The sequence below is a fragment of the Sebastes fasciatus genome, chromosome 14 (assembly GCF_043250625.1).
Source record: "Sebastes fasciatus isolate fSebFas1 chromosome 14, fSebFas1.pri, whole genome shotgun sequence".
NCBI lineage: Eukaryota > Metazoa > Chordata > Actinopteri > Perciformes > Sebastidae > Sebastes > Sebastes fasciatus.
The window spans coordinates 21,746,898-21,818,986 of NC_133808.1; the positions used below are offsets into that span (position 1 = coordinate 21,746,898).

The 72,089-nt window shown below is 39.9% G+C and overlaps 3 protein-coding genes across 4 annotated transcripts; 1 reads left to right on the forward strand and 2 right to left on the reverse strand.

Annotated features, from left to right (window-relative positions):
• Positions 1–19,205: 19,205 nt before the first annotated feature.
• Positions 19,206–22,444, reverse strand: vgll3 (vestigial-like family member 3). The gene is made up of 4 exons (XM_074659668.1): positions 22,033–22,444; positions 20,588–20,948; positions 19,938–20,477; positions 19,206–19,807 (listed from the first exon to the last, which is right to left on the reverse strand). The coding sequence occupies exons 1-4, from the start codon at positions 22,138–22,140 to the stop codon at positions 19,767–19,769; spliced, it is 1,050 nt and encodes a 349-aa protein (XP_074515769.1). The 5' UTR covers positions 22,141–22,444; the 3' UTR covers positions 19,206–19,766.
• Positions 22,445–35,040: 12,596 nt separating this feature from the next.
• On the forward strand, positions 35,041–47,181 carry chmp2ba (charged multivesicular body protein 2Ba). The gene is made up of 6 exons (XM_074659671.1): positions 35,041–35,244; positions 39,145–39,236; positions 41,888–42,082; positions 43,137–43,239; positions 43,618–43,724; positions 45,258–47,181. Exons 1-6 carry the CDS (start codon positions 35,211–35,213, stop codon positions 45,369–45,371), a joined length of 645 nt encoding a protein of 214 aa, XP_074515772.1. The 5' UTR covers positions 35,041–35,210; the 3' UTR covers positions 45,372–47,181.
• Positions 47,182–47,831: 650 nt separating this feature from the next.
• Positions 47,832–59,725, reverse strand: pou1f1 (POU class 1 homeobox 1). 2 transcript variants are annotated; one of them, XM_074659670.1, is made up of 7 exons: positions 58,956–59,725; positions 56,988–57,143; positions 56,693–56,791; positions 50,309–50,572; positions 49,982–50,146; positions 49,584–49,644; positions 47,832–49,482 (listed from the first exon to the last, which is right to left on the reverse strand). In XM_074659670.1, the coding sequence occupies exons 1-7, from the start codon at positions 59,086–59,088 to the stop codon at positions 49,242–49,244; spliced, it is 1,119 nt and encodes a 372-aa protein (XP_074515771.1). In that variant the 5' UTR covers positions 59,089–59,725; the 3' UTR covers positions 47,832–49,241. The 2 variants fall into 2 exon arrangements, with proteins under 2 accessions (XP_074515771.1, XP_074515770.1); XM_074659669.1 differs by having other exon boundaries at positions 58,926–59,725.
• Positions 59,726–72,089: the final 12,364 nt, after the last annotated feature.

Genomic DNA, 72,089 nt, shown 5'->3' on the forward strand with positions numbered 1-72,089 from the left:
GGATCATCAGCGGTGCATTTACTATGTAGGTTTTGGTATGTTACAATCATGATCAGGTCAGAGGTTAGGGTAAGGGTTAAATTTACAGTCAAGGTTAAGGTTAAAGGTCATGTAGTCTGTATTAACCCCTGTTTTTGTGTATGTGTAAACGTGTAATACGTGTAGCTCTGCACACTACTGTATGTGATGTCTATCCTGTTGTTCTGCAGCCACATACTGTACCTGAAACAGCACTCGGGGACGGAGACAGCATGCAGAGATATAAAGAGCAGACATGGCATTTTTAAAATCTAAAATGCACCCGTGTCTCCGTTTTACCACTTTGTAATTTGACAAAAGCAATCCACAGCTAATGATGAGATAATTGGGGGTTGTCACTGAACAGTGGGACATTCATATCAAGTGCAATTCCCCTCTTTATTGTAGCAGAGTTTAAAGACCCTGTTTTTAGCATGCAGCTCAAATTAATTATTGTGATCGTCTGTGTACTGTATGTGTGTGTGTTTGTGTGTGTGTGTGTATGGGTACACATTCAGCCCAGTCTAAAGGGATGTGGCCAGCACTTATCGTCTGCACCTTCTGTTTTCTTACAAACATCCCAAACATATGAGCCGGCCCAGGGGAAGACACAACTAGACAAAAGCAATCAAGCCGTATCATTGAATTAACAACATATTGCTATGTTGTATTGCAAAAGCAATTATCCCCTGTCTCGTGATACAAAGCCATGCACATACACATGCAAGCGCTCTCACACTCAATTAAAGTGGTGATGGCAGCTCTCTGCTGTGAAAATGATTGCATTTCAATTGGCATGACTCCTTGAGTCCACAGAGCAGTATTATGTATGCTAATGCAAGCTGTAAAGACGGATTTGGGGTTCAGGGGGGGCCCTCCAGAGCAATTACTCCGCCTCAGAGTCCGGGCAAGACGCTGTCTCTCTGGGCATGCGAGGCACTTTTACGGGCTTTTCCATATTACATTTTTTTGGGGAATATCATAGGGATAAGCCCGTAAAATGTGAAGCCTAATAGATAGCTTAGGGTTGGATCGATCCAAGGGAGCAATATTTAATGAGAAATGTTATTAATTAGTAATAAGGCTCTTGTTTCATCTATGAGACACTTATTTCCAAATGTCAAGGGTCAGTCTGGAGTAGTAACCCTGGAGGCTGGAAGCAGGACTGCAGTGCTTTGCTCAGAGGCACTTTGGCAGAAATAAAGATATATCTTGGACTGACATATGAGTTGAGCAGATAGTGTCACATTATTATAATGGAATAATCAATACTACAGTACTAAAAGCTTTTAAAGACACAATTCATGATACAAATGTAAAAAAAATATGTATCGCGCACCAACAATTAAAGGGTCAGTTCACCTCACTGTCAACAGCATAATAGTTCTTAATGAAAATCATGATTTGGGTGCACTGACCCTTTAAAAAGACAGGATTGAACTTATAATTGTTCTAAATTTGTGTTAATACGAGGAATATGATTTATATTGGAAGCGTTTATACTACAAGGGTTAGAAAGATCTGACATTTTGATGTAATTTTATGGTGGCTTCATTACCTTTTTAGAGGCTTTTCAAGCGATGCTCCTTATGAATTAAGATATCATTAGGTTCATTAAAAAAGCACTTAGAGATAATTATTGTAATCAAAACATGAAACGCTGAACACAATTAGTGCATGTAAGAAGCTAGCAAATGACACACTCAAACTAAAGCAACATGTTTGTTTGTAGTTTAATTATTTATGCTGTTTCTAATTTAGTTTATAACCTTCTTGTACTAAAATTCCTCACAAAGCACTTCATTTAAGGAGTTACTGGTTCTAGTTTTCCAGCACGATAGATTTGTATCAGTCAGAACTACTCATGCAATCAGCATTACCACCAAAGCCCTGCAGGATTTATCCTCATAATAACTTCTGGTGTTTAAGAGCCTGTAATAGCTTCGTCCGGTTATATTTATTAGATTAATTTCTACAGATTTAATTGATACATGAATATTTTAATGTTTACCCCTTACATACTGTACAAGGCCTTTGGGGCCAGGAAACCGGGAGGAGGAGGAAAGTAAATCCTGATCCTGGGGAGCCCCTTGAAATCCACTTTTTTTGTAATTGAAACCTATGAAAATGTTTTAATTATTCAATGGATTCATAGTTTAATCAGACTTTTAGATTAGTCTGATATTCTGGTGCTGAAATATAAATGGGAATTACTGATTATAGTAAAGTAGGTGAGAATAATACTAGATGAAGTGTTGGCAGAGCCTTAGAAAGTGTTGCATTGCAGAGCGATTGCCTTGAGTTGCTCTCCTAGATGGTAATACGCTACTAGCATGCTGTTGTATGAACGCGTACCAGATTTGTCCTTAATTGGCATTAAAAGACAGGTGCTTTAGTTTCTATCTCCCTCTCTCAGTCTAATCTTTTTGGTCTTTTTCTTGCTGTCACTCTATTCCTGGTCTCTCGTTGGACACATATATGGTGCAAAGAAAAGAAAAGAGCACTTTTCTCCCACATGGTAAAATATGCAGTAGATCTGGAATACATTTCATATCTAATTTAGAATATGTTTTGAATCTTAAAATATACTAAGATTAGCCAAAATGATATGTACATTATGACATTTATGCAAGATGTACGGTTCTTGTACAAAATATTATGAGCAGTTCTTCTCTTTCTCATTTAGTCCACTGATGGGGTCCATCCAGAAAAAGGCCATTATGCCTTATTAATTTTGTCTTATTAAGTCCAGATCACACACAAAGAGGGAGAGAGGGAAGCAGGTTAGTCAGACGCTAAGACACCCGAGTACTATTCAGCCTGTGAAAAACCTTCCAAAGATCTGTAGGGAGCTTTCTAATATCTGAGTATAACCCTTATGATGTCTCTAAGGGTTATTTGATGATGTCATCAGTTTATCTTGGTTTGGGGCTAAGAGACGTAACATTTTTGAGAGAAAGATAATCTGTCTTTGAGGTAACATGGTATCCTTTATTTTGTCATAAGTGACTTTGTATGTGCCAAGAATATTTACCACCTGTGATACTGTATAACCACAATGGGATTGTATTGATAAAGCCAGTCTCAGTTTCTTATTATCATGGTACTTTCAATGAACCCAACCTCGACGTGATGTATGTGCAACCTCTCGAGGGAACACCGGACATGACTGGAAGTTGATCAACCTCTTTAACACTTTGAAACGGTCACTTCTGTTGCGTCAAATCCCTCATTTTTTTTTTTTTTTATGACAGCAGGATGAATTGACTCACTGTTAAACAGATAGATCCCCCCAGTCAGCCTCTATAGGAGCTGAATACATTAACACAGTCCCTGATAGTGATGTTTGACCTCAACTCCCACTCACAGTACACACAGCATTCCTTCCAGTGTGTGTATGTGAGTGTGCACCAGGATTTTTGAAGGCTGATACGGACACCGATATTTTTCATATGCTGATATTAAATATCTTTTAATTGGACCATTTTCATGCCAGGAATATAGTCTGAAATTATTTTTTATTCTATACAATTTTAGGGAGCGGTCACCATGAGACATATAAAATGTAAAAAAATTCAACTTGAATTGTTTTTCATATCTATGTGGAATCTGATGAAGATGTCTCACTACAGTCTGGTCAGAATTAGGTCCTGCATGCTTCATGACAGATATATACTGCATCCTATGCGATATACACTATAATGCCAGCTTCACTTCATTAAAACACGTGTTAGTCTTTGTATGTGTTTACTGGATACACAGTTTACTTCCATGGTGCAGCAGTGGCCTAAAGGTTATGCCACTAGAATAAATCTGGGTTGGGAGGAGAATGGGCAACATTTGCTCCTCCTTCATTACCACTGTTGAGGTGCAGCAAGGCCCTTAAACCCTTACTACATAAGATAAAAACATTTCAAGTATGGATGATCTAATATGTGAGAGAGCATGATGACAGAGAGGCAGAAATAGTAAGAGGAGAGGAGTGTAATAGAGAGACTATATCTACGAGAGGACCTTCATCAGCGACCCTGGCGGTGCTGTCATTCCTGCAGCGTTGAGTCATGTGGGATGTTTCTGGGTAGTCTCGAGGCCCAGCAGCCCTTTTTTGGGAATGTCATGTTTTAACAACTCCGATGCCTTTTAATTCCCGCTTCTGAAAGTCTGTCTGGAAGTACTGGAATGTGTGTGAGGCAGCAGGCCAGACGCTTGTGTTTGGAAATAAACTGTCTGCCCAATCTGATTGGCCTCATTCTCAGGGACGTGGGAGCAGCAAGTCTGCGAATACACAACACACTCACACATGCATGCACAAACATGGACGGGCGCGCTTCCAAACACACCTTACGAGAATTGCTTTCTATTTCTACTGCATTCCCAAATCGCTCCAAAACATGTACATGCAGCATACTTGCACGCACTTGAATTTAGATGAAACATTTGGAAGTAAAATGAATACAAAGACATAGCCACACATGGCCACAAGCACAGACACAACACATGTGTTTTATAGTATAAGTGCGAGCAAATGCTCTATGTCACACACTGAGCAGAGATCCTGGGTGTATGTGTGTGTTGAGAGAGAGAAAGAGGCCAATGGAAAGGCTAATTCTTTTTTTTTTTATATTATTCCCACAGCAGTGCTGATGAGTCTGATGGAATGGCTGCCATTCAACTGCAGGAGGCTCCTGGGAGACTGGTAGAGTTAATGGACCATATGTGTTCATATTATCATCTGTTTGTGTGTGTGTGTGTGTGTGTGTGTGTGTGTGTGTGAGTGTGTATTTCAGCCTAAAAAGGAGGACCAGTGGAGGAGTGTGATGAAATAAGCTACAACAACATAAAAGGAACCTAATTGTTCCCTAAAGGCACAGTGTTAGGAAAGTGACAAGAATAACTCAAGCCTCCCACGTCCCAGCAGACTGGCAACAACTTAGAATGGCTCTAGATTTTTTTTTTTTGTATGTTTGATAGAACATAAGAAAAGCAGAAAAATGGATTGAGATAAAGGATGTTTGTGAGAGAGAGCTTGAAAACCATGGTTTGTGAATTTTGATATTTGAAATTAGCATTGTATAACCGTAAACCTTGACTGGCTCCTGGTGATTTCAGAATCAGATAAGAAATGGGAGAAATAGTTTTATGTAAAAAACATGATAACATATAAACGCAGGTCTTGCAAATGCACAATTTCAATTAATGACTGTATTTCAAATTGTACACTGTGAGATCTCCAAGTCCTCCAAAATCCTTTTCGTTTTAACAGCTACAATAAGCATCTATCTGCCAGAAACTACTTGTTTTTATTCACAGTTTTGTTGGCTTTGATATTCTGGTTTAAATCAGCAGTGATACCGACTCCAAATGACTGGCTGTCAACTTGTTCATAAAAGCTATTACTGAAAAGATGCATCCTCATTTAGACATTAGATGCATTATAATGTTTGTTATGAAATCAGTTATTTGTGACAAGGAAGGCAAAGATGTTTAATGTATACGTCAGTGATCTCTAAAACCAATGATGAGATCGGAAATACTACATTGCATCAAAATATACAGTGGGGTCCTCCGTGTGAAAGGTTTCAGGTAAAAAAGTTGAACATTGTTGCTCACGTTTTTTTGCAATAGAACGTCATCCAGTAATGCGCTGGCCAATCAAATACATGCAACTGCTCATTCCTGGTATTATTACTTTGTAACGTCAATGGAAAATTTATGCTGTTTACCTTACCATTGTTGAGACAGAGAAGACAATGATTATAGCCATGGTTGTCATGTAACTAGCTGTTTTCCTGCATTTTTCTGTCCATTCCCCATGACTCCTAGTCTCTAACATTTCCTGTCATCTCAGACACTGTCATTCCTTCCCCGTCCAGGTCCTCAGTCCATTCCTGCCATTCCCCTACTTCACTGGTTCTTGAGTCTAAACAACATCTAACAAACTTTTTCAGCAATGAGTTTTCAGAGTTGTAAAATCCTGTGTCAAAAAAACTGCTGTGTAGTATTTTGGAGTCTGATAAGACTTCAAACCCATAGAGTCTATATTCTGGACTTCTTGGATTGTATTGCATCTGCACTTGCAAGCGACACACCCAGACCAACGCAGCATTCTTTAATGCTGTACTATTTTTGGTCTGAACACCTGCTAACTTTGAGATGGACTCTGACTCCCAACAATCTTCCATCCTCCTCTTTGCCTCAGGTCTATGAAGCGTGACATTTGACTTCATACTCCTCAAAGTGCTCCTTCCACCTTCTGACGAAATCCCTACACAATGCCAGTGTTTCCCTTCCAGAACAGCTTGGGTGACGTACTATTCCCTTATGACCCACCCAGAACCATAACCTTTCCAAATTCCTGCTTTCATTTCTGTACTTCTGAGATTAGCACAAACTGTAACCTCTCTGGCCTGTTGGTGCCTCTGCTGAAGTTGCCTCAAAGTGCTAATTTCTTCAGCTTGGCACTCTCCACCAGTCATCACCTTCTGACTCGCCAACCTCTTTCCAAATTATATGAAAAGTTGTTCAAAGTCAAGGGGTGAAGTATTTCCAGAGTCCCCTGCAGCTGTTTCCAGCTAAGCCCCAACACATGTGTTGGGTGTACCAAGCCTGTCTGACAGCCTCCCCTTTCAATCTGATCCATCTCACCACCAGATGGAGATAAGCTGACATCCAAGCCCCTACTCTTCAGTTGTGTGTCCACCAGAAATGCCCCCAGGTCTGATGAAACAACTACAAAGTGGCCCAGGGTGCTCTTGTACCTTTTACCTTTAGGTGCCTCCTTGTGTTTGAACATGGTGTTTTTATGGATAGTCTATGGCTGGAACAGATGTTTCTATTGCCAATATCAGCAGGATGTCTTCTAATGAAAAACCATCATTCACACTAAGACTATATGTTTATTATTCATCTAAAGGTTAAAGTTTAAAATATATAGTATGTGTCTGAAATTCATGGGGTCAAAAGAATACTGATTATGCCTTTAAATGACAATATTGAACGAACCAATATACAGTATATCGGTCTGATCCTACTTTAAAGTGCCGGTGGGTTGTTGCTGCCAAGCCTCTGCAAGGCCCATCGAAGCTCATATAAACTCATCAAACAAGTAACAACACCCTGGCATTGAAAACACAGAGAAACAGCTGTGTGTAAGTGTGTGTCCATGAGTTAACGTGTATTGAATTCCTAATTTACTCACATGTGGGCACCAGTCGAGTATCAGGCCTCTTGGCAAATTCTGTGTTAGCTGGAAGGACCTGTATGATTACTGAGACCAGAGAGAAGAATGAGCTTTTCTCCAACATACTAGTTCACAGTTTAACTATGAGATAAACACAATGATGAGAGAGGAGGATCAGAGGATGTAAAAAAAAGAGGAAAAACGTATGAACTCTGGAACAACCTTGCGGAGGAGTTTGGGCTTGTACAGTCCGTACTGTTTCTCCAATCACTGCTCAAAATGAAGTTTGCTTTCATGTGTTTTACTCAATTATTGGTTTGGCCAAAAAAGCAGCAGCAGCCACAGCTGCCCACAAGCCCCAATGGTTGGTGTGTCCCTGACGTTCAAAAAGTCTATTAGGCATGCTGAATGGAAGGTTACTTGTGTAGCCATCGCTCATGGCTCAAGGCTTCTCATTCCAAGCAAGTTTAACCAGTTACGTTCATATGCTATGATTTCGCACATCACAATTTAAGTCCATCGCCAAGTGTCAACGCAGGAAGAAGTGTGTCTCTTGTGTAGCAATGCATAAAGTAGAAGTGTGGAGGTCAGGGTGGTGGATGGACATGTAGCATCCCAGAGTTTGCATCCCATCACAATCCTGCAATTAACTTTCACCTTCCTATAACCATGTATTTTAGTTGCCTAACCCTAAGCCTTACTATTGTTATTTGCAATAACCACAATATTTCCCTATCCTTAATCCGTGGTTGCCATTCACAGATATTGTAGAAAGTGAAAATCTTGAAAAAATTGACGTTGACCATAATCCAGGGATTCGCAATGTTAACATTTTTTGTTTGGCTATAGGGTTGGTTGTACTACAGAGTATCCATGTTAAGTGCTCCCATGGGGGTGGTCTGTACATTTGAAATATGTAGAATGGAGAACTGGGCAGCTTGGCTGAGTGCTGCTTGCATTTTCTTTCTCTGCAAGGAAGAGAGGGTGTACTCTATATTCAAATGACTATACATGTAAAAGGAGAACATAATACATGAGAATAAGTCTTGGTCTTGGATCGATTTGCTATTCAGGTCTGCTTTTATGTGTAACTAATTTAAAATGAGGGCTTTTCTTGGGCAGTTATCTTTACAAATGATGACGATTGTTGTTGTGTTGCATTTTGTGTGGTAAATGACAAGTTAAAAAGTAGGAGAGGGGTTTAAGTTGATGAAGCTGATAAAGTGGTTAATGGATGATTTGTTTGACAGTAGTTGAATAAAGGAGGATAAGATGTGCTGAGGCATTATGTAAAGTGGAACATTTATTTATTCTGGAAATGGTAGCAGTGGCATAACAAATATATAGATGCTGGCTTGGACTCTTTCTTTGTGTGCATTGAGATTCGCACTTGCTATGTACTTGTGTGGCCTGGTTCGGTAAAATGGGACCATATCGTTGCTGTAATCATTATTGTCATTATTTTCATCATCATCACGACCATTGTGTTAACATAATGTTTGTTGTGTCATTTTTTTATATTGTTATATGTTAAGTTATTTCATTTAAGGGTCAAAACAAACTAATCAAATCAAACCAGCTAGTCAGCCACTTGAAATTGTTTAAAAATGTGGCAGCCAAAGTGGTCCACTCGGGGAGAAATATGTAACCAAACAGAGGGTCTATTCTCCTCCAGAGCTCATTTGCATTTTCCTTGGTGTTAGCAACTCTGCTTCACAAACTCTTTCCCTCACTTACACATACAGACGCACACACATAGTGAGGGGTGTGCGTGGGCAGATAGAAAGGAGAGGAATCCCTGATAAGCCAGTAGCCTGGCGGAGGGCATAGAGAGAGGAATGGCAGCTATGTCGGGCATTCACAACACTGTGTGGTGTCACCAAACAAAGCCTTCCCTTCTCCCGCCTGTCAAAGACACCATTGTGGCGAGAGGAGAGAGCCTTTATATCACACACACATTCCACGCATGCTCCCCCCCACCACACACACTCATAAACACACACACTCATAAAAAACCTACCATGCAAACCTACATGTATACAGATAAAGATGCAAAGTATTTCTATGCTCTGTATTTTCACTTATAATATTAACAATTCATACACGGTACATGTATGCACAAATACAACATTCATATGAACAGTTACTAACCCAAAAGCTATAAATGTGAATACGCACAAACGGGTACAAACACACACACAAAAAGTCCTGTGTTGACAGGATGGAGACCTCCTGCAGAGAGGCTGGCATTCCCAGCATGGAGCCCCCAGTGAGAGTCACCTGTGAGGGGGTGGGAGCGAGGGGAAGCACCCCTGCTCACTGGAAGTCTGGGAAGTTAATGACAGCTGACACACTCACTGGGGGGTTGACAGCGAGAGTGTATGAGGGTTGTTCCCGTAAGATAGAGGGAAGCTGTCTGTGTGTGTGTGAGAGAGAGAGACAGAGAGAGAGAGTGGTAGCCTCTTCCTGTTGCTCCGACAAGCTCCTGACTGCTCCTGCCACCTCCACCTCAGCCACAAAGGACTCATGGGAAGGCGGACATGACAGGAGGGCGGGACTCACATATGTCCCATGTCTGAATTTGCAGGGTGACTCTGCAAACACCTGTCAATCACTATCGAGAGTTACAGTACAGCTGGAATGAGCGTGCTTGTATTTTTATGATTTAACAGTAGCCCAAAGGAACGGGATCAAACTTTGAATATTGACAATTTGGGGTGTGAGTGCATTAAACTGTGTAATGTGGCAGTGAGATTTAAAGAGCATTCAGTTCCTTGTGCTTAACGGATGCTGCTCATTTTATTTTCAGATTTTTCTGAAGTTTGTGGCAACATTTATTAGCGCATACTAACATTATTTTAGTTAGGTAGATTGCTGTTTAAATCAGGGAGAGGCATGTACTGTAGACAGGATCATAGGTGGACAACGCCAACTTTATCTAATTTAAAGATATTGGGAAACCAATCTGCTTTAACATAATTGTGATACCCACATTAGTTTATTTAGTTTGGCGGTATGTGGGAAGGGGTGGGTGGGCAATAGATGACAGGTTGAGATTATTTGGGGCCGGCTCTCCTGTCAGACTCGTAGAGAGCTTCCCAGCATGGGGGTCACGATCACAGAGGAAGCTCTCAACTTCACTTCCCCATGTTACAGTGACAGGGCCTACCAGGACTCTGGGCCTTGACAAGAAGTCCTGCTGAGGGGTTTACTGACTGCAGGGTGCCTGGTTAGATTGGTGGATAAAGACCTAGACAGTAGGGGCTGAGTACAAGGACAATAGAGGGACAGTAGAGGGACAGTAGGGGAGAGGGGAATTACCTGCCAATTAGGCAAAGTTAATGTGAAGGATGATGGATGTCAACCTGTCAGAACCCAGGAGGTGGAGGGATCAGCTGGATAAGCACCATGTTATCCCTCAGATTACACTCTCTTCTGACATGATCAAACACACCACACACACACCAGCACACTTTCAGTTTGCACACCAAGAAGCTGCAGTCCTATTGCTAATCGAATTTACATTCCATCTAATTAAAATTATCCAATTTTGATTTTAGAGTTCAACCAAAAGCAAGTTTCTTATTTGGATTAAATTAAGGTACATCGGGTGAACAAATTTGAAAATTCTTATTAGAGTCGGTGCCTTTGGTCAGCAATCATCCGGTATGGACGTATTATTTACTAGGGATACAGGGCTGGACAATAAATGTTCATTGTTTTGTACTTTTATCTCTTCAGGGTAATCACAGCAGTTAATGTTTTATATTTTTCATCATAAAATGGTTGTGGAAAGTCATAGAATGCATATGGAAAATGAAGAACATCATCAAAATCAAAATCAATCACATGCTCCCTGCCTCATAAGCTCAACATAAATGTATTTAGCCAGTTAGTGCCTGTTTGCTAGAGCAAACAACAAGGCCAAAGTAAACATTTTTTTTAATTTTCTTTAATTTCTAGATTCATCTAAATTTATCTGATGAATAAATTTCATCAAATATGGTGGTATTTGGAATCCTTAGTCACAAGCACTTTTATTTTATTTTTGTATGTTTAGAAACACAAGTTAAAAAAGGATACATGAAATAGGCATATACTGTATTGATGAAATGGCTCAATTTTACATATTTTTTCTCTGTTACTGACACCCTATTCTGGTTGTTTCTTTGCCTGTCACCCAATGCATACTGGGGTAGCTTCCACTTTCTCGCGACCTTATATAGGAATAAAAGGCATGGATGGATTTCGATTAGCTTCCAAGTAGGCATGAATTTGATGATGATGACAGTGATGTTCATTGCTATTTTTATTAATTGTCGATTTCAGTTAGGTGTTGATGGGTTACTGACAAACAAATTGAATCTGTGAGGAAAACATTGAATCTTGATAAGCTTGTGAAGATTTTCATGTATTATGTTTTTGACATAATAGTCCGATTAGAAACATTTGAATAGTGGCAAAAAAAATGCAGATACCAGAATCAAAATGTTTGCATTCAAACACCATATCAGTCCAGCTCTTGTTTACACACAAACACCCTACTTTCTAGTGTCTTGTAATGCTGCACAGCTTGTGACTTCACATCTCCCTCAGGAAACCATCCTTAATTGTTTTAGTCCTCAGTGGAAACCTGGTCTCAGTGACAGCTTTAAAGTAAAAGAAACAAAAAACAATTTGGGTCAATGGTCCAGGAATGCCCTTCTGTAGCTCTGGTATGTGTGGTATGGTCATTATGGGCAGCATGGGACAGTAGCAGCAGGTAGGGTCACGTAACACAGGCAGCGATGATTGACAGGCAGGTGGCAGAGCAAGGGATTCCCCACTGCTGAGTAACTGTGTGTTTTCAGCTCCCTTTCAACTGATTTGGCACTGAATAAGGTTTTATGAGGAAATTCTTGCCATTTTACACAGTCTAATAGGCATTGTATTGTATTAATTGTTATTGAGTAGCCTACTGTCATCTACATTGAAAATGAAATATCTATTTTCCTTCTGATTTGTTTCCCTTGCATTCTTAGATAGACATCTGTCATCAATATCTCTGATTGATGATTGTTTTTGTTCAACAGTTATCATGTTTTTTATTCATCTTGCTGTAATAGCATCACAATAGTACAGTATAAGTAGTCTAGCGTCATCCCCTTTTGATAGAATCCATAAAAACAAGCTTCAAGACAAGACAGGACAGTGATAGACCATTTTCTCTGTGGACATTATGGCCAAATCACTAAGAATATTGAAATCACTACAAAGCATGAGTGGGTGAAGTGTGTGTGTGTGTGTGTGTGTTTGTGTGTGTGTGTGTGTGAGAGAGAGAGAGAGAGAGAGAGAGAGAGAGAGAGAGAGAGAGAGAGAGAGTGAGAGAGAGAGTGAGAGAGAGAGAGAGAGTGGGTTTAGGAAGATTTAAGATTTAAATCTATGTGCTTGTCAGTGGTTAGGGAAAGCAACAATAGAGACAGACATAGAGTGACCCAAGCATTAGTGATGAGCAATGAGTTTTGATAATGAAAATAAGTGACAGGATGACTTGGTGAAGTTCCACTAGAACATATTTGTAGAGAAGATGCCCTTCAACCGCAGAGATTCAAGCCCCTTTTGTTGGTTGTTGCCCTGCTGCAGTGTCTTTGAGAAATCCCATCATCTCAAGGTGCACTGCTCCACCCTGACCTCTGACCTCCGTGTGAGTGGAAGAGAGATCGGGTTCAAAAAGCACCACACAACTAATGTAAGTTTGCCATTTGTTCAGCACATTATCAATGGCTTGACTTGGTTTTGAAGGTCAGCAAAACACTATTATTATGCACTGAAAACAAGACCAGGCCAAAATAATGAAAGACACTGGAAATGAAAAACGTCTGTAGAACATATTATCCACATAATTAGTTTAATCGGCTGATATAATCCTTGTTAAAAAGTGGATGCCAAACAGTCGGTCTACCTCTTAAATAGTGCACATTCCTCTCTGACCAGCATAAGTGAATATGTTTCAGTTGAAAACGCCCTCCTGCTTTGAAAGGATTGTTGTTTTTTGGAAAATTGGTTTGTTTTTCCATGATCCTGAACAACTATTTCTGCTGCGAAACAAAGGAAATCATATTTCTTCATTCATACTGAAATTTGAAACTTTATAAATATGTAAATTGCAATGTGTCATGTGGTTAGACCAGTCAACCTATGAGGAGTTTTACGGAGCTTTTCCCTACTTTTAATTGGAGTTGCTATTGATCCACAACTATAACTTAGCTAAGATTTACTATTTCACGCTTCATTATACCTCTAAACCAGAGAAATTAAAAGCTATTATACACTGAACTGTCCCTTTAAGGAGCCATTAATCCACCTCTAAGAATGTCACAGTTTACAGGGGAAAGTTTTAACATCCTTTAAAGGTTGAAATGTTGTTGAATTTTTAGTTGTCATGGGTTGGAGTGGGCTATGTACAGCTGTAAGTATTGGCAATAAAAATTGTCTATTAGCTACATTCCAGAAATAGCGGTACTGGCGTATAAAAGTCATGAGAGCTGAATCCCTGCTCCTCTAGATGCAGGAAGAGCTGTGGCAGAGCAGCCTGCAGCGGAGACTGAGCAGGGGAAACAGGTGTTGGTTGCTAAATGTGCTTTCAGTGAGCAGAGGAATGACAGCAATGTACTGGCCTCTGTGGTTACTGGCACATTACCCAGAGCGGAGCTGACAGAGAAACCTACTGCTGCTGCTGCTGCTGCAGCTACTCCGGCCTTTATGAATGGAGTGCCTTTCCCTCTGATGGAAGAAGGATTTTACTTTAGTAAATGGACTTGGCAACAAACAAGAGCAGGGAAAAAGTATGAAGTTATTGTACGCTGTGTGTATTAATCTGTATTTCCCCAATCCAACTGAGCTCCATGCTCTTTTCTAGCAGCTTAAGGGCCCAGTACAATCTCACTCTGTGGTGATATTTGGAGTCAGACCTTGATTGAAGTGAAAATTCAAAAATCCATCTTCTGAAATCTGGCGAGGGGAGGGGCCGCAATGTGTGTGGGCAGGCTGAGGAATGTGGCTGGCCTGTGTTATGGGTGGATGTTCTTGCTGTACATTGTAAACAGGCGTAAATGTTGATCTTTCCTGTAGTGTGAGTGTGTATTGAATTTTGATTTAACAGCCTGCCCTCGGCTGTTGGGAGCTCCACCAGACCTCATCCTTGCCACGCTCAGGATCATGGACCTGTGCAAACATTCCCTCCCTCGTGCCACGTGGGACTATAAGCATATAAACACCAGCCACGTTAAAACTGTTACAAATGCTTATTCTTTTGCGTCCAGTTCTAATTATACATCCTGAAGTGATAAATGTGAAGCAATACTCAAGAAATTGTTCAGTGCATTCCCATGTCTGTGAGAGAACAACACAGTAAGCAGTACTGATGTCTGAAGTAGTGACTGTTGGTTAGCTGTCTCATCCAAACCAACACTGTCTAACACTTAATACTCAAATTCAGTTACCTTTACTGAAGCAGCTGTACAGATATCTAAAGGCAAGTAAGAAATAAAGGCAAGAAAGATGAAAGTGAACCAAACAAAACAGTAGTGATTTAATGCCGGTCCATTACATGACTTGTTCATAGGTCCTGCAGTGCTAAGTGCGTAATTCATAGTTAAGATAGAAGAGAAAATGTGATGTAATAATGCAACTATTACTGTTCTAATTCTAATAATAGTGATGTTTCGCCGGCTTCTCTTCTTCTTGGGTGTCCCTAGTCATTTTGTAACAAGCAACCAGGTATCGTTTAACAAAAAAGACTTTGCGAATCAAGCGTAATCAGCAGGACAAGTGTTCTCTGATACTCCCAGCATGCTTCATTAGGCGGCCCTGTTGACACAAACAGAGTGGTGAAAGCGGAGCCTTCCACTAATACCCCTAATACTCGCGCGAGGAGGGCAAATTAGCTGTAATTACCCCAGTGATTTGTAGGCGTGGAGCTGGCTCGTGGAAGTGAGAAGATGTTTGAAGGGAAAAGGGAAGAAAGGGGAGTGAGAGGAGAGATTATGATTGCCATATGCCTCTTTTACTCGCCTTTAGTGTCTCCTCTCTGCTCTCTTCTCCTCTCTTCTCTCCGCCCTGATCTCTGTATTTATATAGTTTTGTGTTCAGACAGCTGGTGTTGTGTTGCTGATTGTGAGACTAATCATCCGCTCAATTACTCTGGAATGTGTAGCTGGGCCGTGTTATGACTGATCAGCTTTCCCTCCCTCTCCCACTCTTTCTTTTCATCTCTTTTTGTGGACTCCGACTCTCTCCAATTTGCTACTCTCTTCCAGCATCTGTTTTCTGTCTCCCGTTCTCTTGCTGTTTCTTCAGCTCTCAGTTCAGTTCAATTCAATTCAATTCAATTCAATTCAGTTCAGTTCAGTTCAGTTCAGTTCAGTTCAATTCAATTCAATTCAATTCAATTCAATTCAATTCATTTCATTTCAATTCAGTTCAGTTCAGTTCAGTTCAGTTCAGTTCAGTTCAGTTCAGTTCAATTCAAGATATTCAATTCAAGATATTCAGATACATTGGATCTCCGCATGGGACCTTATCAAAGCAAAATGTGAAAAATGAATCACATTCATGACAGAATCAGCTATCGGCTGTGTTATTTCATTGTGTGACAGCAAGATTACTTTGCTTCTATTTGTAGGTAACATTATGGCTGAGATTGTTTGATTGTTTCCCTGAAGGGTCATTTGAAAACCACCTGCAGTATTCTAGATTTGCACTTTTTGGCACAAAAAAACAGAAAGATTAAAAAACAAAAATAATCTGTAACTTGTGATGATTTGTATGCATTTAAATAGAACGAAGTTTCATTTTAACAATAAAAAGAGATTGGTGATTTACGTGCATGTAAGCAGTGATACTGTACACAATATGGTGATGAGGATTAGGCGGAAGAATGACAGCCACAGAAAAAAAGAAAATTAGTATTTTATATGATAATTGGAGCCAATAATACGGAGGGTGCAGACTGAATTCATGGCCTTACTCTGATATTTAACTTTTGCTTAGTGTTCAGTAAATGAAGGCCTGGAAAACACATGTCTTTCCTCCAATCCAGCTTTCCTCTGCACTACTTCTGAATAAAAAAATAATAAATTAAAAGGATAAGAACCAGGCTGGGGTTTAGAGGGCAGCGATGAGAGGAGGTTCACTATGAGCCGGGATCATGAAAAGTTCAAGCAGGGTTGAGGTCAGGCGAAAATGCGAATTCCAAGAAAATAAAAGAGAAAATACTATTTCCTGTCATTTCTTAAAATTAATGCAATTCTCTGATACAGAAAGGAAATGGATATTGGTTACAAAAGAGGCAATCATGGCGATGAGGAGATGAGGAGATGAAGATCCAAAGCCCCAGATTGGCTCTGGGTTCATCCGTTTCTCATTTGGGGTCTTTTGTGCATGGAAGCATGGTGTGGGTGTGTGTCTGTGTGTGTGTGTGTGTGTGTGTGTGTGTGCGTGTGTGTGGGCGGGCTCATAAATGGGTTTGTCTGACGTTTGCAAGTGTAAGTTTGAGATTAAAAAGGATACAATGTATCCATTCAGAAAGATATACCATACTGTGATTATAACAACACATATTAATGCTGTTATTAGATGAACATTGCTTTAATCACTGCCGTATATTATCAATTACTGATATAGAGTCTCTAAATACACATGTATTCTGAATCACAATGTCAGCAATTATCGCTTTGAAGATCTTAAATATCAGCACAAAGCATTTGCTATTTAATCTTTAATTAAAAGCTAATGCTACACATGCAACATTTCCTAAATCTCTGACTGCCCCATTTTTAATGGACATATTAATTACTTTTATATAGCTTCCAGCTCTGTATTGCTGTATCTGTTCTTCCTGCAGTGGAAGTGCCTGTGGTGATTCTCCAAGGCTGCCAGTGGGAGGCCTGTTAGCATATAAGTACACTACATGCTGATGCAGAAGCTATATGCTAATGCTTATTAGGAGGTCTGGAGTAGAGGAGAGGAGCGGAGAGGAGAGGAGAGGACGTACTTTAGCCAGAAAGTCTTAAATCTTCCCATCATTTTCCAATTTTTTCCTCTCATCTGGTCTTTTTTATTCTCCTGCGCTTCCTTTGTGAGCTTTGAGAATCTCGGAAACCCGGTGTATTGAATACCCTGACTTAACAGAGAATGTACAGCGAATTAATCATTATACACAATTATTGTATATAATTCTGTGTCAGATAATGTTGTTCAAACTGAGTGCTGTCCATTGATTCATACTAACACTTATAAAGTAATAAACAGCAACTTACATGTTGGCAATTACACATTTGACAGTCCGCTGAATGCCTTGTAGAATATCCAAATTCACATCTCACGTGTCGAAACTTTTGCAAAATAAGAGTCAAGCCTATGTTGTTTGCAATATGAAAAATACATTTCTATTTACATTTATTGATGATAACCATTATTATCAAACAAAACACTCCCCTGCCTGTCTGAGTGGATTCGATTGCACATTATTGGTAGACTTCCGTAAAATCGTATTATCAAATGCAATACAGATCCTGATCCACTAAGTGGATGAGGAATGAGCAAATATCATGATTTTTTTCCACTTAGGTTTTTCACTTCAATGCAATATGATTTGTTGATACTTTGGATGGAAATGCAGCTGCTGAGGTCCAGATTAGTGAAGAATAAGCGACGTGGGAGAGGAGGCTGGAATGTTAGTGGGCTGCTATCGCTGATCCACCTGGTCAGACCGCTCACACACACACACACACACAAGCACACACACACACAGCCATGATGGCAAAAGCTCAACCAGCTGTTGATTATTTCAGGATGGGTACAAATAATGCTGGAGAACGTTTTGTCCTGGCACTGGACTGAGCCTGAAATATGTAATTAAATCAGCAACTTCTTTTCAGCGTTCATACCAACGACCATTATGATCACTTCTTGAATTCTCTAGAATGCAGATTCAAGCACTGATCTCCAGGCTGTCTCAGCGCATGGGATTTTTCAAAATGTTATTCTATGCATGATATATTGTATAACAGAATAACAACAAACCAACATTAACTGTGGTACCTGAAATCGTTTTTTTTAGCATGTCTTTGAATGTCTGGATAGTCTGCCACTCTCTGACAAACTTCCTGTCCAGACAGGAAATGCATTCCTTGGTGTGTTTTTCTCAGTCTAGGAGTGTGTGTGTTTTCATGCGTGTGTTTGTGTGGAGACAGACAACAGACACATGTCATGGTATCTTACAATAATGGTCTGTGGAATGCAACCCACTTCCCTTGGTACTGTAATACAGCTCAGCTCCTGTCTGGTTTAGCTGTGATTGTACCTGAAACATTCAAGTTATCAATAATGTCCGTATTCTTATTTTGAGCTATAGAAGTTGGGTTGTTGAAACTAAAAAGTCACGAGTTATTGGAGGATGTCTTTGCTGTAAAGAATTGAGACAAAGCTCAACCTTCTCTGGTGATAACAATAACCTCCTAACAGTTTAACAAACTGCTGTTTCTTCAGTTATTAATATTCTGGTTTGGTCATCAAACCCTTTCAATAGCGGGGGGTTTGATGCCACATCACATGAATTGTTTTGGTGTTTCTGTTGGTCTGCTTTCAGAATGTTCAACCTTAGATAAGAGACCGTAAAACGTCTGACTCTGTCTGGCTGGAAATATTCAACCATTTGATTTTCAAATGTTCCTTCTTTGTTACAGTGAGTAGCAAAAGCATCAACGTTGCTTGGTGTCTTAAAGGAAACTGACTTTTTCTGATTTGATGTATTGAGAAAGTTATGCATGATGAGTTGCACAACACATGTATGCCTCTTGAGAGCAGGAGTTCAATGAATTGAACACTTACTTACTTACATTTTGAGCAATATGCTCAATACGCTCTACAAAATAGATTTACTTTTAAGTGAATGTATTGTTTAAATACTACATATATTGGGGGAAATTATTAAATTTATGTCTGAAAAAAAACTTCCATTTGCAAATTCAGTTCAACAATTTATTACTTAAACATACAGTACCAATATTTACACTACACAATCCCTTGAGGCAAAAATAGCAAAATAGCATTCAGGCAAGAATTTTAGCAAAAGTCATCCAGCAAACAACTTAGCATGGCAAATCTGTACACACAAAAACATTTACAGTCATCGACAAACATTTACTGTACAAAACAAAATGTGGATCAAAATCAAGCTCTTGAAACAGAACCATTTGGTCTCACATTGCATGAAAGAGAAATGGTGATTTGTGCCGTCAGAGAAGAAGAGGCCTCCCATTCTTAAAGCTAGTAGTCTGTTTTCATCGTTCTTCGAGGGCCTTGACCTGCAGCCAACGCAGTAGATCTCTGTCATTCAAGTCCAAAGCCTGAGTTCATCTCCATAATAAGTTCTGTGGACAGTGCAGGACTCATAGTCTAAGCTACAGAAAGTCTTCTAACTACATTTTACATTACAGTGCTGGTGTCGCAGCCATACATTGATAGAGCCACATTGTAGGTCCTTTTTGGTGTGGATTGATATTCCTTCTCATTGTCAGGACATCAGTTAGAACCAAACTGACGTCTTTGCTTTGGTCTGATCAAGAGCTGCAGGAGAGAAAGAAAAAAGGTGAAATTACTAATGTGCTTAGTATCACTTACTGCACAGGTTAGAATAAAGTTTGACAAATGTTTGCAGGTCAATATATACACTATGTAGAGTTTGTTTCATATCTACCTGTGTCATAAACCTCCAAGGATCCATGGAGGGCCGAGGGACTCCAGGTGACAGAGGTAGCCGTGACGGGGATGTTGCTGCTGGTGTCCATCTCCGTCTTCACCCCCTCGCTGTGTGGAGAACTCCCTGTGCTGGCGCTCGGCTGGTTCTGGTTCCTAACACCAGGCAGTAGCAGAGGATTAAACCTGGGCTCCAATGCTGGGCTGTGGGTTGGGTATGAATGGAGCATGGGGTGGTGGTGCCGGGTGTGGATGTGGGGGTGAGGATGGTAGACGTTGTGGACATTGGGGTAGCCACTTGTGCTCTGGGGGTTCAGGCTGTAAGTCCAGCTATCGGGGAGGGCGGTCGGTGGCGGGAGGCTGGCCTGAGAGAGCACGTGGTCGGCCCACAGAGCTCCATCGGGGTGGTTGAAGGAAACGGGGCTGGAGGAGAAGTCTGGGTGGACTGAGACAGAGACAGATGGAAGGCAAGGACTGGCCTGGGATGGATAGGTGCTGTTCCACACTGAGCTGCTCTGACCCTCAGAGAGAGAGCCACCATCTGAAACAAACACAAAGACGTTAGACTTCAACACTCTGTTACAAAAAAAATTCCAGTGTTTTAAGGACTTTAATAAAGGATAAACTATTTAAATTTGTTGCTCCCCTCACCTTTCCATAAGCCAGCAGTGGCGGAGGCCGACGGCTGATTCACTCTGATTGGTTTGGACTCGCTGTTGAAGGTGCTGGACTGACTGAGAGCCCGGGAGAAGTGCTCATCTACCACGTCACCGATGTCGCCTTGGAAGTAGGTGAACAAAACACACCGGGAGCTCAAGTACTCTGCCTCTGCTGGTTGAGTACCATCCTTCAGATCTGAATCGGATGTGGATCTACGGCCTGATTCGGTTCCTGATGCTGCGGGACCCTGCCGGAGGCCCTGATCCCTGGAAAGCATCCCTCTTCCTCCTTCTTGCTGTTGCTGCTGCTGCTCCATACACTCCTGCATCTTACTGTAAACACTCAGCCTCCTCTGGAAGAAGAGAAAGAGAGAGATTCATTTACAGATCCAACCAGGAGTAAACTACATTTTAACAGAATAAGCAAAGAATTTACATTTTAGTAGAACCTAAAAATTGTTTTTTAGAGCAATCACTGTATATGTTTATTACATATAATAAAGAACCAAATAGTGTTACATGTTGGTGTTGCTACTGTTTTTGACACAATGAAATCATAAATCAACCATATATTAGTATCATACTAGTAGTTATTTGATCTGGGAGCAGCTTGGGAGCTGTGTGAAAATGACTTTCTTTTTTCCCATACTGCATTCCAACTATTTGTAAAGCTCAGTGTGCCTCATCCACATTCCTGAGTGACTGACTGGCTGTCATTACATCACCATTTGACCGCAGGATTAATAGTTCCGTGTCATTACGCATGACCTGATGTGAATACCGAGCATCAGGCTGGAATTTAATCATTCAGAACTGAAATTGAAGTTAAGAGGTGTGTGTGTGTGAGGCGTAAAGGAAGTTTGAAGTGGTGTCTTGAAGAGAAGTAAGGGAATATAGAAAAGCCTTAAATCAAAATGAAAAGGAAATTGATTATTTTTAATGTGAAAAGTCTACAAAATATTCCTTTGACTTTAGGGCAGGTGCCATTCTCCAACTTTATAGGCCTTATCCCCAAAGGTAGCTCACACCTAATTGTTCTGTTTTTTTCTAGAAGCCTATATCATAAATAACTATTGCTATCTCTAAGTAAGGTTGTGTCAATCAGAGGTAAAAAAAAGACAGTAATGTCAGTGCAACATCAGACCTGCTGAAATGGCAAAAAGTAGATAGGTTAGGCTGTTAAACAAACGAGAACATCCTCACCAAATTATCACACACAATTTCAAAAGCTCCTCAAACAACTGAAACACTGTAACTGAATAACCAAGGCATTTAATGTGGTAACTATTTTAAAATAAGCCACTGACACATTAACAATCCTTTACTTGGGAAAAATCACCAAATGAACTTAATACATAAAAAAAAAATGTAAACAATATTGTTAGTAGATGACTTATGAAGTTATTCAAGTTATTTAAAGTATGAAGAGTATCTCACCTGTTGTTGCTGGTGGTGATGGTGGTTATAATAGGTCGCCTTGTACGCAGCTGCTGGGAGGTAGTGCGCTCCATAGCTTTGGTGGTACATCACATCCAGGCAACTCATAGCGACGGAGCAGAGCTGTTAATGTGGAGAAGAGAAGGTCGGAGGAGAGAAACAGCGCACAACACAACCGAGGGCGACTCTTCACTCCTGTGAGTTCAGACCTGCTGTATCCTCTGAATCCATCGGTGCCTCCATATATGCCCAAACGCATACAATAGCCATGTCGTCCAGTTTGCATACAGACAATGCGCCCTCCTGCTGTGCGCTCCACCAGCACCACCCGGGGCCACAAAATGGATCAAAAACGGTATGAGACAAACACACTGTATCCTAAAAAAGAAAAAGAAAAAAAACTCTTCTCTGACAAGTTTTCAGACCTCTTCTGATTGGTTGAGTTATCCTTTCCCTCCTTCTCTCTCTTTCTGTTTTGGAGGGGAGTTATATTTAGAGAGGGCTGGGGCCATTTACTCACGCCCACCAGGGAAGGGCCTGCATGGAGCAGTGGAGATGAGCAAGGCACTATAACACAAACATGAGGGTAATGGTTCTATTCCCTCATTCATAAAAGTTTGAAGGACTCATAGTCTAAGCTACAGAAAGTCTTCTAACTACATTTTACATTACAGTGCTTGTGTTGCAGCCATACATTGATAGAGCCACATTGTAGGTCCTTTTTGTTGTGAATTGATATTCCTTCTCATTGTCAGGACATCAGTTAGAACCAAACTAACGTCTTTGCTTTGGTCTGATCAAGAGCTGCAGGAGAGAAAAAAAGAAGGTGAAATTACTAATGTGCTTAGTATCACTTACTGCACAGGTTGGAATAAAGTTTGACAAATGTTTGCAAGTCAATATATACACTGTGTAGAGTTTGTTTCATATATACCTGTGTCATAAACCTCCAAGGAACCATGGAGGGCCAAGAGAGTCCAGGTGACAGAGATAGCCGTGACGGGGATGTTGCTGCTGGTGTCCATCTCCGTCTTCACTTACTGTGGGTCATATAACGATCTCATAGTTCAGAGATCTCTGACCTCAGGACCTCCTGTCGGAGTTTAGGGTGGTGGCCGGGACTTTGCATAAGGAGTCTCTCTGCAAAGAACATTTTGACCAGACACAAAAACATTGTATTCATTCAGTTAATTGCTCAATTATATTGTCTGTTTTATATCCCATTTTATATCACATCATGAAGTTCATGAGTCAAATGAAAATGCAGGAATCAGCCTTTAAAGGGACTATTTGTAACTTTCAGAAATGCTTGTTAACATCGACACCTGTGGCCGTTAAGTCAACGAAAGCCAGCGTCGGGCTCGCGCTTGTGCTCGCTCTAAATATACCTGAACGAGCATCGCTCAAAGCAGTGAGGCGACACACGTCAGCTAAAACCACAATATCACTCTATATTTCACCTGCTTGGCAGTAATGTTAGCTGACCAGACGAAGGTCTCCCTCCATGAATCACTGCTCATCCTAGTTTTAGCTTTTCCTGCCTCTGTCTCCGGGGCTGAAGCAGGGAGAGAAACGTTATCGCCTCCCTACTGCCCCCGGAGGGAGACACCGGCACCAGGTCGGAGACTATAACGTTTCTCGCTGCGGAGCCCCGTCACTTCACAAGACACGGAAAACCTCTGTTGGTCTGGAGGAGTTGCAGCATTTATTTCTGCACAAACGTTCACTAGATATTCTCAGAGCTATGAACTCTTCTGCAGTGTGGAGTGAGCGCGCATGCACGTCTAGAGGTGGAATGAGACAGCGAGAACGTGTGCGGTGTGTGTTTGTAAAAAGTTACAAACAGTCCCTTTAAGGAGTCTCTCTGCACAAAACATTTTGACCAGACACAAAAACATTGTATTCATTCAGTTGCTCGATTATATTGTCTGTACATTTTATATACCATCATGAAGGTCTATGAATCCTTTGTTGATTTATTTATTGTTGAAATACAGAGTAAAATGAAAATGCAGGAATCAGCCTTTAAAATATCCACCAATTTTTAATTGTAGAATGTAAACTCCTGGTTGCTACGTCACACGTTACAGTAATACAATTGGCTACATTGACATTTTCCATAAAGGAGCAGATTGTGTCAAACCCTGTGTGAACATCTGTCATCTGCAGGTCATCTTTGAGCAACAGCTGCTATTCAAAGGTGCGTTTTAATCTGTCACCTTTAAAGGAAGAATTGCATTTTTTACCCTTGACATAGTGATTAAAGGTTATAGTAAAAAATAACAGATATAAAACTCAGTTGGATTGAAAAGTATTGTTTCTTTCTCTCTCTCTCTCTCTCTCTCTCTCTTTCTCTCTCTCTCTCTCTCTCTCTCTCTCTCTGTGTTTGTACCATTGTTGACCTATGGTTTCCTACCTCTATGTATTTGGTTTCTAACATGTTTAAATTAAAATGAAAGTTGCTAAAATCGCTTTGATTACTGCTATAGGCCTGTGTTTTGAACTATATGTGTTGGATAGCAGATGGACGTTGCACAGTGGTATGTCCATTGACAATTCAGCTACCAGGACACCCTGATTATTACTGCCATGTACTGACTGTTCCTTAGCTTTCCCTCTTTGCATGAAGCTTCCTGACTGACTGAGTTGAGCAGTTTGCTGCCACCTGTTGGTGAGGACAGTGACATGACATGGCTGTCAGATAGACGCTGGAGAGACCTGCTGTAGCTAAGCCATACATCCATACCATCTGTAATAGAAGCAAATGACCCCAATGGAGACGTTGATCTTTAGTGGATACTTCACTTTGAAGTGTACAAAAAATAATGAGGGATCATTTTCTGAAGATAATGTCTCAATTGCACAGAATGCATAAGAATTATGGACAGGCCAACTTATTCAACAAAATTATTTCAATGTTCACCTTGCTTCCCTGTTCAATGAGCATATACCAGAGTATTGCAGATTAACCAATGACACTGTTAATTAAATAATAAGGACTTGAAATAAAATACTGTGTTTTGTAATTTGTCAGAGCTCCCCATTCACAATTAGAACTCTTCAGACTGAATGTCTTTATCCCAACTATCACCCTTGGGCACTTTGGTCTTCCTGGGGATAAAGCTGGCCTGGATGTTAGTATCACTCCACCCTCCATGATCGTCACCCCTACCAGCAGTTTATGAAGCTCTACATCATTTTTGCCTGCCAACAAGATGTGGTGAGGAGCAATGCACAGCTTCTTCTTATCATGGCTGGTGTTTTCTGCAAGCTCCAGGACTGCAATGCAGAGTTTTTTCCTAACAGCCTCAAGGTGCCATTAAGCACCAGCTCCACTTGCTCAAGTTGCCCTTCCTGAGCAGCCTATGGTTGCGGTTCTCTGAGAAAGCGATTGCACTGCCGATTCTGGCTGTGGCACATCTGTTTTTTCCCCTGGCCAGAGATCTTCAATTGGATTGAGTCAAGAGGGAAACGTCAATCCAGATTGCTCAGTATCAGAAAAGTGATCCAAAAATATGCAGGGTAATTCCAGTTAGCTGCAGTAACCAATTCCACTGATTCACATCTCAAGCCAAAGAAGAGCAGGTCATTAAAAAATAGGAACAACATGCATAATTTGGGGACATGATTACAAAGGGATTTTAAATATTTAAACATGAGAGCCAGCTCCATTTTATAGCACACAATTTCACAAATTACAAATTATTCTCTCCCCTGTCGAAATTTTATTTTCACTCAGCCTTACTTTTCACTTCAAATTGAGACAGCAGGGTATACTGCAGAGGCAGGCAGTGATTAAATTGAGCTTCTTTTCAATTTGCTGTTATCTTGTTCACCAAGATTTGGGTATTTAAACAAAATATAGGCGTTAAATACATGCTTTGTCCAGAGATCCTTATGAAAACAAAATTAATCTTTGCATTTACACATGAAAGGTAAAGAAGCAAAACAAAGATTTATAGAATTGTTTCAATGTCTGCATCAGAGATATATATTTTCTCTCACTTTGCGATTCATTTTCTCATTCTTACCTTTCATCAGTGTGCATTGCCCCACTGTGGGATCTGGTGAAATGTAAATGTTTAGGAAAGACAACAGGAAGATTTATTATTTATTTCCTGGACCAGCCCTGCTTGCTGGTTGCCAGGTGCCTCATCTGATGAGACTTCAGAGACGTCTATGGCAAGTGGGTAACAGTCTCACCATTTTCACTCATGTTTTATTCACTTTGATTTCACAACGGGAGCTTGAATTATTCAGTCGCAAGCTGATGATGCGATTAGACATCATGGAAGTGGGGCAGCATTTTGAAAGCAAAGCACTTATACAGGAATTACCAGAAACATTTGGAGTTTTGTTTGTTTCAGACGAGCCCAGTTTTGCCCATCAAGGTAGGGCCTGATCTAGACTAGGTGAAATTCTGATTTGGAGCCCCCACCTGCCGCTGCTGGCGGCACCTCTATAGGGTTACCTTTAGCCCAACCTCCCCTAGCCCCATAAACTGCAACACACATCAGACATGACAATGGTTTTAAGACAACAATTAAGATTATAATTTTGGTTACAATTGGTCCCCGATATTGTGTAGCACTACACGCTTAGCACACGGGAGATGTTGTAATCTGCAACCTCACCGCTAGATACCGCCAGATCCTACACACTGCTCCTTTAACGAACCGTCAGTATCAGCCCCATAAATCATTCAAATCCTATATTGTGCCACCTGCACGTCTTGATTGACAGATCGCTCATTTTGACAACACCAGCAGCCAAAGAGACTGATTATTAAATTGTGCAGAGATGGCAGAGTTAGTCCATCTATTGTTTTGATCGAGGGAGTCTTGTGCCTTGCTGCCTGCGCCTACTATGGAAGTGGGGCAGTGGAACACTCAGATTGATGCCTAGAGACAGTGCAGGAAGTATCAAACGCACAGATTTATAGCGGTGTCGCATACACATATGCACACACTCAGTGCATATTACAGCAGACAGATACACACAAGCTCTCTGACACAGACGCTGGACCTCAGGGGTTTTCCACCAAACATCTGGAGCAGGCTGTGCCGCTACTGCTCTGCTTCTTAATGAGGCACAGAGATGATTATTAGTGGGTGTTTTAGAGGGGAAAACGGAGGGAGGAGACGGGAAGGGACAGAAATTAAAGTGGAGTTGGAGAATTGTTTGCTTTTTCTGCCGTTATAAAGAACGAGGGGCACCTCCAGTGATTTAGATCTAAAGAAATTTCTCATGCCTAATAAACTTCCAGTACTTCAGATCACAGACACATTTCAGAGGAACATTCTGCTCCGGGAGGGAGGAGGTTTTGGGGATACATCCCAAGAAAAAAACAGGTCACAAGTGCTGTGTCCCAGATCTGAGTCTCAGAGGTAAAAGAAAGTCCAACCCTCCAAGTTTGGAGAAATTGACACTGACAACTAAACACAATTTTACCAAACATAAAGTATAATGCTTTTGTCAAAATCCTTTTCGGCAAAAAATGCAGCATCCTGCCAAATTAAATGATCTACCTTTTTCAACCTTACACTGCCCCCCTGATGAGGCAGGTGTGAGATAACGCTGAGTGCTGTTGATGATGATATTATCTCACATTAAGCAGACTGCAGCATCATGAGTTTTGCAGTGCGGATGCTATCGTTCTTTTGCCCCGGGGAGAGTCTATAGAAACGTACACCTGCCTGAGCTGACTCTATGGACGACCTCAAGATGATGATGATGATGATGACAATGATGATGTTGATGATGAGGATAATAAGGCTCATGTGCAGGCAAATAAATGAACACTGCACACGCAGGCTCTCTCACGTACATTCAGATACTCGTACCAACGTAAATGTTGCAAGTTGCAAGAACATGGACACATTTTATTCTTGGAAAATACTACAAACATTTAGAGTATTTTAGGTTTTTGATGACAATGTTGATAAAACTGTTGATGAAAAATGTTTACAGTGGGTACCACCGCTTATTTCATATTTCATTGTCATAAATACAAAGACAATGCATCTAAAAAGCCAATATCTGCCCAACTAAACAGCTGCAATACTCCTCAAACTCTTCCATTATTTCAAACATACACACTTGCTTTTTGTGTGCCTGTACATTCAGTGGATAATTTCATGCAGTTTTTCTTTAGTGTGTGTGAGAGGTGGGGGAGGAGTACACACATTAGAGTCTAATTAAAGAACCATTAGTGCATCTTCAAGTACATAGAGTGATGCAATATCAGAGGATTTTTATTCACTGTCATATTCAGAAAAAACCTCTACTTACGATATATACAACAAGATTTGCCCCAATTCAAAACTAGAACATGAGTATTGATGTATAATTCAGTTTAAGTGAGACACAAAACAACATGGTGGGATCATTAGCACTGTAGCACCAGTGTGTTTTCTAATGAGCAAAAGACAGTCATTTGTAAGTTAATGGAAATGGAATTTCCATGTTAAGCCAAAGGAAAAAACAGTTACAAGGTTTTTTTTTTGTCAAACAAAAGCGCCATGCTTTCGCCTTTTCATTATCTCAGTGATCTCACATATTCGGTTTTAATTGCCGCAGCCATTATTGCACATTTTATAAATGGAAATGGGAGTTTTAATTGCAAAGACTAGACAAAGAAAAGTACTTCCTTCACAGCATGCGTGCTTGTATGTCTAGTGGCCTGCGCTGCGCCCAGACTGTCTGTCTGTTAACAAAGTGACCAGTGGATATTGGGTTCCCTCAAGAGTCACCATGCTGACCTTGCTTAAGAAGCAGATAATTACTTAGTCCATCCTCCAGTTTTAACTCATATTCTGCATGTATAAAGATAAAGGAAGCTGCCCAGGCTGCCCTGCAGAAGTTAATGACATGATGGAGACTCAAAGACAGGGTCATGTTGATTGAGGGGCAATCCACTTGACAGATGTGTGCCCCCCTCAGAGGGTCAAATTGGGAGGAATTTTCCTTTTAAACAAAAGCTGGACATGGATTTAAATGTTAAATCAGAAAATCCACAGTTAATTGGAAAAAAATATATACTTCATATGCAGGACATTTGGCTTCATATATGTGTGAAATTAAGCATACAGATTCCTTTCCATACCATTTTGCTAGATTACTTTTTGGAGCTCCATTTTGATGTCTGGTTTAAACAACGATATGGGGAAGAGCGTAGATTTTATTCATATTATCTGTGACAGTAATAAAATGCTCTCCAGCAGAGGTAAGACACAGCATGAATGGAAAACACAGAACAATAAGTGGAGACACAGGAAGCTTCTTTTGCTGGCACTTTGAGAAAAAAATGTGGGACATGGCAAGTCTTTATTTTGCTTTGGGGGTCCCCCATCTAGGGAGTCCAAGCTTGTTTCCACCTAACAAAACTACTGATATCACTCCAATACAATGATTATTACTTAAAAACAGAATCTGTTTTTACCATTTATAAGAGATAAATACTACATTGTGAACATTTTATTTAAAAATAGCTCAGATCTTCTCCATATCCCATCTGTTTCAGTCCTTCATGCTCTCTCTCTTGCAAAAAAATGTTGTGTCTGCTCTGTTTGTGCTCATATTTTCACACGCTAAGCCATTTATTAAGGGCAATAAATGAAATGAAATGACAGGTATAGATTTTTATGTCACCAAAGACTCTATATGAATTAATCGTAATGGTTAAAAACAATAATTTACTTTGAATGATTTGTGCCCCAAGGAACATGTCCAGTGTGTTTTCGACAAGATAAAGAAGACCCTTACATTGAAACATTTCATTATTTATTACACAACACAAAACCAAAATAGAAACTGGTGTAAAACTGCTAGTTGAAGGCGATTCTCTGCGGTTGTAGTTGGTTGATTCTCAATCGACAATCTCACTTTACCTAGCAGTCCAGCTGTCATTACAAATTACACTGCCCTAAATGGATTACACAGACTTCCATCTCAAATGCAATACAACATACTCATTTAAGAGGAATTAACTAACATGACATTCTGATCAGTTTCCAAACAAAGTGTGTAAGTAGTGGAGAGGATTTAGGACATGTGGAAGACAGCAGGTGGCTGGGGGAGCGGGGAATAGACGGAGGGATGATAGGAAGCAGGAAGACACGGTGATAGCAGCGGGGGAGGCAGGGAGTTTGGGATGGTCTAATAAATCGAGTGAGTGACTCCACTCATTTCTGCCCGTGGGACGAATCTTGCCGCGCTCACCGACGCAGTGCAGCATCAGGGAATAATGGGTAATGAGGGATTATTCTCCCCTGTAGTGTTTGCTCATCATCATTGCCACTCACAACCTCCCCAGAGCCTCCCACAAAGCGCACACACCCCCTTAACACAAGGCAGATTTAGCATGTAGATGCAGGTATGGACTATAAATATGAACAGTGCAGACACACATACACACAAAGTGGCACACTCATCTTGCAGACATGCTGTTGGTTTTGGTGAGTAAGGTCAAACAGCGAGGTATTATTGTTTAAATCTGCTGCTGGCGCCAATTTTGGATGTCACACTCAGTGAGGCACACACACACACACACACGGTTCAATGACACCCTCTTTTACCCACAGGTCTTTTTAGCCTGAGGAGGCCAATCTGTCTAAGGGTAGATCCTACATGCATCAAACCGGAACCCTCCTCCGCCCTTTTCTCTCTCTCTCTCTCTCTTCTGTCTCTCCAGTCTGTGGTCCTCCTCGCCCCAGGGCCAGGCTGTGACCACTAGAAGTAGGCTGGTAGTCCCAGCAGGGGCTGAGGCTCAGACACGCCATTAGCATGAGGGAATTAGAGTTATTACAACTGGAAGGGCAACAGAGGACGAGTGCAAAGGAGGTTTGTGGAGTTGTGTGAGGAAGGAAACAGACAAAGTAGGAAGCTTTATTAATCAGATAGTACATGTATGTATTTGTAATGATAACACAGTTGTTGTGGATTGTCCTGATTCTGAATGTCATATTCTGAAAAGCCAAAATAATGTTTTGAAAGTTTCCCATACATACAGTGTGGTACTGATAAATTCTACTGTACTGTAACAAACTAACCTGATTAGCATGTATCTTTTCTTTAAAGGAAGTGTTTGACATTTTGGGGATTAAGTTTATTCTCTTTCTTGTAGAGAGTTAGATGAGAAGATCAATAACACTCTCATATCTGTCTGTTAAATTTGAGGCTATAGTCAGAAGCATCAAAACTGGAAACGGGGAAACAGCTAGCCTGGCTCTGTCCGAAGTTTGCAAAATCAGCTTACCAAACTCAATAATCAATGTTCTCTTTATTTAATCCGTACAAAAAACGAATTGTAAACATGACAAGTGACCTCCTGGTTCCTTTTCATCACTGTGAGGTTGCTAGGCAACCAGACTTACCATCTTACTATTACTGTGGCCAAGAAATAGTCCACCACATCCCTAACTGAAACCTGTCGTTTTTACAGTTTAGATCTTGTGCAGATTAAACAAACAAAATATATTTTCCTATACTAAACTGAGATAACCGTCACCTAGCTGTAGCTTCATGCAAACAGAGTTGAGAGTTGTGTCAATCTTGTCATCTAAGTTATGGCAAGAAAGCGAATAAGCACTTTCATAAAATGTCAAACTATTCCTTTAATAAAGGGACAATGAACAGCGTATCTGCATAAGCCTCTCTCTTCAAAGTATTTGTTTAGATCAAGGTTAGTGATCCAGACTTTCTGACCATCCTGTAAACTGTAACTTCTCTCCCTGTCCCTGCTCTTCTCTATCTTTGATTGTTCCATTGATTCATCCCTCTCTTTCTCTCTGTGAATTTACCCTCTATTCTCCTCTTCCTTTAATCCCCCCGGTACTCTTTGTGTCCTCCCTGCCTCCCTCTATCTGTCTCTCTCCATCTGGGTAGCAGTGAAGTATCCATCCATCAGAGAGAAGAAGTACTGTTGAAATCCCGTGCCTCCCATCACAGCCCCTCATCTCTCTGTGTTTGCATACAAACATATTTCAGCCTGCTTACATGTCAGGGGCACGGGGAAGAATGCAGCATATGATCATATCTTATATCCTATTATGATTCAGGATTTACACTCGATAAATATGGGGAATAAGACATGCTGAGGATGCCTGAGGGAAATGACAAAATGGAAAAGGAATAATGGAATCTGTGGATTTGCTGACATATGGGACAGATACTGGCTGTCTATTACTGTAAAAATAAGACATCATTGAGTCAGGATTGTCTGTCTCTGTTGTGAATCTGAAATTGTTCAAGCTAAAGGTTGCTGGAAACACAGAACCCTTGCAATTTTTGTGTTGATGGAAAATGGACAAATTGTTATTAGGTGTAAAATATCAGTCAGCCCTTGTCTGTTTCAACGTAAAAAAAGGACCCCCTCATCGCCAGTCGCAACACTTGGCTTCATCCTTGGATGTCCATGAATTGGTTTATCTGTGAAGAGGAGAAAAAACACAGTTGTTACAAGAGTAACTCCACAGTCATCAAGTGAAAGGATCTGTGCGATTTGTTTGATGATACCTTTAAGCTGAAAAGCTTGATGTGCTTTATGGCTGCGACTCCCACTGATTGTGCAGAGATCTCATTTCACACATGAACGTCTCTCTCTGCTGTGTGTGTGTGTGCCCATACACTCTGTAGTTAGTGCCTTAACATTACATATATGCTTGCCCCGGGCTAGATCACATAGAGGAGGAGGAGGAGAATGGGAGAGATAGAAGAAAGTGGGGAAAAAGGGGTGAAATGATGCCAAAAGACAGTGAGAATGAAAAAGAGAATAGAGGCATTTCTTTGCATTTTACTTATTTGTTGTTTAATTTTTACTTTAATTCATAACTTTCCTTGGTTGAATCTACTAACACAAATATGTTGCACCAGTATTGACTATCTGTAAAGTGGACAAGTGTGTTGCTAAATATTAAATATTTAATGACTAATAAATCCATCACAGGTAGAAAAAGTCCCAAATTTGACCCCATGCATTGATTTACATGCTCCTAGTTTGTAGCAGCAAAGACAGATACATGCTTGGTACCTGCAGGCCCTCTGGGTGCTTGGGGCTAGATTTATCACCACTGGGGCCCTCTGATGATGAGGCCGTTTAGTGGGGGTCCCTGTAGTCCTCCACTGATTAGCGCCAAACATCTTCCCTAATAACCTTAACAAGAACAACGCCTCAGGACGACATGCTGATGCACACAGCACGCACACACACACCTCCTTGGAGATAGAGAAAAGAGCTAAGGGCTACCCATCCTCCTCTCCTTCTCCTCAAAGTCACCCCTCTCTCCTCTGCTCCAGCCCAAACTTGGCATCTCTCACTATTTCTGAGCCAAGACCCCCACCTTGCATCTTCTGTGCTACCTTCCACCGCCACCTCCAATACAGATACACACAAACACACACCAAATTGAGTTGGTTATGGTTCAAGAGTCCCACCAGCGCACATAAAGTTGCTCTCAGCATCAACATGAGATAATACAATACGAATATATGAATACACGCTGGAGTGCATGAAAACCCTCGCCTCTTGGGATAAAGAAATGAGGAAGGAAATTGAGAAGAACAGAATTTATGATGCTGTGAGAAGCCGTGGGGGTTATTTTATAGACAGGGACTCCTTCTGTGGATTGTTTCCTTACGACAGTTTATATATTTGTGTGCTTTGACTAGTGTGCATACTGATAACATACCCAGATGCATAGACTGCTTGCATACACACAAAAAGCAACTTGAAAGACGTGAAAGGAAGGGAGAGCCGATTAAGACATCAGTTGGATTAAATATCCTGTAAATGTGAAAAGTAAAAATTCCATGCAAACTCAATATGACCTCAATTTGCTTGTTTAGCCTTATTGTTAGATAGATAGATAGCAACTTTATTAATCCCGAGGGAAATTCAAGTTTCCAGCATCACAGTTCCATAGTGCAAAACATGTTGGTAAAAAAGGCAGTAAAAAAGTTAGTAGTGCAAAGTACAAAGTACAAAAAAATATACAAGATATAAAAATACAAGGAGATGAAGAAAACTGTTAAAACTGAATATAGTGCAGGGTAACAGCTGTGATACAGGACTGTTAAAAAAAGTGAATATAGTGCAGAAGAGACTGTTAAAAATGAGTATAGTGCATTATTATCTGTCCTGCAGACCGTCCTCCTTTGTAAGCAATAATAAGAAATGTCTTTGTTGCCAATGCACATTTTATTATTTGTTCCTTTGCCTTTATGCTGCCTTCACTTACTGCATGGGATATTGCAACTCTATGTTCAGTGGACATGAATACACCAAAAGAGTGGTAAATAGGACTGATGCCCTAATAAGATAAGTTAAGATATTCCTTTAGTAGTCCCGCAGTGGGGAAATTTGCAGTGTACAGCAGCAAAGGGGATAGTGCAAAAAACAAGATGCATCAGCTAACACAGTAAAAAAAGAGCTAAACAAAATGTAACAAAATATGAACCATTTAAATAGAAGGAAGCATAACAATAGGAGCAATATATACAGTTTTGACAATAAACAGTGGAAAATTATATTGCAAAGTGAGAATGAATGAATGAATGAATGAAACAAGACATCAGTTGGATTAAATATCCTGTAAATGTGAAAAGTAAAATCCATGCAAACTCAATATGACCTCAATTTGCTATATAAGCAATAAGAATAAATGTCTTTGTTGCCAATGAACATTTTTATTATCAGTTCCTTTGCCTTTATGCTGCCTTCACTTACTGCATGGGATATTGCAACTCTACGTTAAGTGGACATAAATACACCAAAAGAGTGGTAAATTGATCTGATGCCCTAATGTCTCAACCCATGTACATTGATGACATTCTCCTTTAGTACAGGCATTCATAGTGCTTACAGTCCAACAGAACATAAACAGGTGACACCACCGTGCTTAAATTTTTAATTTGGCATTGTTTCGACACTTTTCTGATCATGATAGCACATTTTACGAGGTACACTTGAAGGCAGCATGAGAGTCCCGCCGTGACGTCACGTGGAGCAGCTGAGAGGAGGAGTAGCTGTGACAACAGAAAGTCAACCAGGAAACAGAAGCTGCTGCTAAAGTGACCCACCACCGCCCTGCTGCTGTGACAGCTAAAACAGCGGTGTTAACACATTATAACAGTACAGGACTTGTGTTTTTAGTTATTTAAGTTGATACTAAAGCAGCGACATGGCTTCCCTTTTCAAGAAGAAGACTGTGGATGGTAAGTTTTGCTCCTCTGTGTGAGAAACAGCTAGCTAACTTCTTTATAGCTTGTTGTGTTTGTTCCCATCTTAAATCAGCGAAACTGAACTTGTTCAACCTGTTCTGGGTTTAGTTGAGTCACCAGACAGTCACACTGGGTTGGACTGAAGCCTAAAACTAGCGTTGAATGTAGCTTATAGGTGCTATTTATAATATACATGGCTGGATTAGTGAACAACAACATGTGGTGTTGCTTGTTACAAGAGTTGTTTAGGTTAGTTTCCACTTACTGATTGAATAGTTAGCTATCTGTTAATGTTAGGAAGAAGGTGTCTTATTGCTACACAAGAGCTAAGGTTAAGTAATTGCTTTCAAATGTCTGAACAGAAACCAGAAACACAATCCCCCATTATCATAAAATGTGTGTCAAATATGTTGAATATGATGTCAGATAGTTAGTTGAGTCACCATGCAGTCACACTGTGCTGGACTGAAGCCTAACACTAGCTGTGCCAAACTACATGTAGTTTATATAATAGGTGAACATGCTATTTATAATTATACATGGCTGGATTAGTGAACAACAATATGTGGTGTTACTTGTTACAAGGGTTGTTTAGGTTAGTTTCCACTTACTGATTGAATCGTTAGCTATCTGTTAATGTTAGGAAGAAGGTTTCTTATTGTTACACAAGAGCTAAGGTTAAGTAATTGCTTTCAAATGTCTGAAACCAGAAACATAAAACCCTCATTATCATAAAATGTATGTCAAAAAGTTGAAAGAAAATGTCAAATATATTAGATTAGCAGATATAATATTTGTTTTGACTTTTATATCCTATGATTTATACAATACAAAAGGCTACCTCAGTTCCATGTCTCACATTTTCTGTCTCAGGAAGACATTAAGATACATTACTGTCTATTTGTGTTTGACACAGACTACTTAAGTAACTGCTTTGCTATGCTGTGATAAAATAATTTCATCCTTATTAATATTATTGTGAAGTAATTGTTTTCAAATGTCTGAACAGAAACTGGAAATATAAACCCCCTATAATCATAAAATGTGTGTCAAAATGTTGAATATGGTGTCAACTATATTAGATTAGCAGATATAATATTTGTTTTGACTTTTAAGATAAGATAAGATAAAATGAACCTTTATTAATCCCTAGAGGGAAATTCAGGTGTCAAAACAGCAACATCAGCAAACAGAGTGAAACACAGGAGAGGTGATAAAAACAATAATAGATATAAAAGATACAGAGTGAATGGGTGAACATAGTGTGTACAGTCCGTCAAAAAATAAATGTAATATGTACATATGTGCAGTCTATAATATTATATTATTATTATTATATTTATATCCTATGTTATATTTATATCCTATCCTATATATATTTATATCCTATGTTGGTATCTATTTATTCAAATCAATACAAAAGGCTACCTCAGTTTCATCTCTTACATTTTCTGTCTCAGGAAGACATTAAGATACATTACTGTCCATTACTGTGTTTGACACAGACTCTTAAGTATAACTGCTTTGCTATGCCGTGATAAAAATAACTTCATCCTTATCACAAACTGTGATGCAATGTTGTAATGTAAAGGAAAGGCTGTTAAAATATGACATCATGAACGTCTTTTTAGTTGGATGTGGTAATTTTAGTCTGTAATATACAGTGATGTCAAAATTCTGAAAAGCCTTTCAATCTACGTATGTCAGTATTTGTCTCCAGGCTAGGTAATCATTCTCACAAGGTCAAAATGGAAAAATCAGCCTCTCTTTTATCAAATTTAATGAATCAATTATTCTATTTAAAATACTGATTTTGTTGACTCCTAGGGCTGGATTTCCAGATTAAAGTTCACTTCCTCTGGACCCCAAACTTACTTATGTGGAAAATTCCATAAAAATATGTTTATATTATATAAGTATATTATCTGCATGTTTTAAAAAAAAATGCTCTCTTGGTTAAGGCAAATCTTTTCACAGCACCGCCTACCTACTCCTCCCATCATTGTCATTCCAGTTTCACCCATATGCATACTTACTGTGCTGTGTTACCTCCGCTCCATGCCAAGCCAGCGTCAGGTCTTCTCAGCTGTCACATTTCGCAGTCTCCATCTCATAGTCTTAAATTCTCTCATCTCTCGCTCTCTGGGCAGAGTTTTTTTTCGTTGTTGCCCTGGGTATGATGGCTGAAGTGGTTTCTGGTTATTTGGTGAATGAATGGGCGGGGGGGTGTTAGATCTCACATATTTGTAGGACGATATCCCTCCCACTTAGAGACGTTGGCGGTACGTCACCTTGTACGTATACATGCGTCGTTCCCACAAGTGGTCCAACACAGTGACGTGTCTTGACCAAGTTCATAATTGCTGAACTTTTCAAAATAATAAGCATTTGTCGGCTTTTGCCAAGAAATTATATTTAATATTTTTTATATTATATAGCAACCTATGAATATAGAGCTGAATCATTAGTTTAGAAATGTATTGTTCAGTTCTTTATCTTTTTTTAACCGTCTAAAGTATTCATTGTTGTGTAATTCTGTGATCATCTATTGACATTCCTCCTCTTTTGCTCTTTTTGAGGTTTCTTCCTTTATTTTTATTTTTATTTATTTATTTTTTAAATACTTTTATTGCAAACTACTAGTGAATTATACATCCACAAAATGTCCAATATATATTTGCAATTTTTTTCCACTTTTTTTCCCATTTTTTTTTTTTCCTTTAGTTTTTCCTCTTATTTTGGTTTTTGGGAGTTTAGTTACCCTGGTTCTTTACTTTATTTAATGCTTGAAGATTCGTTATAGATTTAAAATCTATAAAAAAAGATATCGTGTGTTCTATATTGCAACATACAAAAGCACCTCAGATTTTTGACTGAATCTGGTTTAGGTTATAAAGCAGCTAATTTCAGATAAATCTCAAAACTATATATTTTTTCTATAGTCAGTGCCAAGTCTACAATAGAGCGTTAACTGAAAGTGCCACAACTGCAGCTGCATTAGTTTTCTTTCTGGAGGTCCTGAAGGTGTGCGTTTCTGTGACACTGATTGCTAAGGGTTGTCCCTCACTCACAAGTCACAGATGAATGCGTGACTTCAAGGTCATACATTATCTCACATGATGCCACGTTGTGTGGGTGGTTTAGAGCTGACTCAATATTGGTGTGAGCTGTCCAAGCACTTCCACAGTTGGCAGTGTCAGTATGCAGTCTCAGCGTGCTGCTTGTTACTCTGAGGTATTTTGCGTGCATGTGGGAGCACACTCAAACATGCTCACCATTAAGCCACTGAATAGATGTTTTAGATTTCTTCCAATGCGGTGCAGCTGACTTAGACCTTGCCCTTTCTAACTGCATTGCACAAAAAAAAATGTCCAAATTGAAAAGCTAATCATCATAACATATTTTTCGGACCATTTTTTACCTCTTCACTTATACTGCACTGAGAATAAAAATGATGAAATGTTAGAGGGCCGTCCATAATTAAACCACCGAAGAAGAAAAAAAGTATTTCACATTGGTGCGCTTTCTGTTCAGCTGTCAACTTCTGATTATGCCGGCTATGCAAGTCATGAGTGATGCCAGATTTCGAGACTGGAGTTAACTTACCACCACATAGCACATAGCTGTATCTTATTTATTTATTTGGGAGGGTCACAACAGGGCAGAATTAAATGTTTTAGTTTGACTTTTTCTGTTGAAATGCAGCTGATGTGAAATCATACATATTTGGTAAGGTCAAAAGTAAAGGTAATACAAGTAATCACATTAATTTGGAATTAATGCATTTGCATTTTGGTATTTTGCTATCTGAAAATTCACTATAAATGTTCAGGTATCGTAGCTTTTACAAAGTATGAAGAACTGACCTTTCTTCCTTTCTCTCTCTCTCCAAAGACATAATCAAGGAACAGTCTAAGGAGCTGCGTGGCACTCAGAGACAGATCACCAGGGACAGAGCAGACCTGGAGAAACAAGAGAAACAAATGGTGGGACCACACACACGCACACACACGCACACACACACACACACACACACACACACACACACACACAAAGTCTGGGGAACAAAAGTATCTCTACGCAAGGCATTTTCCATAGATTTCTACATATTGCATCAATGCTTTATTAAGACCCCCCTGCTCTCCCGACACATACTCTTTGCTAGAGATGCATATTAAATCCTCTTCCTACGATCGGGGATTGAGCCTGATTGGCTAATGGGTCTAAATGAATAGACAAGAATGAAATGGTGTGGTGGCTTTGCTTCAGGCAAGTCACACTTCTCTCTGTCTCACACACACACACACACACACACACACACACACACACACACAGCGTTACACGATAAGGCTATATTCACAGACACACAAAACATTTCCCCTCTCTAAAAGATGAAAGAATCCGGCTGTTTCCTCTCCCCTCTGTTGTATTAAGTAAATATCATACAGGACATAATTACCTCCCTGGGGAACCAGCTTTTTATTTCTCATTAATGCTTTTCGCTAATTAGTCTAGTTTTTTTTTTTTTTTTTTTAAAGCTTTGTTGCACGTTTTGAATAAAAGATACCATCACTAAGAAATGAAATGACCTATATTAGCAGTTTAGCACAATCATGACAGTCTGTTGCCCCCCACCATGCATGCTTCAAATGTGAGTGTAAGCACATACATTCATATGCAGACATTGCACAAAAATGGCACAGGGCAGAAGTTATCCCCCAAAATCAAAGTACATTTTAAGTGAAATTGTTCATTTTCCATGTAGCTTAATAGGACTAATACGTTTCAGTAAATCGGGTTAATTAAGTATCTACTTTTTTTTTATTAAAAGGACAGAAGAAGAAAACATAATTAATTATATGAAATCTGGCTTCCTGAAACAAAAATACATGTAAAGCAGTTTATTTAAAACATTTTTTCTAGCAAAAATTGTAAATCCACACGATAGTTGAATTGAAGCTGCTGTTGTAACACATTGTCCATCTGTTGTTCAGAAAAATCTTTGTCCCTTGTTTATACAAGTAAAGATTCTCAGTTCCAACCAGGCAAAGTCTAACAGCCTCACATCTGTATGCTGCATTTCTACATGTCTAGGAGAGCACTACTGTATCTATCCATCATACCCCATCACCCCCTCTCTCCTTGTCTGACAAGGCAGTAAATAAGACATTATAAGCTTCATATCAGCACAAATCCCACTGCTCTCATCTGTGTCTTCCACCGTGAAAGCATTCATAGTTTTTCAGATGACAGTGCAGTTGACATTATTATTGTCACTGTGTGCCCTTTTTTTCTCTACAGTATTTGTCCTCCATGGCATTAATTAGATTTTTTTATGCTCACAAAAGCAAGCAAATACAGACTGGACCTAATGCACCTGTTCTGTGTGTGTGTGTGAGAGAGAGAGAGAGAGAGAGAGAGAGAGAAACCGAGACACTGAGCTGAGTGGGGGAATGTCTATTGCTTCATCAAACATTAATAATTGATTCTTGTTTCCTGAAGATGCTTTTAGCTCACACACACAAGAAATAAACAACACATGCTGGGGCGGTTGTACATACTGTAGCAGTGCTGAGAGGCCTGGCTAGCTCACAGTAACCTGCAGCTCCACTCGTTTCTCTTGGGAACACTCGTGCCCACACACAGATTCCCTGTGGGCATCACTATATTTTCTATGTTTACCAAAGCTAAAAGCATGTATTTGCTTGCCAGTGTGTAAGGCCTGATCCAGATGTCTATATTTGCAAACACATTGGTCTCTCGGGAGCATTGTGGATATATAGTTCTGTTTGTTTATCAATGCATAGTGTGCATATGTATGCACGAATGTGTGTGTGTGTGCATTATGTGTTATATGGTACAGTAAGAGGAAATCATGGTAGCACTTTGCAGGTCATAAGATCAGTAGCAGCACAAAGTTATTTCCATAATAATGATTACACAATATACTATGCAAAAAGCCCTCCTGATCTCTCAGAGTCATGGAATGTCGCTTCAGATGGCGAAAACGGGAAATGGACGTCTAAAATGTCCCTTCAAAAATGGCATCGGTGGGGATTGCCCATTCATAACACTGATATCCTCGCAGTTGACAAGTCTGCTGATTACTCCATCCTGATTCTCCAAGATCTTAACGTGGCTTTGGATATGGTTAAGCATGTCATATTGCTGACAGATTGGAAATTGGTGGCGCTCACTGATACCATAAAGTTCACAAAACATTACTTTGAAAAGAAATGCATCTGTTGTGTAAAGTAGCTGCTTCGCCACAGCTAATATGCAATATGGGCAGCCTTAAACTCTATATTTCTCTTGATTTATATGCTTATACACAGGAACATTATCTCTAAATAAAATACTTATTTTCACAGTTAGACAGATGACAGAGACACTAGGGCTCTCAGTAGCCTCAGTGGATTTGTTCCAGATATCTACAGTATAGTTGAATTAAAATCTGGAGCTGTTAGTGGCTGCTCCATCTGCTTCCTTATTTTCTGTCATACAATACCATTCTGTGATATGGAACATGGTCTCCGTTCATTATTCATATTTTGTGCATACTCAATAATTTGCTAAATTTGCAGACTGACATTGCACAGACTAAAATTGACCCACTATTCTCTTCTTCCCCCTTCAGGAGGCTGAAATTAAGAAAATGGCTAAGACTGGTAACAAAGAGGCATGTAAGATTCTCGCCAAGCAGCTGGTCCAGCTGAGGAAGCAGAAGAACCGCACATACGCTGTTAGTTCTAAGGTCACCTCCATGTCTACGCAGACAAAGATGATGAACTCGCAAATGAAGATGGCCGGCGCCATGTCTGCCACAGCCAAGGTAAGATCCTGGACCCTGTTCTTCAGCACCACTGGTCTGAGGTCAGGTTTTAAAACATAAAACACTTAAATGGCCATTTAGACATTTGATATCTACTACATTCAACTCTTTGTTAGAAAAGTTAGGTGTGTTTCTGTTTTGCATATGAACTAGTTTCAGTGTTCACTCGTATCAATATTTTAGTGTTGTAATTAAAGTATTAATGTGGGATCTGTTCATGTTTAAAGCAAAGTCTGCTGGCGTCGTTGTTAATGAAGTGTGAAAAAGTGGTAATTGGCCAGGAGCGATGTACTGTACATAGACTTCGCAAACACACACAGGTCAAATATAATTAGGCTTCAGATTAATGGAGTGTGATGAGGTGGGTGTATGGCTGTTTCAGAGAAGGAGAGAAAATGTGTTAATTGTTTAATGTCAGACATACACAAAGCTTGTTTATACACATATTTTACTATAAATGTATTAAGTGAATAATGCAGCACTTTCCTCTCACACCGCTGTGGGTTAGCATGGTTTGAAGCAGTATGTCAACAACAGTTAAGTGAAGACATGGAGATGTCTATAATGTGTTGTTTCAGGCTCAGCTGTGAAAGTACACCGCGTTTGTGCTGATCTTTCACAGGAAGGAAAGAGATGCATAATTTAGAGTTAGCCGGGGTTTCTAGTACTTCTATTATCCCAAATTGCTAATGAATACAGAGCAAGTCTTCTAAAGCCTTATTCCAACCAAACTAATATTTCCTTGGGACACATACTGATTTGTAAAAAGTGTAGAAAACTGCCTAGTCTGTAATATGCAAGGCAATTTACCTAGAGCAATTTCTGTGAGAATAAAGGTTCTCTATATGACGACTATGTGAATCAAACTGAAATTTCAGCTTAATTTATTTTTTTCGCACATGTTTTTTCCACCTGCTTATGATGAAAAAAGGCAGTGTAAGTCCAGCATGAAGGTTTTGATTATTTGCTACATCCCTTTACTGCCGTTTTGTTTCTTTGCTCGCTTAAAACCTCTAGATTAATTCTCTAACCTTTCTTTTAATCATGTGTACAGACAATGTCAGCAGTGAATAAAAAGATGGATCCACAGAAGACCATGAAGACCATGCAGGACTTCCAGAAGGAGAACATGAAGATGGACATGACCGAGGACATGAGTAAGGACTCATGCTACACACTTGCACACACACACACAAAGAGCTCTGGTATTTAAAGGCTTGCCAAAAACCAGATTGTCAGGATATGTGTGAAAGGTGTAAGGAGTAAGGAGTGACATGTGTTGCAGTTTGTGTTTTGATGAGTGAAAGAGAATTATGAAAAGAATGATTGTGACGATGATATAGAGAGGCTTTTCCATTTCAAGTGTAAATGCTAACACACAGACATCCGCACATACATAGTACATTTACTAGTTTGAGTGCATAATTTGAAGCTATCTCACTCTAAAGTCCAAACTGTGACTGAAAATCAATGTGTTTGATTTAATTGACCCGTCTGTCCTTATCTCCTCCCTCCCTGTCTCACAATCTGTTCAGTTAACGACACTTTGGATGAGATCTTCGATGATTCTGGGGATGAAGAGGAATCTCAGGACATTGTCAACCAGGTTCTGGATGAGATCGGCATTGAGATCTCAGGAAAGGTAAGAAATTTAAAATGAGAGAGAGAAATTAGCATCCTACATACCTTAACTTTATACTCCCTTCTGTTGGAATACACTTTAAGCCCATGGGGCAATACCTATTTCATTTATTGTTATCTAAGTGTTATCGCTATTCAGCTATAAATGCAAAACGTAAAAGCACATTTTACATATGTAAATCATCCCCCAGCAACATGAACTGAACAATAAGTGTTCCACATGGCTTTTAATCGACTGTTAACATGTATTCCAGCTGCCACATGGTGGGGCTACCCTTCAGCTCTTCTACCTCTTATGTACTGTAGTCTGTGTAACTGCCAGGCAGCCCATCTGCTGTGTATCTGGCTCCCCCTGGGGGGCTCCATGAGTTATTACCTCTCATAACAATGTACAAACCCACAAATTGTCCCATAAACAAGCCCACAGCTGGAGAGAACAAACAGGCAAGATTCATAAAAAAGCTGCAAAAGTGTTTTTGAATTTCAATCACAATAAAAGACTGAGCAGAGAGTTCTCCGAATGCCCTCGTACCGTGCTCTTTCTGGGAAAAGCAAAACAATAAAAGCTTTCTCAATCAACCCTAAAGCTGAAAGGAAGTTACAAAACTCATAAACTATGGTAGTTTGGGAGAAACTAATGAAAGTGAATAAGCAGCCATATGTGTTATTGTCATATTCAGTGGAATTGTCATTACATGTACACTGGTTTAAGTATGATGGGCGGCTGTAGGTAAGTGGGTTGAGTGGGTCGTCCTTTAACCACAAAATTGGCGTATCGATCCCCGACTCCTACTCTCTGTATGTTGAAGTGTCCTTGAGCAAGACACTAAAACCCAAGTTTCTCCCGGTAGCTTCCAGCAGCCCAGTGCTCATAAAATACTTAGGATGGGTTAAATGCAGAGGTCAGATTTCATGTATGTACATGTATGTATATGATGATTATAATAAAGTTTTTTTTTAAGTATGGCAAATAACAAGTGCCAGAAAATGACTTCAGTTTTTCAGCAAAGACAAAGGCAATTTAATAATAATCTGAATTAAGATCCACATCATTTAATTATGCCTTTTGGTGATGAGCGCCAGGTTGTTGTAACAAAAGCCTTAATGTGCCTTATGTTGCAGCATTAACCAAGAAACCTGGAAAGCTATATTTTCAAGAGAGAGATTAAAGAAAGTTGAAAAGAGATTTCTTACTACTTTACCCTATTTTTCATGCAAGTGAGAGATGATCTACACTATAAAAATAATGCTTGTATAACTGACAGCCACTTGCATTAAAGCTGACGTGGGATATAGTAATGTAAAGGGACATCACAAAGTATTCATGCAGCATGAATTGTTACGTGGAGTTAATAGTTTTCCAATATAATTGACAATTTGAACTGGTCTTTAACATTTGGCTTTGGAGTAGCGGTAGGCAGCTGTCCATGGCAGCCAATCTTACAACAAGTACCAGGCTTTGTGGATGTGTGTGTGTGAAGTTTGAATTGAGCATGCTTGCTAATGGGATTTTTCTGCCCATGTGTGTTTCCAGATGGTGAGAGCTCCAGCTGCAGGAAAGAGCCTCCCCAGCGCCGCCTCCTCCAAACAGGCCACCATCTCCGACGACGAGATCGAGAGACAGCTCCGAGCTCTGGGAGTGGACTAATTGTCTTCCCCGTATTAATGTGCACGTTATAAAACCTGTGCAACATTAATACTGATTGATACGGACTCTTTTAGACACGTTGGTTTTCTCATTGTTGAAATGCTACAGGTGTAACAAAGAGTGCACACCAACACATACACACACACATTAAGACATTCAAAGACATGCAGGCAGACATGTTTATTAACACTTACATACTCACACTTTCTTTGGCAGGTTGCCTTACAGATCATTAGGGCAGAACATCTGATCTATTTATGCGAAAATAATATTTATTATGACACTGGAGTGGCCACAGCCTGAAGGTGGACCAGTAATAGATGTCTGACCTAAAGAGATCTGAACCACCTACGCTGTTACCACCCATCTCTGTCTTTACAAGGGCTACAGTATATGAGACCATCGAACTGGCTTTCCCCGTCTGATGTTTCGGTCTAACTTGAGTTAGTCGTATAATCTATCAGCTTTTACGTGGCTGAAGACGGATGGTCTTTCTCCAGCAAGTTTTAATGAGTAAAACGTGATAATTAAAAAGAGCTTAGGGGTTGTCGGTAACCAGATGGAACTTGTATTTTTCCTACTAACACCATTTACGTGATTCACTTCCTCTGAGGCAAAACTATCCTCTACTCCATGTGCATGTTTTTCATTGTTATGTGGGTGAAATATCCTGGGGTGTCAGAAATGGGACACAGTTACTTTACCATGCAAGTGAAAAGGAGAAAAAAAGCATCATCAACAACGTTCTCCACACAAATGAAGCAACTGGTCAACTAGCTAATTAATTATCATGTTTTTAAAACCCTTAGGTACGCTACCATAGTTACTGGAGATGATGTAACTCGACATATGCATGTGAAATGTAACTGACTAGGGTAAGGCCTTCACTTTACGTCAACATAATGCATGAGATGGTGAGATTTATCAGTCTGAGGGCAAGCATTTAATTAGCACCACCGAAGATGTGATGCTGCACAGATTGTGTGAGAAAACTTAATCAAAGACAAATTAGGACTAATGTAAGACTGGCATATCAAAGAGTTTTGAATCATTTTTTTGATGCTACTGCGTAATCAAGTTAGTTAGTTTTTTTAAATTATTTTTCTTGGTTGATCTGATTGTGTATCTTATATTGGACATGGGGTTTACACAGTGATTGTAGGATGGCACTGGTCCTGCAGTCCCTCCTCTCTTTCAGCTGCTGTGCAGTTACTGTCATATGCTATTTTAAGCTGCCTCACTCACAAACATACATACACACACACACACACACACACACACACACACACACACACACACACACACACTACAGCGACGAAATGATGGAAGTGTTGGCAAAAATACACTGTGATCCAAGAGATGTTTTCTCTTCCTCAGAGCTGAAGCTGGCTCTTCTCTACAGTGATTTGTTAATGTCAGCCAGCTTCACGAGAATGACAGGGATATATTAAGTCATATTAAGTCTTTGTCCTTCTCTCTCTCTCTCTCTCTTTGGCCTTTTGTTGCCACATTGATTCCCATTGCCAAAACAAATAGAAAATATTGTCATTCTTGCATGCATCTGACATGTACAATACACAATTCATTGACTTTTTGTAAATCATTCTTTCCTCTACCTTTAACAGTCTGTTGTGATTGTGAGCGGAAACAATGTCTTAACAGATTTCAACATTGTTTGAGTGCAGTTCCATGGTTAAGAAATTTCTTTTTAAAAGGTGTATGTATACTCCTCTTTATTTGTTTAGTCATTGTAAAGTGACTCTGTAAAGGGTTTATGGCTTTTATAATGAATAAAGTTTCTTCAGGTACATGTTGGTGAGCCTCTATTATGGGTTTCCCTTTAAAGGACAAACTAACTACACATGTTTTACATCTCTACAGACTATTTTTCTGTCTCTTCTAGATATTCAGGTGAATTGTTACTACCATTCCAGACAGTCATTGGTGCCCATTCATTTCCATATGAATGGGCAGCTCTTGAAATTTGCTCAAGTGCGATTGACCTGCCAAGTCTGCTAATACAGTTTAATATCATACAGAAATACATAGAAGTCAATAGATGGATCCAAAAGTATAAGAAACACCAGCATGGTATGCAAAATGTAATGTATGTAATTTACAAACAGTTTGTATTTACTGATGCAGATCTTTTCAGTAATATTGCATTTGTTTTCTGCATTTCCAATATATAGAAAACTGAAAATTAAACAAGTGGTACTGCCACTATGTTCTCTGAATACATCAAAAGTGAAGAATCATACCAAGAGTCAATCTTAAATATAAGCGTAGAACAGTAGTGTTAAAGCATCTGTGAGACCAGCACTAAGCAGCTTCTTAGTAGCTTTATGCTCTTCAGCGTATCGTGCCTATAACTTTCCACCGCACAGCCTCAGAAATGTGTCGGCAGTCGATGAACCTGCTGCATTTATTTCCCCTGACTGCACTCCAGTGAGACAGCTGTACATGAATCACTGGGGAAACTGCTTGTTCCTGAATTAAGATGTCTTCTAGCTTTATTTATGAATCCCCGGTGACACACCCGTGAAGTGCACAGTTCATCCTGCACACATAACCCGACTCTCTCTCTCTCTCTCTCTCTCATAATGTATGTATTCATAGAGTCATATAATGGCATTAGTAAAAATGAGAGATGGTACATGTAGCTCTGCGTGAAACACAGTTCTCCTTTATTGTCAGAAATGAATTAAACTGATTTACCTTTCAGTGCCTGGGAACTGTAAGACAATAGCTCAGAACAAGTATAAGTTTTTGCAGTAACCTATGTCTTTGGCATATTTACTGGATATTTTCAATCAAGTTGAATAAAGGCATTTCATATCTGTCTCTAATACATTCTTACATAGCCTATCATGTTCTGCACTATTATAACATGGCAGTCTATTTCTATCTCTTCCAGGCACCAATTAATGTTATCTGATGTAATCTGAAGATAAAGGCCTAGATTTTGTCTGAGAGGGAAGTTGTGTTTGCTTGTTTCTTCACTTTATTTAGACGTTTCACATCAGTCATCCCAACCAGGTCAGAGTCGTGACTGGCAACAAAAGCATAACATCAACAAATATGATAAATGAAATCTATCTTACAACAGGGAAACGGCAGACCTCAGTTTCTCATATCCCTGACTTCAAACCATAAATCAAACAGGCTGTACTCAGCAAAGTAGATCAACATAATATATTAGATATCAAATAAATAGGTTGTTGTGAAACTTTAAATATATTACTTTTTTGACCACGGCTATAATTTAAATAAAACAAAACATTTTCATAAGACAGGTAATTAATGAGAGAGCATCAGCTCTGATTACAAACACACAAACAAATATAACTACAACACAAAGAGTCCTGCTGTTAAATGCACAAAGTTGAGCTAACATCTGTTTTTAGAAAGGCACAGGGCTGATCTATACGAGTGCTCATCTACACTCTGATAGATCACATTATATTTGGTCTATGTTATTAATATTCTTTCAGTATACATATAGCAAACAAGGCACAGACAAGATTCATTACATACGTCAGGTCATAACTGCAGCGTCAAACCAGCAGATCATATGAGGTTAATGAAAAGCTTTTATCTTCACAGTTTCAACTTCAAGAAAGTTAGGCTGACCTTCACAGGATATAAATTATCATCTGAATGTTAAATCAGTGAAATAGTTTCAAGTGCGTTAACAGCTGCTGAATGTAGAATGAGGGCAGTTTTTATTATTGGGTTTTTCTGTTTCCTGTTCTACCAGGGATTTCTGTCAGACATTTGATTTTAAAATAACACATTTTCACTAGCTGTGGTCATGAAGGAGCCTCCATCAGACTAGAGGTGAACGGACACTCTAGCTGAACCTTATAACTATGTCATTGGTCTTTGTGTTTTACTCATCTGTGCGATGCAGTGTGGACTGAGTTTGCTTAAACAGTTGCTGAGGTTGAGGCTGGTTTTGACACGTTTCTCTCTTTGGCGTCTATTGCAGAACCAGACTCTGACCACCTCCTTCTCCAGATGGAGGCCTTTGGCTATTCGGGCTATTTCCTGGGAGGATGGCTTGCTTTTTTCCACAAAGCTGCGCTCCAGAGCCTCCTTAGCTCCCAGGCTGCAGTGGGGAACAAGGGAAAGAGAAGACAAGATGAATACTATAAAACTAAAATGCCACTGTGTGGTATGAATTCTGTCTTTGCTCCTTATAGTTGATACCTGATAGTTGTTCTCCTTTTCCTTTTCCGCTCATTCATTCCTATTTTATCATTGTACAAGGCTGCAGAAAGAAAAAAAAGAATATGTTGTGAGAGGAGAAAATTACTTTACTCACAGAAGGGCTCACAGCTCACTGATGGATGCATGATGTGATGAGAGGGTTAAAAGGCGAAAAGGTTGTGAACCACTGTCCTAGATGATGTATAAGCTAGTGTTAGATTATGCAAGGGAGAATGCAGTAATTTCTAGCAGATCCTATTACACTGACTCAAAAGTGCACTTAGAACTTACATTGACACCCATTTTTAGCTCGTAGAGATGAGATATCCAGGTAAAAGTTGTTTTAATAAATGCCCTTAATGGGGGTTGATGGAGTGGAGTGGATGTGTGTGACTCACCACCCGCCAGCTCAGCTTCGTCAAGCCATTTAGCCAGAATGGCCTTGAGTTTGCAGGCGTTCTTGAAGCTCAGCTGCAAATTTTCAAAGCGGCAGATTGTGGTCTGGCTGAACTCTGAGCCGTGCACTGCAGCAAGCGCCTCGCCTACATTAGTCTGTGTGTAGCCTGGAGGTCAAAATGAAACAGAAGCACTTCATAGAATACCCACAAGCAGAAAAGCAGCAAGGCGAGTGCAAAAACAGAAACATCGGTGGTAAGGTCTCTAATTGGTGCAGTTGGATAGTGGGGTCATTTTCTTATTATCATCATTTTAGTGATAATACTCACCGAGTTTGATCCTCCGTATTTTGAAGTCATTGGCAAACATCTCCAGCTCTCGTATCTGCGGGGAGTCCATGGCAGGGACATCTTCTGGGTCCCGCATGCTCTTCCTTTGGCTATCAGTTTTCATCTCTATAATACTCAGGACTCCAGGGGCCTCATCAGTGGAGAGGAGGGCCGGGGGCAGTGAGGAGAAACCATGGCTTAATGCACAGGAACTACTACTCAAACCATGATCCGGAAACTTGTACAAGCAAGGAGTAAGAGACCCTGGAGCGAGAGAAAGAGAGAGAAAGCTTGAGAAAGGAAAATTAGTTGGTAGGAGTCTCAAGGGAGACTCTCAGACTGTCAGAAGGGTGCTGAAGGCAGAATTGCCCCTATTCCCACATGTAACCTGACACCCTTTATTTCCACAGCACAAAAAAGTTTTGACATGCCCCTGCGAGACACACTGAACTGCTAAAAATAAAAACTGCTGGAACCTGCAGGATAATATTTTGATATTATTACTATGATAGCCAACACATAGTATTTTTAAATACAGTATTTGGGACAATTTCCATCCCCACCTGAAACAAAGGGGATCTTTCGCCCCATTTTTTTTATTTTGTAAGGGAGAAAACCATTAATGAAACCCCATGTAGACCATGTAGCACACACCTGATCCAGCTCCAAAAAAACTGTGCGATGAAATTAATAATCAAATTATTTGAATATGTTTTGGTGAAAACGTAATCATTCTTTTTCCCGTTCCTTAAAGGTCACATATTATGCTCATTTCCAGGTTCATAGATGTATTTTAATGTTGCACTAGAACATGTTTACATGCTGCAATGTTCAAAAAACCCTTTATTCTTCTCATACTGCAGCCTGAGTCTGCCTGCCTCAGAGCCTAATTCAGCCTCTGTCTGAAAACCACTGATTCACAGCCTGTCTCCTCCCACTCTGCTCTGATTGGTCAGCGTTTTCTGTCAATCAAACGTCCTCAACGTCACCCTCCCCCTCCCTCCCGGAGAAGCTCTCTCTCTCTCTCTCTCTCTCTCTAGAGAGAGAGAGAGAGAGAGAGAGAGAGACGAGTGGAGAGATAGCAGCTAGAATAAAGTTTATAAACCACTTTAAAGTTTATAAACCAGAAACTTCACCCAGCGCACGTTACCGGAGGAATCTGATCAGAAATCGGCGACACATGATGAACATCTGCGGTCCAGATTCCAGGTTTTCCTGACGGTTTCTCTCAGGTAAATAATACTATTTATAGCTCTGTTAGTTAACTCAGTGTTTACCTCATGCATCAACTCTGTAAACCGTAAACACACACTCTGTTTTACGTCTGTCTTTACAGATCCATCTGTGAGAAATGACCGACAGAATCATCCCAGAGGAGAGCAGATAGCTGTGAGCAGATGGGAGATACAGAGCTAACCCGTTAGCATGTAGCTACATGCTAACGGGTTAGCTACATGCTACCGCTATGACACGGTGTGTAAACACAGCGACCATCAGGGTGGAAAATAGAAGATGTGAAACAGTAGTCAGTTCATTATTTCTGCTAAAAGATAAATGTATGGAAGATCAGAGTAATGGTATATTATTTACAGTAGTAGCTGTCTCTGTGTTACCATGACTACAGACCACCGGAGCTTAGCTTACCATAGTTTACCAGAGCTGAAGACTTTCTCCTGTACCATGTTAACATAACTAACTAACAGGTGGGATGATTACAAATGCTGTGAATAATTAATATTGTCATCTGTCTACTCAAATAAAGTTTGACTGTGAAACAGAAATGTGTTGTGTTGCTTACAAGTCACTATTTACTCCCTGTACTCTGCTACATGCATGACATCAAATATATATAATATATAAATATCATCTGTTTAAACAGTGTAATTACATAAAGCCTTTGTGAAAGAACATGTTATATTTAGATGATGGGAGTACATGAAGCCTGTTCTGCTGGTTCTTGCAGACTTTGCTCAAGTTAGGTTGAGGAGGAGAGACAGTGACGTGCTGTGGGGCGGGGTCAGCTACTGAAGGTTCTCTCTGGTTCGACCAGGAAACCCTTACATGGCTTGCATTTCTGCCTAATGACGTCAGAAGACTAGGAAAAAAGCTAGTTTTTATTTCTGCACCCATTTCCGGACAAACGGAGCAGGAGAAAAAGAGAGAGGATGGTCTTTTATGATACTATGGTGGCCTGTAGACACACTGGGGACAGATATTGATGTTTAAAAGACATGGAAAAGTGCATTTTGCATAATATGTGACCTTTAACATAATATATTCCAGATATTCATCTCTGCATTTAATCTGTAATTTAACAAGCCCATTCACTTTGGACCACTCTTATCCTTGGCTTCAGTGTTGCCACACAAAGCTGAGTTCACAAAATGTCTCTATAAAAACAAAAATATTTGAGTTGCATAACATGCCACAGGCTATTCAAGATTCTTCATTGTTTTCTCTGCCAAGGAAGTTATGTTTTTTGTTTGGTTTGTTTGTCTGTTTGTCAACAGGATGACTGAAAAACTATGTGCCAAATTTTCATGAAACTTGATGTAAGGGTGTAGCCTGGTCCAAGGAAGAACCTTTAACATTTTGGAGCGGATTCAAACATTTTCACGGCCTTGGCGGAGGTCTGTGCTCTCTGAGTGGACTTCTACTTTCTACGAGTGGCTGTTAATGTTAAGTGATTAGCTGCAGTGGAACTTTTGGCTGTTGCTGCCAATCCCTAGTTTCTTTCTTTTGTTAGAATTAATGACAGATTACTGCCAGAGGAACAGATGGGTGGATGACTAATTGTAATTTGGAATATGATGCTTCTCATTCCCATCAACACTCTGCACAGCTGCTATGGAAGAAAAACAACTGCATTGATCAAATTTACGAAAAAGTTGAATCAATCATATCATCAAAATGTAGGAACAGACAATAGCCAATACCTGATTTCTGATTTAAGTCTGACAGCGACCAAATGTTGTCTTCAATCCACCCTGAACTATCCCATGAATATTGTTTGCTTTTGATAGTATTAACATTGCTGAAACAGTATCCATAATGAGCAATGCAACACTCCCATCTTGTGTCAGTGGGATTGTAGTGCAGTGAAAACTGGTTGCAATGATGTGGCTATATGCTGCCAGTTTATCATTTACATCTGGCTAAAACTAATATTCCAACACAAGGTTGGAGGTTATAATGTTCAGTTTTTACCAGCCGCGACAGCAACGCTGGTATTGTTTTCACCTTGTGAGTCTGTGTGTGTCTCATCATGGCAAAATGTGGCCCTGGAGACTCCTACTGTAGCAGGAACTACCACATAGGTGGTTTTGAGTACCTAACCAGGTGTTTATTTGTCTGTTGACAGATTTTGTGATCGCGATAGCGTCGCAACTATGCAAGATGCAGTCAGAAAACTTTACAGGTGTGTAGATGAGATCAAAGTGAAGGCCGAGTTTGAAGATGGGTGTGGTCCGAGCAAGGGTGCCGGAAGTAGTGGGATGGGAGGTGGATAAGAGGCCATAGGGCCCCCTCACATTACGCCCCAGGTGTCACGTCTGGTGTGATCCCATCGCAAGATGATCTCTAATTGACTTTGCTCAGGGCAAAGATATTTACTCCTACATCTCCTTCTTCAAATTGAGCATATACACATAGCAATATTTTTTCTATAGAACACGGATATAGCATTGCCATAAAAGCTTCATCTGAAACTCTGACATAGCCAGCTAGAGACCATCTTGCAATGCGATCACACCAGCTGCAACAGGGGTGTAAAGTGTGTGTGTGTGTGTGTGCGTGTGCGTGTGTGTGTGTGTGTGTGTGTGTGTGTGCGCGTGTGTGTGTGTGTGTGTCAACTACACACCTATAAAATTTTGGTTCTTGCACGGTTGCGACACTATCGTGGTGACAAAATCTGTCAGATTCCAATGTCACCGCAATGGTAGGTAGGTAGTAGGTATCTCTAGGATCACATTTTGCCATGATGACACACACACACACACACACACACACACGCACACACACACACACACACACACACACACACACACACACACACACAGACAGACTCACAAGGTGAAAACAATACCAGCATCGCTATCGCAACTGATAAATATTGCCTACCAACAGCAGTGTTTGAGCCATTTAGACTCTCCCTGGCCTGGAGGAATATGTGGCCTCCTGTTCTCTTCACCATGTTGGAGAAAGAGAGAAGAATTTGCCTCGTTTGTGTCTGATGAATTTCCCTGGTGAGCGTACAGCTATGCTGCGGTGCACACAGCAGTTTGTTTGTGTGCTGTGGAGACAGACTGGACAACAAGCCCCTTTGAGAACACATGTGGGATCAGTGGGTTTGTGAAAGCATCTCACAAGCCTTTGTGCACATGGCCATGGACCCTCCAGCTGCTACACATGTGCACCATCCAAAGAGCATGCCAGCACCAGCAGCTTTATGCTGAGCAAAGATAGAAAGCACACAAACTGAGACACTAACTTCAAATTGTTGTTGCTAATATTGAATAAACTGAACCACAGCATTAACTTTTTATCATCATATAAAGTTGGCCAACATCTTAGCTAATATTTGCCTACTTACATGTCCAGCAGAGTATTTGCGTTTGTTAGCTCTGTTTTGGTCTCCGCCAATGACTCTAAACCGGCACTTTAGCTGAGAAATGCTCCACTGTGTGCTATTTTGTGCTGGGCAGGTATCGTACAGTGGGTTTAACATTTGCCTGCTGTGGCTGAAAACAAGGTTGATGAGGAAAAGAAGGCTAACAAGCTCCATAGCTGAGGGGAACTCAAGAGTTGATAACTCTGAGGGTTCATAAAGCGACACCTTTCACATTACACTTCATACTTAATATAACAAATAGATTAGTGCTGATTTAAAAAGAAAAAATAAAGGGAACAAGTTCTTCTGTGACCTTGTCTAATCCAGTTCACATAATTACAGAGTTGTGTTTAATGCTATTAACTCAGTTACTGCCCTTTCCTCTCAAATATCCCTCTGCTGAGAGCTGTTGTTGACCACTTTAATCAAGTTTCTTTTTGTGATGACCTACTGATGGTAATACTAAATGTGGCCAGGTATTTCATTTTAATCTTATTATATTTCAGCACAGTCTAAGACACTGCAGACCATACAATATTATTAGACCATTTACAGGAGCGGGTCGATGTCGTCGGGTCTACACTCCAGTGGTTAAAATCCTCAATCAGTCTTCTCTGTTAAAAGATAAGCAGCAATCTCATTTGCTCTGCAAATGTTAATTGTTCTGTGCCAGCAGGGTTACATATTAGGTCCAATTCTTTTTGGTCTGTATTTGCTCCCACTTGATTATATCAAACAAGGTTGTACTATAGACTTTCTTTCACAGACATGCATCTGAAATGTATTTTTTTTTAATTTACTTATGACTTTGGAAAGTTATTTGTGTCTTCTACTGTGTGTATATTAATAATTACTACTTTAAAGTGATTTCAGAGAAGAACGGACAATTGTGTTAATGTTACTTGCATAGTATAATGTTTTTTGAAATGCAAAATCAAAACTGGTCCTTCATTATAGTGATTAAATTTGTCATGATAAATTATGATTTGGTGCAAAATGTGACTTAAAGCCCCTGAAAATTTTTTTTAAATCTTAAAATATTTCACAGTAAAATCTAATATTTATGGTTAAATAAGCAACAATCAAAGCTATAGTGCATACTTTGTCCTGTGTTGTGAATAGATAAGATTTGATTGACAACGGCCTGGCAACATGAGGATCATCACATTTTGATTCAAATGTTTTTTATTCCTCATTAGTGCTTAGTAACATCACCAGAGGGGCCAAGTTAAAAACAGAAATGCAGAAATCTCTCGTGAAATAACCAAAACTGTTCCAACTTTGCGAGAAAATTCAGTGAAATGTAGGACCACGTTGCTATATAAAATCACAAAAACAGCATTTCTTGATCAATGTATGGAGCTAAATGTTGACTGTCAACAACATTTTTGGCAGGTATAAAAAGACTGATGACTGACTTGAACTTGGCACCAGAATCTTGTGGAATGAAAAAATAGAAAATCTCTCAACACCATTACCATCTCTCCTGACAGTTTTCACATTGCCACTTCTATATTCATATTTCTGCTCTCTCTGCAGGATTCAGAGGAAGTGGCAAGTCGTCTTTGACAGTTATGTTTAACAAGTGCCTTAAAGAGCTCAAGCATTCGGCAAAGTGATCAAGTCTGAAATTGATTTTTAACTTGTAGCATATTTTAAATAAAATAGGAATAAAGAAATTGTCTGATCAATTTACTGGATTCAACTGCTTGCCAACAGAGGGAGTGATTATGTGTGTGTATGCATGTGTGTGAGAGTGTGTATTTGATCATTACCTTGCAATGGGTTTGCACTGCCTACCATGTTGGGGTGAGGGACACCACATGTCTGCAGGATACGAGTCTGAGAAATACTGGCAGAGAGCATCTCCTGAGCTACAGACAGAGAGGGAGAGAGATAGAGAGAGAGAGAGATTACAGCTACATTACCATTACAGCATAATGTGCTTAATACATGAATTAAAGGCTTAATTGACTATCAAAATTATTGATGATTAATTGTTTGTTGATTGACGAACAGATTAATTACAGCCTTGCAGTAGTTGTCACAAATACCATCACCACCACTCACCTGCCATCATGCCATAGGTGGCCTGCTGGTTGCCGTAGTGACAAGGGGCGACTGGGTAATGTAGGCCTGAGTTGCCGAGAGTGTTGCCGAGGGAGGAGGTGGACAGGTGCATGTGGGAGCGCTTGGAGGGCTGACCCAGGGACAGCCCAGATGATACTGATGGAGACAAATGTGGTTACAATCTGAAAGATCAGCAAATTAAGAACTGGAGAGCGTTAGCTAGGATCTGAGTACAGGTCAGCTTTAAATACAGTTCAGATTAGAGTTTGAGTAATATGGGGTTTTGAAAGTGATTATATTACATTTTTAAATTGAAGCAGCTGCTAATTGTATGCACAAGATGCATGTCAATTTGATTTGAAGTGGGTTCTTAAAGACATGTTCGATGCAGAAATGCCTCTGAACTAACATGAAAATGCAGTTGCTCACGCACACTAACACGTTCCACTGAAAGCCCATTAAACACGTCTCTGAAAGTAAATATAATGTAAATCATTTTGACAAGCTTAATTTGCTCATAAAGAAAGCTCAATCACATCAGACAGACAGAGAGAGGAAGCTGATGATGACTGCTAATATTCGAGTTTCTACCAAACTGACACTGCAGAGTCAGAATTGGATGCTGGTACAGCTTTAAACGAACAGAGCTCACACCTTACACAACCCTGTGGTTTGAAAGTGGTTTTAAAATGAACGTATTGTGGCAAGCCAAAACATTTGCTTCTAAAACCAGGGAAATGAACCTTGAGATGGCAACCAATGTTTCATTTATTTTGACACTTCCCCAGCTAGATTTCTTTAAAACCTTTGCTTTTGTGGATGCTCTTCTCTGCTAAGTGTATTTAAATGTAGTTGGACATTGCCCTGGTCATGTGCTCTGCTAATAGCATAATTATTCATGTATTCATCTTTTTATGCAGCTTGGTTTTCACTTCAAGCAGTTGAAAGTTGAGAGACCGTTTCTGTGTTCTATGTGTCACGTATCATGATTTGACCAAGGCTTATGAGGCTGTCTTAAACATCAATAAAATTACTGTGCCACTGAGGACAATCCTGCCAATTGCAAATTTGACTTGTTTCATTATTACAGATTGTGCTTATTTTTTTCCCCCATTTATTTTAGATGGCCTCTTTTCACATTTCATTGATAAATTGGAAGACAGAAAGCAAATATAGGCCAGCAAAATTCCACAAGTATAGTACTGTCTAAGCTGAAAAATCTATTTGGCAAGATATGTTTAACTTGCCGCTATATAAATGTATTGTATGGCTAACGTTCTGCATGATCTAATTTTGTCTATTCTACGCTACAACAAACAGCAGGCACTAAAACCCACAGGAAGTTTTCTCCACATTGCTCCGTCATGAAAAAAGACCTTGGGGAGTTAGCCATACTGATAACATATCCTCAAAGCAATTATCCACTGAGTAGAGACAGCTGGGCCAAACCAGATGATTAGATGCATTTACATAATTTGGGTTGGCTTTGAATAAATGTATTTTTCAATCTAATTCATCCTCATTCATAAATGCTCAGCTTGGGTCAATTAGAGGTCTATAGGAGCAACTTGTAGCCCTAAACGAGACAGCACTCACCTGCAGCCGCCACAGGACTTGCTATATAATCAATGGTGTAGTCACTATCAACATGAGCAAATCTCACTTTGTCACAGGAAGAAACGGCCCAATGCCAATATCCTCTCTTCATATAGCCTCACAAGGCTGAAGTGGAAGATTGAAGTAGTTGATAGAGGTCTGCCTTCCTGCAGCTGGGGTTTAACATCCACTATGTGGGTCATGGTCCATATCATTCAGGCAATATAAACTTCCACTCTCCTCTTACTTTGCGACAGCGAAAGCATAATTTTTGCAGAACAATTTTGGCAAAGGTAAAGCACACAAGATGAGAACAATAAAAAAATATATAGTTAACCTTACAGGACAGAAGACCATTTGAGCCCAGGTTACCTGCAGAAACCATGCTGTGAGCATGGGAGCTGGCTGGCAGGCAGTCGACGGTAGAGGCGTGGTGCATGAGGATTGGCAAGGCTGAATCTGAAAGTGGGGCGAAAGAGTCGGCGCTGAATGCCTGGCATGCCATTCTTCTCCTGCCTCTCTCGAACGGTCCCAATGGTACACTGAAGTGTGACGTGATCTCTTTCTTAACTGGTTTCTTTTCTTTGCCCTCTCTTGCTAATTGGTCTTGTCTCCCATTGTTGCGTTCCTTGTCCTGTTTTTTTCTTATCCTCTTGAAATCTCTTCCTCTCCCTTCTTTTCTTGTGTCTTGTTATGTCTTGTCTTGCCCTTTGTCTTCCTCTCGTCTTCTTTGGCCTTCTCTTGTTCTGCCTTGTCTTTTTCTCGCTGCGTCTTTTCTTCTTGTCTTGTCCTTTTCTCCCTAATTCAACCAAGCAGAGTTCTCACTTCAATCACTTGGGAATAGGCAGGTAGAAAACTCCGAACGGTTACCTTTTTTTTTCTCTCAAAAGGAAGTGGATGTCAGCACTTCAGCCAGAACTCTTCACAGTTTGCAGCACATCTGTAGCCTCAGACTCTCAAAGATGAATAGTGATGAGCTTCAGGTTGAAGTTACTATCAGCTCAAAGATGTTTCTCAACTATTGAGCTTTCTCTCACCGAGGCCTCTACAATGCATGTCCCTGTCAACTTTTCCCTATAATAGATGCAGGTAAGCCTGTGCCTGTCATACCCTCAGCATTTTACCGCCCTTGTCTACTGCAGGTATTTATATCCCACCCACCGACAACTAACCACCCCTCGCTCGACCTATGAGACCCCCTATTTCCTATCGAGCTGCTCACCCCCCACCTACCAATCCCATGTCAGTGCTGTTATTACTTGTGTTTGTCCTTACCTGCGTTTCTCCTCATCCCGTTTCCAAATCCAGGATTAGGGTACAGAGCGGCTGAGAAACCCGATCCCCTCCTCTCCTATCCCATCTCTCTCTCTCTCTCTCTCCCTGATTGCAGGGTTGTGTTGTAGTTGCAATGGGAAAGCAAAGTGAACACTTAGAGTGCTCATTAAAATAACAAAGCCTTAGTTTAGTTTTATGTGATAATACAGTGGATAATGTGGTGCGGCATGAAGCGTATCCACAAATTGTCTCAAACCAATTGCTTTGTTTTGCATGCGTGCACCCTCAACCAACGCTAAACGAAACGCAACTTGGAAAAAGACATTTAATTGCCTTGCAGGAGCCTTTAGGTGTGATCAAGTGGCATTACCTCAGAGTGAGCGGAAGAAAAGGTTAGTATTGTTTCCATGTGGTGTCCATATTGTGTTGAACGCAGAGCGCTCTAGGTAGAGACAACAGGTCTCATCAGGGAGGATAAAGGTTAATCTGAAGAGCGTGGCCACCATGTGCACTCTGTTGTGTCTGTTTGTGTTTGTGTTTGTCCTGGGCTCTGCTTCACTATTGTTGACGTGGGCAGCAGGTGGAAAATAGCTTGTGGGTGGCAGGCACGATTCAACTTGCTTAAGAATTCAGTGTAAATTTGGACTGGATGCACTCAGTCCTCAAGACAGATTTTAACATTCTCAGTTTGGTCGCTGAGTTTATTCATTCACTCAAGTGTGGGTAAGGAAATGCAGACGGTAATGGTGTTTAAAAAGCCCAAGATGAAAAGGTCTATGGACAATTTTACACATTTCCATATTGAAATAATCTTAACATAAACGTCTGTTAATTGTGGCTGGCATGTGTCACATTTATCGACACCAAAATACAAATATAAATCCAAATGCTGGTGACATTCTTCGATCTCCCCTTCAATCTGAAACCTTGATAGATGCGAGTCTGAAATCAGCTGTTTGATTAAACAAAGCACAACGAGACTGAGCACTGATGAAGAAAGCCTTTGTGACAAATTGCAAAACAAATCAAAGTGGACTTTGACAAATCTCATTTCACCCGAGCAGGTTTGAAATAAACAGACACCGAATCCCCAACGTTAAGAACACAACTGAATGTAATGGTGTGTGACAATAGAAAAAAGAAAATCTCCCCAACACCAATATCATCCTTAAAATACTTCTCTTTCTTCTTTCATTTCAGCCAACAACTCCCACTCAGGGTAAAGACCATCTTCCCAGCTGGCGAATGCAAGATTATTTTTGCACACAGAGACTGAACCACCTCTGTTTTATATCAATATGTGTGCCTGTGTAAATCTCCCAAAATGTAGCAGCAGATAATTAATACAAATCTTCAGAATATTTAGACTTGACATGAAAAGATCAGACTAATAATTCTTCATAACTGTTAAGTGTGCAGATCAGCCTTATGTAAGCAGTTGATGGTATAACAGCCTGCTGAGATGACTCAAGGTTGACACAACAGTATATGTAACCACAACATAAATAAAATCAGCAGACTATGATTGAGGAAATCTGCCATTAAAATATCACATTTGATTTCAATATTTGACTTATTAATCAGACATGGTCCATGCAGTCAGTGTTGTCTCCCTCTGATATGATGAATATGGTAGATTTTTTTTGATGCACAGGTTGGGTAATGGGTATATCGTACCCTGAATTGATTCTACTGTAATACTTTATTTTGCTGCAGACGAGCACATCCAATGTTTAATTGTTATCACTACAAATATTATCTTTAGTTTTATTGGAGATTGCTATTGTCCCATGATTTTCGAAACTGTGTCAGAGGTGAGTACGCTTAAATTCAGAAAGAAACACACATACTCTTGTACATGTTGGAACTACAGTATCTGGAAAGCAAATGGTCAAATGTCATGAAATATTATTGCATTTTGATATTTTAAAATACCAGCAAATAGAAGCATCAAAGAGTGTGGACTGAATGTGCTTTTAGACGAGTAAAAAATAGATAATTAAAGGGTGAGGGAGTGGAAACGGCAAACCTTTCCCATGGATAGATAAGTAGACACACACCCACACATACACACAAACCTACACCCACTCGCACGCACACACACACACACACACATGCATATGCACATAAAGAGCTTAAACTTAATTAGTGAAGAGACCATGAGTCAAAGGGGTTCTCTTAAAGCACCTGTCCCAGATCCCCCTCCTCATCCTCCCTCCCCTCACTCACTCTCACACACACACACACACACACACACACACACACACACACACACACACGAATACAATGTTCCAATGTTGACAAATGGACTATTACTCTAATCTCTCATACAGACGATAAAAAATGTTGTAGAAAGCATAAACAAGAAGTAGGCAAGCACAAATATATTCCCTTCCCTTCCCCACCACACACACACACACACACACACACACACACACACACACACACACATGCAAACACACGCACACACACACACAAACACACGCAAACACGCACACACACACACGCTCCAAAGACCACTGATCCATCCACCGATGCAGTGGGAACAGAGTGTGGTGACACATTCTCACAGGTATCACATCCGAACATACAGTGTACCAGGTGGACTGTGTGTGTTTGTGTGCATGTGCGAAAAAGAGATGGCACATCTCACAGGGTTTATCCTAATGTGTAATGTAACTTGCCACCGTGTGTGTGTGTGTGTGTGTGTGTGTGTGTGTGTGTGTGTGTGTGTGTGTGCGTGTGTGTGTGTGTGTGTGCTTGAAGACAATGTCATGACCCTTTACACCACATAGAGCTGCAATAAACAAATAACCATGACTCATTTTGTATATAACCTAATTGCCTGCTCATTTGCAGCAGTTTAGCAGCCTTTATAGGAAAGACAGCATGTGTGTGTGTGTGTGTGTTTCTATGCATCATTGAGCAGTAACCCAGTGAACAATATTTGCAAGTGCAAGGAGCAATATGTTTAAAGACACCTTAAGTAATCATGTTTACCAGACAGCAGCTGTGTTTCCAGTAATGTCAAGCAGATTTTTAAATGTCGCAAAAAAAGAAATGCGAAGAAGGCACATTTCCATCAACTGGTTTGGAGCTAATTAACTCAGCTACAATGTAGTTTGGTCAGAGGTTGGTGTTATAGGCTTGTGTGGCTGTAATATGCTAGTAAACAGAGTGGAAGAAGTCAAGGTTGCGAAAAGGAAACAAAACAAGTCGGCTTGGCTATCTAACCATCTATAAGAAAAAAATGAAGAGAGCTCTTCAGGAATATGTTTCAATTGGGCAAGTTTAAATTGATCTTTTATGTCAGCTAGTATTGGCCATGTTTAATTCGTAGTTTATGGGAACATCGGAGAAGATGCACGACAGCGGAAACCGCTGATCAGTCCTGAGTTAAATGTTCGCTACATCAGAATTTATTCGCCAAAGGCGTTTCCATACTCCATTTAGCGCATCAACTCTTTTTTGACAAAGGCAAGAACCAATTCAAGCAAACGTAAACACTTTTTTTTTTGCCATTTCCATACAGCTTTTCTACCACTTCAAAATGCGCATAAAAATATGTGAATCATCTATATAATTTATATGTTTATTTGAATTCCATGTGGACAAAGCTGAAAAAACTCAATTGTGTACACTAATATAATTGATTATTTGACAATGAATTAGTCTACTATAAAGTCTTACTATATCATTTTTATAAATTACAAGCTGACAATGCACATTTGGTTAATGAAAATGTTAATGTAAAAGGTTTGGGAATGGCATTATTGAGGACCAAAACTATTCACAAACAATATTAAAGTATTAAGCAGCTACTGCAGTGTGAAGCAAAAAGAGTTTTCCAGGTGTCAAATATCTCTCTCAGCAATACCAAACTGACTGCAGCTTTGTGCTGCTGCATATTTTCTGAGATTTTTACTTGGGAAATAATTTTCATGGCTGAGTGTGGGTGTGTGCATTTTCTTTTAATAATACACACTGAACTTTGTTGATTGACCCTACGGCACTTCAGCAAATTCGTCAAATATCCGCCCTTGAATATAACAGCACCAGAGTTCTTTCTCCAAACCTACATAAACATTGAAACTGAATTTTGTCAGAATATCCCTGTTTTTACCAAGTGAACCATGAGAGTGGGGGAGTGGGAGTGAAACTGAGAGCTGAAAATGGCTTTTGTCTTGTTTTTGAATTTCTGCACCCATTCATTATGCATTGGTGAACTCTGAGAGAGGTTTGTTGGATGCTTGAATACATCATGGCAGAGGTCAGCTCTCCTGATGAATATCAAGCTGTATACACCACTCCGACCACCATCTGCCCGAGCTGCGCCTGACTCACCGACCACAACACAAACACCGCCCGAACGCATCCGAGAGGGCTAATTTCATCAACATATTCAACAAACCCTGTTCGAACAGAAAAGGTTAACCGTCCAGAGGAGGAAACAAGAGCGGGTTCTGAATCTGCTCTCCCCGTCTCTCGCAGATTACTATCTCTCTTCATTAAGTAAATGTCACATCAAATATTTGCTGGTTAAATGACATTATTCCCCCTTTTAATTTAAAGCTCTCAGTTTAGTATAAACGGACCACTTCACGGTGTTGTCAAGTGTTCGCAGTAATATTCTGAGATCCTGTTTCTCAGGAAATGTTTTTGATTTCTGTATTTTTCTCATATAAGAGCAGATAATACAAAATCAAGTGATATCCGTCTGTCGTACAGAAAAGAAATTCTATTATGCTCTCTCTAGCTCCTTTCAACAAGTTCTCATTCCCTTCCTACAGTACAAGAAAAAATAAAACATGAAAAGCTTTCAGTCACACAAAGTCATTATTAACTTAACCCTTCACCCTATATGGCAGGCATTTTAATTAGCAACTAACCTTTGATTCACAATAAGTGCACCAAGTCTTATCTTTTCACCACTCGTCCTACACTGTTTGTATAAAAGGTTCCATAAAAGTGAATAAGCCATCCAATTTACCACCATGAAAGGTTTTCAAATGTCCTTGCAAACACCCCCATACAAGTGCAAAATCAAATACATGCATCACCTAGCGTCTCCAATAATTTTAATGTTATAGTTAAGAGTGAGAAACAACTGCAGTAAAAAAAGAAATAAAGTGATAGCATAAACCTACTGTGAACTCAGTTTCCTCCATTTCTCTTGAACCCAACAGCCACATTTCAGTCACTGAGCCTCAGCCGTGAGCACCCACTGTCCCTTTGCTCCTTCTGAGAAACACACAAACATTATTGGACTTGCTAAATATATTTATTGCACAGCATGCTGAATGTTTAAAGAGACTTTTATTTTACAATCCATATACAATTGTGGCACCTGACGAGTTTCGCCCTGACTTTACATAGTCAACACTGCTGCTGGCATGCTGCTCTTTGTGACTCTGCTCTTTGTAGCGCTCACAGACTGAAGGACAAATAAGCTGAATAACAAGATGCTGCAGAAGGATAAGTAAATCTAACAGATAGATGACTTTGTTGAAAAGCACTGACAGGAAAAAGGGACAGTGACATATGGGTTTAGGATGGACCAGATATGATAAAATAATAAAAATAAATGACACTGAAAGTGATGCGGTATGGGGGTAACACTGCTTTAGATTCAAGCCATATTTGAAGGTAGCACTTGTTGGTGTCTCAGCTCTGAAGTGGCAGTAAAATCCTTGCGAAATCTGTCTTCCCAGGCTGCTGCGTACAGCACTTGCATTGTTTTCGACTGTGAGAAATAACTGTCACAATACATTAAGTTCAACATCATTAGCCAAATGTGCTGTGCACCATGCAGTAGTCCTTTCAACACTCGCTTGTCCCTGATGCACAGTGCCATCTTGTTCGAAGGGTTGTGATGCACAACATTCAAATAAAGTACAGAGAGTGGAAAAAATAATTAAGGGAAAGCCTGTAAGAGCAGAGACCGAATAAAAGACATAAAGCAATCTGCACAGTATACGCTCATATGCATGTGATGTAACCAGCTTCATTCAAGTCTGCTTCCTGCACTGGCAAAAGAAAAAGAGGAAAAAAAAGAACTAAATAGAATAACAATCATACAGGATGGATGTAGGCAGTAGCTAGGCAACAGACACCAAGGCAGGGCAGTTTACTCATGTGCCCTGTAAGTCTACTAGCTTTATTTCCATCTATCCCCTCATTTGCTGAACGAGGGCTGCGCCCTATGGGCGTCCACAAATGAAAGCTGCTGGGGGTGGAAAATCGTCTTTATCTGCAAGTCAGGCTTGGTTACTGTAGGTAGGGTCTGCATGGAAGAAAAAAAAAGCATTTCTGTTAAAATGTAACAATTTTTTTTGGTGATACTGACAAATTGCAAAAATGCTCTATTAAATGTAATTGAAACCATTCTAGCTATGAGCTTTCTTTTGCTTGAAACAAGCAAATTTGCGTGCAAGTGCAGGAAGTGATTTTCACTTGATTTCTGAAAATAAGTCAGGGCTTCCAGCTACCAGACTTCAAACAAGTTAAAATGATTTCAAACAAGATTAGTGATTGTTTCTAGATAACAAAACATTACACAGGCTTGTATACCTGTAGGTAGCTAAATATAACCTTGCCCAAACAGGTTTTTGAATTTACAAGCTCCAAGTTTGGAGACATATGTGCCACCCTTTTGGGCCACCATGCCAACCGGTGCTGTGACTCTGGCCATGACAATGTCCGTCAGTGGTTCCACCACATTGGTCCAGACTGAAATATCTCAAAACCTATAAAATGGATTATCATGAAATTTTGCACAGACATTAATGTTCCCCAGAGGATGAATCTTGATGACCCTCTGACTCTTCCTCTAGCGCCACCAGCAGGTCAAAGTGTTCACTCATTCATCGAAATATCTACTGTATGGATTGGGACAAAATCTGGTACAGACATTCATGGCCCCCAGAGGATGAATCTCTTACTTCTCATCTAGTGACATGCTATATAATTTTAGTCTTGTTTATTGACATTGTGAAAATATAACCTTGAAGACACATTTAACCAATAATGATGAAGTTATAGTCCATTTTCATGAAGTGTCTACATCATTTTATCTCTGCCCGGCACATGTATAATTATTGCTATAGATGTACAATACACTATTGTGGCTTACATTATTTTCATCATCAGAGAAGGGTGTTATGTCTCATGATTATTCTGAAACTATAGGTTTTCATTGTATTGAATGGCAAGTAAACCATTGAAAGCACTATTTTAATCAATGTAATGAGACAGGTTTAAAAAGGAAAGTCATACAAACATAGTCTAAACCTTGAAATAAGTGCATTCAGCTTTAAAATTGCATTTCAACGTCTGCCTCTTTCTTGTGTACTTTGCTGCTTTTGCTTCACCTGACCACAAGGAGGCTACATAACAGCAAGCACTGAGAGACTCACAAGAGATTAAAAAGAGAAAGACAGACAGAGAAAGCAAGAGCGAGATGAGATAGAACCTCTGACTCCCCCCAAAACCCAGATCGTACCTCTGAGTCCTTTCACCACAGCTTCATGTTTTGTCTTGTTCATGGCCACAGCTTCAAATTCAGCAGGGACACCCTTCTCAATGCTGTCGCTCCTGTCAACAGGCTCGTCTGAGTACAGTTCATTACACAGAGAAATTACAGTTGGTGTTAGAGGGAAAAATCATTACACGGGATCAGGGTGTTTGTTGCTGGCAGGCTCAAGCAAAATGTATTTCAGATGATGACAGGCTCCGGGCAGTCTGACTGATATGGTGGTTAACTTCATGTTGGGTTATTTATTTATCTGGATCCACTCAGGCTTTGAACTTACTGACAGCTGTACACACACAATAAAGGACAATGTAATATGTGCAGGTACAACCTCAACAAGCCCTCAGGCGTGCTTTTCCCTCCCTGGCACTAAACATCTCATACTATAGTGTTTGATGCTGTTGTAAAACTGGTTTACCTGTTCCATTCTGCTGAGCTACAATGCAATGAGTGAATGTCTGAAAGACAGCGCTGTATGCTGGTTTGTTACTATGTTTTCACACAACTTTTTTAAAGTAAAGTCAAGGGGAGCTACAGGTTTGGATGATACTTCTCTCTAGGTTCATTACACAGAGCAACCCTTTTTCACATTGTCACATTGTTTTCACATTATTAATCTAAAAAATATTAAATATAGCTGCTTTAAAACTGCACTGATCAATATGTTTTGTTTTTATTAACAGTGTGTTAAATGTGAGAAAGTGTGAGAAAGGTTGAAGACTCACATTGACTCACTTGAATGAAAATTGCTCACCGAGTGCATAAGACAAAAAATGTTTTCAAGCTTTCTTTGCTTCTGCTAAAATAGGGTGACGTCAGGCGAATCAAAGATATAAAGATCATAGTATAGAGTTGTTTGCAGTTCATGGTGTCATGTCAAAAGTTAAACAGATGTCTGATGTCTTAACAGGTGTTTTCTAATGGTAGTCTATGAGAAAAAGGCTTTTTGGTTCTGCATGGGATTTTTTTCCCTTGCAGTAACATGTGGCATCAAGGCTGAGAGGTGGATTTGCATTTGCATTATAAGCGCCTTTCTAGTCTTCCGACCACTCAAAGCACTTTACACTACATGTCAGTATTCACCCATTCACACACTGATGGCAGAGACGGCCATGCAAAGTGCCAACCTGCCCATCAGGATGTAATCTAAATACATTCACAAACCAATGGCACAGCCATCGGGGCAATTATGGTTTCAGTATCTTGCCCGAGGATACTTTGACATGTGATTGGAGCTGGACTCTGAGCCACAGCCACCACTTGAAGGTGACTCTGTATCAAGCTCTTTCAATGCATCAACGCATTACCCTCAGCCTAACAGAGTGCATATAGTGCCTTTCAGCTAATAGTTTTGTGTTTTTGGCCTGTTCAATCTCATCAACACTGTCTCCACCAAAAGGCAATGCTTTTCGCAAAAAATCTTTAAAACTCAATGTACGCTACCTGTAGCCTACAGCACCAAATGGCAGACAGACAAAGTCAGCAACTAGCTGGTGAACATGAGCCAGATAATTCCCTCAGGAGTTGGCGTAGAACAAAACAGAGCTAGAAGGAGAGTAAATATTGGACTTTCAGCAGGTTGCCAGAAACACAACTCTAAAAATGAATGCTAATGTTGCTCTGTGTCTTATAAATAGTGCTTCTCCAAAACCAAGGGATCACCAAAGTTCTCCATATCAATTTCATAAGGTGATGTGTCAATATTGTGCTGCTTTAACTTCAGCTTCTGTGCCTTTTATGTTTTACTTTTAATGGTTTAATATGCATTTACAGTTTTACTTTTTTTGTTGAACCTTTAGACCTACCGAACCCATACATATTTTTTTTAAATCCATAGTGATTCTCTAAATCAAAATGTAATCCTCACCCAGCAATAAACCAAGTCAATTTCTTGGTTCCTGAAAAGTTGAACTTTTGGGACTCAAGCTTTTTAACTGACAGTGTCAATAAAAGCGCACTAAGGACTTAGAGGAAGCAGTCACTCTGGCCACATGGCATTAATTGAACCAATGGGCCTATAGGCCATCTATCTGTCTTTGATGGTGCCATGGGGGCAGATTAAACATGAAAGGATGACACTGACAAGCAGTGGGTCTGCCACTGGTATATTGATAAGCACCAGACAAGGCAGTGTAGTTGGACAGCTCTGGGTTTAATATGCAGGCCAGGTCTCGCCTGCAGTGACAGGAAGACAGGAAGCATGAGAAAGCATTACATTTCAGTGTGCCTGTGGCCTTTCTCTCCTAAATTCAAAGCGCTGGTGTGATAAAAGCAAAATGGCAAGTAAATTAAGAGGAGCGATAATTACACAAATATCAGTAGAAAATGAGCAGCACAATAAAATTTGAAAACAATGAGTCTTCTCTCCCTTTTTGTCAGTCTCTTTCTGTGTTGTAAAGACCAGAGCTCAGAGGCTCAGATCAAACGGTCGTGGTGATGAAAAGAGCAGGTCTCAGAGGGCTGCTAGAGAATGGAAGGGACGAGATGCACAGATCAGAGAGAAGGATTAAATGAAGGCTAATTTGTCCTGATGATCCAGACTGTAACTAAAAAGCTTCAAAGAGTAGCGGCACACGCTCAAGATCGTTGATCAGATTAGGTGATCGTACACAGATCGTCTCAGTGCACCACAATGCATGTTATTCCTAATCATTTTTATCCTCGAAGATGTTTTCACATTAGTCACAGGCTTACACATTCCAGCTCTGCTACTTTCTATTGCTGTTGCCATCTTGAAGGCCACCTCCGCAAAACTGTATTTGAAAGGAACGGAGCTGACTGGTCGGTATGCACTCAAGCTGCTGACAGCACACAGTTTGATGTTTATGAGGACCCTTCAAAACTTTAATGTAGTTCAAATGTGGCTGTGCAAATAGAAAGATCAATCCCACGATTAATGCGCTTTCATTATAACCTCATGCCACCCTTTACCTCCACATAACACACCAACAGGTTTTCTTATTAAGCTTCCTGCCAGACTTCTTCAAACCTATTGAAGTGGATGACAGTTATTTAACTTATATTTACAGGTTAAAAGTCATTGCATATCTGTGACAACTTAAGGTTATACAAACTAAGAATATAAAATCTTGATATTGAGTTAACAACAATGTTCTTGCAGTAGCAGTTACAGATTTGTTCAGGCATGCTCTATAGTTGTGATATTGATTCTGCAAGAACTGTTAGAGCATCTAAGGTAAATCTAAGGGAACTGTTGGACTTCTCATCAATAGTGAAATCATATATATTTAGAGGATTAATGCTGCACTGACTGTCATTGACATACTGTAGTTTGACTTTGCTGCATCTCTGAAGGACATGTCCCCATCTCCTAAAGTGTTTTCCTCTGAAAGATGACAGTATGGGCATAAGTAATACACTCCACGGCTCAGTGAAAAATACAAATGGTTGTACAAAAGAAGAGGATTATTAACTTTTATGTCACAGTGACATAAAAGTTAATAAACTCTGACAACAACCATCAAACTCAAGGGAGCTCCTCCTACACACACACATTTGTGCACTGTATGCCAGTAAATACACTTTATCAGGCATTGGGTGGAGGAAACAAAGCAAATAAAACAATGTAGGTTACATATTTATTGTCGTACACATTTACATTTATAGGTGTTTTTAATTTACACTAATTATTTGTCAAACCAAAAAGTGTAAAGAAAGATGTTTAAATCTATTTTCAAGATCGTAATTTTGCAGCTGTACTGTTGCTGTCATGTAATGTTATTCTGGAGCCACTGCACTTTCAAGCAACAACAATTTTTCAAACAAGTCTCCCCAAAAAAATGTTTTTTTTGTCAGTGCACTCCTAAAATTAATGTTCTCTAAACTGCCACCTCTATGGTTAAAGCTTTTGAACTGAATAGTTTTACATTAACAATGGATGAAATGAGTGTGTGTAATATGAAAGGTGAGGCTGGTAGTGATGAACCACAGAGAACTGTTACCCAACTCTGCAGTTCCACTCAACTCTCCTTAGCTTTTTGGCATTGATTTGATTTGACCTTTGGTCGCGGTTTCGGTTCACTCTCACCGCTCACGTCTGCGTTTCCAGATGCAGAAGACACTATCAACACCAAAACAGCAGATAGAGTTAGCCCCTAGCTGGTGAACATAGAGGAGCTTTTAGCAGGTCAAGAGACAGATATTTCAGTGGAGGAGAGCAACACAGAGCTAAAAGGAGAGTGAATACTGGACTTATATTCACCAAGTGGCCAGAATCATGACTCTAAACTAGAAAAGTGCACAGTAGAGTGCAGATCCCTGCCAGGTGTGTCTCCGTTCTCCCCTCTCAAACAAAGAAGAGTTGAATCTCACTCACACTTAACAAAAATGGGGATTTATTCATCTCTTATCGTGCCTAACTTTAGTGGTGCAATTGCTACTCCTGAACTGGATTTTGTATTATGTATCTGCTGTACTTTGTCTGTTTTTGACATGCTTTATCTAATCATTTTTATATCATTATCTTCTACAACATATCTTGGCCAGGTCTCCCTCGAAAAAGATATTTTAATCTCAAGGGACTTCCTGGTTAAATAAAGGTAACATAAATAAAAATGAATAAAAATATTGGGTATGGAATTAATCTGCAGATGCTCCGATTCAAAATGAGACCAAGGTTTTCTATGGTTGTCACTTTTTGAGCCACAACAAAGGCCTAAATGTGGCCTGCAACAGACTAG

Excerpts from the sequence above, each read along its gene's own strand:
- vgll3 (XM_074659668.1), bottom strand. The coding sequence starts at position 22,140 with ATGAGTTGCCTGGATGTGATGTACCACCAAAGCTATGGAGCGCACTAC. Across the intron at positions 20,949-22,032 it reads ATCACCACCAGCAACAACAG|AGGAGGCTGAGTGTTTACAG; the intron begins GTGAGATACTCT and ends CTCTTCTTCCAG. Across the intron at positions 20,478-20,587 it reads CACTGCTGGCTTATGGAAAG|ATGGTGGCTCTCTCTCTGAG; the intron begins GTGAGGGGAGCA and ends TGTTTGTTTCAG.
- chmp2ba (XM_074659671.1), top strand. The coding sequence starts at position 35,211 with ATGGCTTCCCTTTTCAAGAAGAAGACTGTGGATG. Across the intron at positions 42,083-43,136 it reads CCATGTCTGCCACAGCCAAG|ACAATGTCAGCAGTGAATAA; the intron begins GTAAGATCCTGG and ends TCATGTGTACAG. Across the intron at positions 43,240-43,617 it reads GGACATGACCGAGGACATGA|TTAACGACACTTTGGATGAG; the intron begins GTAAGGACTCAT and ends CAATCTGTTCAG.
- pou1f1 (XM_074659669.1), bottom strand. The coding sequence starts at position 59,088 with ATGGCATGCCAGGCATTCAGCGCCGACTCTTTCGCCCCACTTTCAGAT. Across the intron at positions 57,144-58,925 it reads CTCAAATGGTCTTCTGTCCT|TATCATCTGGGCTGTCCCTG; the intron begins GTAAGGTTAACT and ends TGTCTCCATCAG. Across the intron at positions 49,645-49,981 it reads CGAAGCTGAGCTGGCGGGTG|CCTTGTACAATGATAAAATA; the intron begins GTGAGTCACACA and ends TTCTTTCTGCAG.